Source organism: Phocoena phocoena, chromosome 10 (assembly GCF_963924675.1).
Source record: "Phocoena phocoena chromosome 10, mPhoPho1.1, whole genome shotgun sequence".
NCBI lineage: Eukaryota > Metazoa > Chordata > Mammalia > Artiodactyla > Phocoenidae > Phocoena > Phocoena phocoena.
The window spans coordinates 5373703-5445539 of NC_089228.1; the positions used below are offsets into that span (position 1 = coordinate 5373703).

Sequence of the window (71837 nt, forward strand, 5' to 3'; positions counted from 1 at the left end):
GGTTCAGATCCTGACTTCGCCGCGCTCCTAACTGTGGGACTGGGGAAATCTGCTTCTCCTCTTAGGTGGTCTGTTTCCTCTTGTGAAAGATGATAGTCTAAGAGAACCTGCCTCAGGGGTCTTTGGAATGAAGAGAATAGATAAGTATAGAGAATGCTTGGAATAGAAAATAAACAATTGTCACCTATTATTATTGTCCTATCGATCGATCCTTCCTTGACAGAATCTCCCATCTGTCTTCTGCTTGATAATCTCCTACCCATCCTTTAAGGCCTGGCTCAAATGCCATCACTGCAAAATCTCCTCAGGTCTGTCCCTGCACATCCAGAACTGATTGACGCTCCCTCATCATAGGTCCTGCAGGGCACTGGGTACCCAGCTTCACCACCGCATGTTATATTCTGGGTTTGCTTGTTTGTTTCCTCCATAGACCCTGAGTGCCTGCAAAGCTTCATTCCTAGTCATCTTGACTTACCTCAGAGTTTGAATTCCAATAATCATTTTTCAAATTGAATTAATCCCATCCCTGCCTCTATCACCCCAGGCCAGGCAACTTAATTCACAATGAAACTATGGTAACAGCTTCCTAACTGGTCTCCCTGCCTCTCTTTCCCCACTCTGATCCAGGCTAACGTTTAAGCCCGACAAGTCCCTACTCAAAACCCTTCAAGGACCGAGTGGAGTCGTAGGACATGGAGCCAGATTCTTCATTCCAGTTTTGCCACAAGCTGATGTGATCCCAAGCACGTTGCTTTCTCTAACGCTTAGCTGCTTCATCTGTAAAATGAAGGCAATCACATCGTCCCACAAGGCAGTAGAGGGAACTCAGTGAAAAATGCATGTGAGCGCATCACCGTTACCCAAATTTAGCTCTTACTACTTCTGTTATTGTTGAGAGGACATGAACATCAGGGAAGAAGGGAAGAGTATCTGAAAAGTCTCTGTCTGGGGACTCAGACTACATCCTGAATGGCCCTGTGACCTGGAGCAAGTTTCTCTAGTTATATACAAAGAGGTGAGCTCTTCACCTGGGGTCCCGTTTCCACCAGAAACTGCATTTAATGTGCCCTTTTGTGAGCCCAGTCCACAAAACGAACGGGCAAATACTCCTCCCCATGCTTAAAATTAAATACAAATATCAGAGAACCTTGGTGCAGGCTTTTTGTTGTTGTTGTTGTTTTTGCTTTTACCATTTATGGAACACTTTCATACCCATTATCGGATCTGAAAAGGGCTTTAATGGCAAGAAGGCACAGCAAACTCTTACAAGTAATAATCTCTGGATGGTGGGATTGGGGGTGATTTGAATCTTATTTGTGTTTTCCTAAACCTTCAAAATCTTCTGCAGTTGTCGAGCTGCATAGAGACATGGTTACACACGTTGCGAATGCAGTAAATGCCACTGAATTGTAAAGCGTACAATTTTAGGTTATATGAATTTCACCTCATCAGAAAGATGATGGGAAGCTGCAATACCACATGCATGATTTCCTAGTCATTTATTAAAATGTGGTTTGAGGCGAGACCAAAAGAGAACTTTTAAGGTTCAAAAGCAGTTCAATCAGCTGTTACTTTCCCCGACTCATGTCCAGGTCACTGTCCCAGGCTGCCAGCCTGCAGTGCGGTCCTCCGACCACCAGGGATCTCTGCGAAGGCCTCGCGTCCCCGCTCGCGAGCGAGCGCCTGCTCTTACTCTTGCGCCTTCGGAGCACGTGTGCGTGCAGGAGGCGTGGCCCAGGGTGGGCGCTAGACCGGCCAGGCCGACGCCTGCCCGGTTTCCTGTTGGGTTCGTACCAGCCTCGTGTCTGACTGGTCTGCAGCCCCGAGTCCTTGCCGGGTCTTCCACTCCCCGCCCCCGGCTCCAGCCTTCTCCCGTCTGGGCCGGTCCCCGGCTTCAGTCTCCCACCCTCAGCGGGTACCCGTTCCCCGCCTGCTGCCCTCCACGGGTCCCTGTCAGAGCCCCGGCCCCATGGCTCTGCAGGCTTTGCAGAGCTCGGGGGTGGCCTTTCGCAAGATCCTGTGTCACTTCCCCGAGGAGTTGAGCCTGGCTTTCGCCTACGGCTCGGGGGTGTACCGCCAGGCGGGGCCCAGCTCAGACCAGAAGGTGAGCCCGGGTCGGCCCCACGCCGGGAATGTTCTCACGAGTTCCCTTTGCCTTCGGTCCCTCCAGAGCCGTAGAGCTACCTGTTTGCTCTGCGCACTCCACGTATCAACTGGCAAAGTACAAGCCGTACAACAGTGCTCCTAGTAGAACGACAGCGTCAGCTGAGTTTTGAAGGATACGTAGGCGTCAGCTTAGGTCTAGAGCGGGAGGTGCAGTCATGCGGAGGGAAGAGCTGATGCGGGGACAAGGTGGAAGAAAGGAAGAGAAATATTGCCAGGAGCTAGTTCAGTGTCCCCAGCCTTGGCTGAACATTGGAGTTTTCTGGGAAGCTTAAAAAAATACTGATATCTGGGTTCCAACTGCGGAGATTGAGATTTAATTGGTCTGAGATGAGCCCGGGCTTCAGGAATTCTAAAAACTTCCCAGGTGATTCTACTACGCAGCCAAGCTTGAGAATCACGTCTCTGGTTGTAGGAGAAAATACGAAATGATTCTCCTGACTTCGGGAAGCTGACGGAGTGATGTAGGGTCAGGGCATGTGCAGTGACGTTAACTGACCGCAGAAGTCAGTGATGAGCGGTATATTTGCCCCTGCTCAGGACATGTAACAGGAGTCTGTTTAAGGCTACGCATTGTTCTCTTCAGAGTTGGCTGAGCACAACAGTAGTGAGGGTACAGTTTTCCTTGTGATTGCAGCTTTTTTTTTTTTCTTTCCTTCTGCAAATGGAAAGAAAACTTTGCTTCCAAGGTGGCGACAAGATTCAAGACATAGCAGACAAGTGGCAGGCAGGTATTTTCCATTTAAATGAGGCTTTTAATTGACTTTCCATTTAAATGAGGCTTTTAATTGAGCTTTTGAGCTCTTGCTGAATTAATGTAAAAGGAGCGGGAGTCTAGATGGAGATGTTTTCTGTCTGTGCAACTCGTGTTCTGGACTGGGTTTCTTTAATAAATGAAGGAAATGGTAGTGTGTAGTTTGCAATAGGGCCTCGTGGATTTGGACACCTGGCTGTAATCTTTCAGTTAACCTTCGTCTCTTCGCTTCCTGGTGAGGCCGTCTGTACTATTGCTTGGATTTCCTGTTTCCCACCTATACTAGTATTTAAGTAATAGTTTTCTTTAAATTGAGAGCCTATGAGAAATTACAGATTTGGGGCATATAGGTTGGGCAACCTAATTGTAGTTTGCAATAGGCTAGTTATTTTCTTGTAACATACATTAACATAAATTTTTAAAAAACGTGTCCACCCCAAATCTTAAGTATCACCACTGGTTTGTGGATCACACTGTGGGAAACTCAGAACAGGCCTTGGCCTCCTGATTCTATAGCCGCCTCTTCATTTTCCTGTGTAGATTTTCCTTTGAGCAGACCTGGAATTCCCTCCAAGAAAAGGTCCTTCATTTTCCCTCACCCTCATTCCCTAGAAGTTAACAAGTAAACTCCAGCACCTAAGTCTCTCCCAGATGAGCCCCTGTCCTCAGTGCCTTAGTGGCAGTTAGCCTCGTGTGGTGTTCCATCCATCCTTCAGTCTCTCCTCCTCCCTTTCTACTGCAGGAACGTTAGCATGGTAACCAGCCTCCCTCTCTGGTCACTCCCCTGCCTGCGTCGCATTCCAGTCCTACCGGCTCTCATCTCCACAAGAGTGTTTTCCTCTAACAGTACTCCCTCCCTTCCTCAGGCTTCCTAGTACTTCACCAAGCCTGCTGAACTCTAGCACATTCTTTTAAGACTCAGACTTATCGGAGTCTGGAAGAATATAAACCTGTAGGAAAATTCCTCCTTCTTCTCTGACCCCACTCTGAGTGAAGTTGGTGCATTTTGTGTTCTCCTACAAGTTTTTGCTAGCAACCTGTCTATTCTTCCCAGTAGACTTTGAGGTCTTTACCTCTATCCCAGGACCTATCAGAGCTCATCGTAGGTGCTCAGTGAGGGGTTGGCAAATGGGTGAGAGTTAAAATAACTTATTTCCCTTTACATAACGCTTTATAGAGCTTGTCCATATGGTGTTATTTGATCTGGGAGAAAAGTAGAGCACATTTAACTAGATTTAGATGAAAGACAGTGTGGCCAAGTGGTCCAGCACAGAATTTGGAACCAGATTATGTCTGTCACTCAGTAGCCATGTGTCCTTGGGCAAGGAACTTACTCTGTTCCTTGGTTTTCCTTTCCTATAAAAATGGGATAATGACAGTACCTACCTTGTAGGATTGTTTTGAGGCTAAAAAGAGTTGCTATATGTATAATATATAAAGTGTTTAAAAGAGGTCTGGAACATCACTTCAATAAGTGTTATTGTTATTATGTGAGTTGACAAAAACAAAGCTCAGATTGGTTCCAGAGACTTGCTTAAGTTTCTGATGACAGCCCTGGGTCTGCTGTTAATCACAGCAGCATAGAGTCTTAGAGCTTTCCACTCTGCCTAGGTGCCTTTCTAGGAATTAAAACTAAAATTATTCTCTTTTCTTCACCTCCCAGAATGCCATGCTGGACTTCGTGTTCACAGTCGATGACCCTGTTGCATGGCATTCAAAAAACCTGAAGAAAAATTGGAACCATTACTCGTTGCTAAAAGTTTTGGGGCCCAGGTTTATCACCACTGTCCAGAATAACTACGGCGCCGGGGTTTACTACAACCCATTGATCATGTGTGATGGGAGGGTAAGTGACTGCGGGCCTTTGTCTTAACTTGGGTGGTTATTAACCTTTGTTAATAGAATACCAGCTAAATAGATGTGTTCTTACAGTTAGGAAATGTTCACACTTTTGCTGGATGAAGGTGGTGAATGTGACTGTTTTTATTTTTTGCCTTTGGCCAAATTTTTTTGGTTCTCAAATTTTAGTGTGCATCAAAATCACCTGGAGTGCCTGTAGGACACGCAGATTGCTGGTTCCCATCCCCAGAGGTCCTGATTCAGTAGGTCTGGGGTAAGGGTTTGAGGATTTGCATTTTTTAAAAACTGAGCGGTAATTGTCATATAACATTGTAGTAGTTTTAGGTGTGCAATGTAATGATTTGATATATATATATATAGTGAGATGATTACCCGCAGTAAGTCTAGGTAACATCCATCACCACATGTATTTACAATTGTTTTTTTCTTTCTGGTGATGAGAACTTTTAAGATTTACTCTCGGGACTTCCCTGGTGGCACAGTGGATGAGGCTCCGCGCTCCCAGTGCAGGGGGCCTGGGTTTGATCCCTGGTCAGGGAACTAGATCCCACATGCATGTCACAACTGAGAGTTCGCATGCCACAACTAAGGAGCCAGCGAACTGGACCGAAGGAGCCAGCTTACCGCAACTAAGACCTGGAGCAACCAAATAAATAAATAAACATTTAAAAAAAAAAAAAAAAAAAAAAGATTTACTCTCTTAGCAACAAAGATTTGCATTTCTAATAAGCTTTCAAATGTGGCTCACGCTACTGGTCTGAAACAAGCTTTGAGAGCCACTGGTTTGGGCAGTGGGAGGAATAGGCGGACCCACTGTGGATCAGGGTGGAAATTAATCTTATCTACATACAGAGGGGCAGACACTCCCAGAAAGAAGTTGGAAGTGGAGAGGGTATCATAGGAGAGGGTTTCATAGGTAGACGGGAGCATATGGTGCCTCTTGTTGCCATCGGGGGGGTGGAATTTGATGAGGGGTATTGGAGAGCAGGTGAGAGCCCTGATCCCAGCAGAGGGTTGTGTGACAGCAGGAACCCTGCCCGGCCGTCTTTCATATGGAGGGCCCAGGCTCTAAAAGGGCTTCCCGGAACTAGGCAGGACCCCAGTCTGAGAGGACCAATGGGGAACTGAGTCAGATGCCTCCTAGAGGCCAGCTGGGCTGAGGGTGGCTGCTGTGCCAGCTTTGCTCCACGCTGCTGATGGCTTAGAGCAGTCCTTTGATGTGCAGAAGAGTCACCTGAGGCTCCTTTTGAAATGCACATTCTGATTCATTTGGTCTGGAATGGAGCCTGGTATTCTGCATCTGGTGATGCTGGTGCTACTGGTCAAGGGACCACACTCTGAAGGGCAGGAGGTTGGAGTACTGACTTGGGAAGGGTTTTGAAGACCTATCTGAGCGTGGCAGGAATGAGTGCTGTGGTTGATTGGTGACGTCTTTGGGCCATACATTTACTTTTCTGGTTAAGGTCCCACCCGACACCACCTGTGGTTCGCAGATGAGGAAACCAGGGTTCAGAGAGAGGAAATGACCTCCCTAAGGCCTTGCAGCTAGTTAGTGACAGGCCCCTGTGATGTTCCCATTACCTCTCAGCGGTTACGCGCCTGCAGCAAGAAGGGCTGTCTGCAATACTGTGGCCAGAGTGGCGGGAAGAAGTTTATTCAGCGCAACATTGCACATCCACTCTAGTCCTGCCAGACGCGTAGCTGTGTTCTTTCTCCATATTAATATTATGCTGAGCTGATCTGTAATTAGTAGTTTCAAATCATATTACAAGCTCCAGTAACCCAATGTTTTGGCATAATTATGTGCCAAAGGGACTGTACTTTTTAATTGAAATTCTTTAGCTACTTTTTAGATATTTGCAGCCTGAGAAGGCTGTTTGGGTACTGAAGTTCAGTGAAGTGAGTCTGAAGATATTTGTTGAAGCAAATGGGATTTCATAACCTGGAACAACTGCATTCAGGGTTTGTGTGAATTACTATTGAAATGAGCTTGACCATAATTCCATGTGTTCAGCGCTGATAAAGAGGTTTTATTTTTGAATGTTGCTTTGTGATTATAAAAGTGTTTGAAATAGCCTATAGTGAAAGAGAAATTCACCATGTAAAGGATGTCAGTGAAAACGTTAAAGAAAATTTCTTGTGCTTTGTCGTGAAGCAAACATTGGAAGCCCAGACTGAAATTCAGGGACTAGTTTAACTCTGCTATATGTGGTGCCATCTTGGGCACATCATTTATTCTCTCCGAGCTTCAGGTTTCTTATTTCTCAAATGAGAAACGTGAACTATGTTATCACTTCTTGAAGTGTCTGTGGTGAAGGCCTGAGTTAAAACGGTGGTCACTTCACCTCGAATACCTGAGGAAACACACAGTCTTGGAAACTAATCCTTTGCAAAAGGTTTTGTGGAGATGTGTATTTTTACAAGGTAGGCGGTTTGAGTGGCTTTGGAAATCGAGCTTCTGCTCTGGTCAGAAATTCATTTTATTTCTTTGTGTTTTGTACTTGCATAAGCACCAGTGTGGTATTTTGCTATTTTTCATGCCCATTTCTTTTCTTTTCCAGCTTATCAAATATGGCATTATTAGCACTAGTGTTTTGATTGAAGATCTCCTCAACTGGAATAACTTATACATTGCTGGACGACTCCAAAAACCGGTGAGTGAGTGTTTTATTAGGGATGTCTCTCCTCTCTGAACCTCACCTTACTTTGACCTTTGTGATTGCAATGACGTAGAAATGAGTTTCACACTCCTTTCCCTCCCTACAGAATTTGTTGCCAGACAGTATCCAGATATTACCCACACTGCTCCCTCCCTCTCAAGATTCTCCAGTTGTCTGAATGGATCAGGTTCAGAGTCAGTCCGTTTGGCTGGGGAGGATGGCAGAAGAGGTGTCCAGTGCCTTGGTGGAGCCTCGGTCGGCCTCCCCAGATCGCCACCTCTTCTGGAATGCAAGTGCCATGGGGCACTGTTTGTCCAGTGATTTGTCCCAACAGTGCCTGGGACGATGCCTGGCATGTAGTATGCATTCAGCAAATATTTGTTGAATAAATGAATGAGACACGTCATCATTCTGAGGCTAGTGGACTCTGTTCCCCTCTATTCTCCTCCTCAGGCCCTACCCTCATTTGGGACGTTGCTGGAGGAGGCTGTAGGGGCAGGCTTCTCCGGCTTTACTAGAAATGGAAACAAACAGAAAACAGGAAAAAAGTCGAGAGGACTTGAACTTTTGACTCGCATTCACAAATATCAGGTTTCCTCTTTTTTGCAGTTGTATAGTCTGTTTTCTGAGAAGGGGTATTTTCGTAGTTTAAGAACTATTTGAGGACTTCCCTCGTGGTCCAGTGGTAAAGAATTCGCCTTCCAATGAAGGGGACTCAGGTTCGATCCCTGATCGGGGAACTAAGATCCCACACGCCGCAGGGCAACTAGGCCCACGTGCCACAACTTTTGAGCTTGCGTGCCTCAACAAGAGAGCCTGCGTGCTGCAAACTACAGAGTCCACACGCTCTGGAGCCTGCATGCCACAACTAGAGAGAAGCCTGCACACTGCAATGAAAGATCCTGCATGCCACAGTGAGGATCCCACGTGCCACAACTAAGACCCAGTGCAGCCAAAAAAATTTTTTAAATAAAATTAAAAAAAAAAAAAGAACTAGTCGCAGTTGTCTGCGACTGCCTCCAGTTTCCCTTTCCCGCAGAAATCATGGCTAACTGGAGAATTCTTAGGATAACTAGACAGTTGCTAATCTCCCAGCAAGGAAGAATTTTCTCTGTGCTGTCAGAGGGTCTTAGGTCCCAAAGAGGGTTCCGGAATTATTCCCAAATGCCTCTCATGGGTGACTATGCTGCTCCTTTTTTGTCAGCTATGGCAAGAAATTAGAGAAATTTATACAGTCCTAGCTTGCTTGGTTGTGTCATAAAATCTCTGTTGATATATGTGGGAGGTTCAGATTCTCTTGCCTTGTATCTGGGCTTAAAATTTAACAGTGTAGGTCATTAAGACATACAGAAGCATTTGATCAGGGTGATCGTTACATGGGTACATCCATGTGGAAAAATTTGTCAAGCTGTGCTCATTAGATTTCTTTGCTTTACAGTATATAATTTTTACTTCACTAAAAACACATTTTAAGTCTGGAAACAATAGGTTACTGATTTAATTTCATATTTATGTAGATGAATTTCTCATTTCTAGGCTGGATAACTAGTAAGCCTCATAATTAAGCAAATAAACGTAATTGGAAATTTGTAAATATTCCTTTTCTTTCCAAGTTTCTTTTTAAATATACAAAATATGTAGTTTGATGGGAAGATTAATAAACGTGGAATTAGAAGCCTTGGGCCTTATTCATTCCTGCTACTTATTAGCTGTTTATGTGATCTTAGGCAAGTTGTTTTACCTTTCTGAACCTCAGGTAGTTTCTCTGTAGAATGGGAGTAGCAATCCTTGCCCTGCCTACTTCACAAAGGTGTTGAAAATTGGAAGCAGAATGGTAATGCTGGAAAGGACACAGGTGTTTTAGAATCAGACAGATCTGGGGTTTGGGTCCCAGCTCTGATACTCCCCAGCTGTGTGACCCTGCACCAGTGACTTAATCTCCCTGGGCCTTGTGACACCCTCACCTGGGGACAAGGCCAGTGACACCGACCTCAAAAGGTGTTTGAGAAATGCCTAGATCTAAAATGTCTGGCATCTACTAGACACTCAGGAAACAATCTTTCTCTTCGCTCTGTCCTTGCGTGTCTCAGAGTTATTTTGAGATAAAATGAGATATTGAATGTGATATTATTCTCTGTACTATGTTTTGTGCTTGGAATAGTTCAAGTGTTTTTAGAAATAGGCTGTAGAAAACTATAATGCCATGAAATCTCAGAATGTAAGCACTGGAAATGACCTCACATTTCATCTAAATGTCATGTATCCTAAAAAAATAAAAACATCAATTCAAGGCAAGTAGTGACAGCTACACTCAGATCATACAAAACTGCATTTCTCAGCTAACTTGGAGAAGAAAATGTTCTTTATAACAGTGACTACCCCTCCGACTTATTAAGAAGCTTCTAGCACAAGAAAATTAACCAATCTTAAAAACCATTTGAGGTGTTAACATGACACGATTTTAAAAAATCAAAAATCATAAATGGGTGAATTAACTCTTCCACCCACACCTGCCTCCGGTTTCCCTTTCCCGCAGAAATCACGGTTAACTGGAGAATTCTTAGGATAACTATCTTTAAACTAACTGTTTTTACCTCTAGGTGGCAGCAAATATTAATCAAACACGATGAAACAAATCCGATGAAAAGAAAGGGTTGGTAGCATTTTGGACAAAAATAATGGGTGACTATCTTAAGAAAGAATTGTGAGAATGAGTGTGAATTTTTTGTTTTTATGTGTTTTAAAACGAGTTACATTAAATTATATTGTCTAAAGCTCTAAAATTATCTTCCATATTGCGAATAGAGTAGAATTTCCCAGTCACTAGCAATTTAAGTCTTAGGAATATGCAGAGGATATGTGGGAACTCTCTGTACTTTCCATTTGGTTTTGCTGTGGACGTTAACCTGCTCTAAAACATAGAGTTTACTATCAAAAAAATATATAAAGGAGTACTTGGCTTAAAAAGATGGACATTTCTGGAAAAAGTTGAGTGCAAATTAATTTTCTATCAGACTTTACCATTACCTTACCTCATAATTGAGGAGATAACCCATTTTTACTTCTAGTGCAGCTTTAAGTTTGAGTTATTTACCAATCAGTTTTCCAAGTTAAGAAACACGAAAAGTATTTAATAGAACCTTGTTGTGGCCAATCTTTTTTTAAGTCAGAGGAAGTCTAAAGTAGTTATTTTTACTTCTCTAATTTATTTAATGTAAGTTGGATTTTTGTATTTCATGTTGTTTTGTATTTCATGTACAGATAACATGGCTTGAATTTTTAAAGCATTCACATTGGCAGACAATGGTATTTTGCCACCTTGTTAAGAGGATTTTAATTTATTTTAATGTATTCATTCCAATATATTTTTACTTGCTAGTCATATAGCTTTTTTTTTTTTTTTTTTTTTTTTTGGTACACGGGCCTCTCCCTTTTGTGGCCTCTCCCATTGCAGAGCACAGGCTCCGGACGCGCAGGCTCAGCGGCCATGACTCACGGGCCCAGCCGCTCCGCGGCATGTGGGATCCTCCCGGACCGGGGCACGAACCCGTGTCCCCTGCATCGGCAGGCGGACTCCCAACCACTGCGCCACCAGGGAAGCCCCATATAGCTTTTTATAACAGGTTTACTGAGATATAATCACATACCATATAATTCAGCCCTTTAAAGTGTACAATTCAGTGGTTGTTAGTATATTCACAGTTTGCGAGCATCACCATATTGTAACTTTGTTGATTTACTTTTTTGTAGATAGTAAAATCCCAGTGGTATAAAAGGTCCCTGAATGGGACTTGGAAAGCCCAGCTTACTAGTCTTGGCTCTGCCCAGCTGAGAGCAAATCTTTGGACTTCTAGCCTTGGAAATGAAAAGATTAAGCCATTCATTTACTTATTCAAAAGACAACTAAGTTTTTTTCTCTGTGCATGCCAAAAGAATTTTTTAAAAAAAATCACCACATTGCTAGCCTCAAGAGCCCATAATCCAACAGGTAGATGATAAGGTTTTTTTTAATTCAGCTCAAATGTTCACTGTTTCTTTTTGGTCCTCCAGCAAAAATTAGCCTTTCTGTTCATTTGGAATGGAAAACTACTGCGGGAAGTGTCATTTGGTTAATGGTCGAGTATTTGAACACGAGGTAGGACTGTGTTCTTTGTGACTATAACTTCACTCTTTGCAATTCAAGCTCTGTCTCCATGTGACTATTATAGAGGAGACCACATGTGACTTTCTCTTTTTTTCTATCTTGAAAGGTACTCACAAATCTCTCAAGTTGAGCTTTTGAAAGTCCCTTCAAGTGTTGCCCCTTCCTCTCTCCAGTAAAGATTTTCCCCTTGGCAGTAGTGCTAATGCTATATCTGTGGTTCAGTTCGGGGCATTCCCAGTACGATACAAACAGCTATTCACAAATCTGAGGACTTTCTTTTTTTCCCAGGCCTCTCTGGCAGTGTCCCAAGAGTTCAGTGGCTTTTCACTCTGAACAACAAATAACAGTGCTTCTGAGACAAGTTGCTAGTTCACCTTACACTGGAGAACCAGATCAGCACAGTAGCAGAGGCTTCTGAACTGACATTTTTCCTTTGAGGAAGGATGCTTTTATTTTCACTGTCTTAACCTTGAGTAGCAAACAGACTGCTTTTTTTTTTTTTAACAACCTCACATAGACACTTTCTTGGAGAACAAGGGTATTTTATTGAAAAGGAAAATTTCCCCAAACTTTTTCCTTTGCATCTTTGTTAGTATCTCAAAATAACTTCTATTTTCATTGAGTTTCTGTAAAAAGTTCCCCCCCCCCCCCCGACACACACACAAAAGAAGGTGAGGAATTATTGAGCAGGGCCTGGTGAATGAGGATGAAAATAGGAATTTGGAAGTAAACAGGCTCACTTCACGAATCCTGGGTCCTGGTACGGTGTGCCACTGTTCCTCGTGGGGAGATCTTTTAACCCTCTGGGCCTCAGTTTCCCCGTTAGTGAGATGAGGAGGTTGCCCTCCTAGATCCTTGATTCTGTATGGAGTATAAGGCGGGAACGTTATTCAAGGAATAGACATAGGAATTATAATAGGACCTTAAATTTTGTTTTAATCATCTTTCAAGATTAAAAGTTAACAAGAACAGGGCTTCCCTGGTGGCGCAGTGGTTGAGAGTCCGCCTGCCGATGCAGGGGACACGGGTTCGTGCCCCGGTCCGGGAAGATCCCACATGCCACGGAGTGGCTGGGCCTGTGAGCCATGGCCACTGAGCCTGCGCGTTCAGAGCCTGTGCTCCGCAACGGGAGAGGCCACAACAGTGAGAGGGCCGCGTACCGCAAAAAAAAAAAAAAAAAAAAAAAGTTAACAAGAACAGAATGCATGAGGATAACTCAAAATATTTAGATCTGGATTTGCCAAGTACAAGGTTGTTACCCTGATTTTTGCCATCAACTCATTATGCAACCTTGGGCAGATCATGCTCCTGGACTGCTTCTCGCTTTGACTATCTGCAGGTGTTTGCAGTAATACTGAACTCACCCAAGCGCTGCCAGGCTTAATTCAGGGCCAATAAGTCCTTGTAATTATGAGGGAGGAGGTGGTAGTATGGAATTAAGTGGCTTACCTATCACATGAGAGGTTTGTACGTTATAAATATTCCCTTTAAAAAAAGTAGGGACAAAAGGTAAAAGACAGATTTTAGGTTCTTAAGCCAGATTTATAAAATAGTTATGTTTTCTAATATTGCTTTTCACAATTAATAAAAAAAATTAGAGAAGAAACTATACTTGGGGATATACATCATTCCTGTCTTTCCTTGCTATCTAATAAAATTTTAGTTTGGAGTTTCTCATACTGTTATGTGTCTTTTATGTGCCATCTGAATTTTGTCAGAAATTATCTATATTTGATAAATAAAAGGCGATTTAAGCCCTACTTTCTAGAACACGAGAAAAATGTGGTGACAGCACTAAATGATTTAGAGATGGTGGTTACATTTCAGATACATGGGTGTCCTTATTAGGGATTTCTAGATCCTTCACTTGTTGAGAAAATCAGTCAGAAGCAACATGATAGTTTAAGATTATGTCAGGAGTGCAAATTGGCACAATCGCTGCAAAGAGCGATTTGGCAATTCTAGTTCAAAGTAATTATACACCTCAGAGCAGTGGTTCTCAAAATGTGGACCCTGGGCCAGCAGCATCAACGTTACCTGGGAACCTGTTAGAAATGTACATTGTCAGGCCCCATCCAGGCCTACTGAGTCAGAAACACGGGAGGATGGGCCTAATAATATGTGGGGTTTTGGGGGTTTTTTTTGGCTGCGTTGGGTCTTTGTTGCTGCGCATGGGCTTTCTCTAGTTGTGGTGCACAGGCCTCTCATTGCGGTGGCTTCTTGTTGTGGAGCACAGGCTCTAGGCGCGCGGGCTTCAATAGTTGTGGCATGCGGGCTCTGGAGCGCAGGCTCAGTATTTGTGGCACACAGGCTTAGTTGCTCCGTGACATGTGGGATCTTCCCGGACCAGGGATCAAACCCATGTCCCTTGCATTGGTAGGCAGATTCTTAACTACTGCGCCCCCAGGAAAGTCCCATAATATGTATTTTAACAAGCCCTGCAGGAGATTCTGACGCTTACTAAAGGTGAGAACCCCTGGCTCAGAGAAACGCTTGCGTGTGCAACAAGAAACACACAAGGAATCTCACTTCAGCTGTGGCTTCAGATGAAACATCTCATTTAATCTTCCCAGCAACCTTATAAGCTTGGTTCGGTTATTAACCCTGTTTTACTGATAAGGAATGATGCCCATAGTCAAAGAGCTAGTAAGAGATGGAGCTAGGACTTGAACACATTCTCTGAACTGCAGTGCAGTCTTTAAAACCAATCTGAACACACTGGAGCAATTTGTATCTTGATGGATTGGGAGAAGTCAAAGACAGCAGATTCTACTGTAGCTAATTTTCTTTCCCTTTTCCTTAGTCACTTTTAAAATCAGTTCAAAATAGAGCATGACCTGCTTAGGTTATGTATGGTTAAGAACAGAGGTGAGTTCTAAATAAAGAAGTAAAATGCCTTTTCCACCATAAAATTAAGTGAAGAACAGTGAGATTAAAAAATAAAAAAATACTAAATTTCCCAAAGGTCATTTATTCCATTTTGTGCTGACTTCTTTTTCAAAACTCATGTTGAATTTCCTCATTTAAGAACAATATTTGTTTTTCTTTCCTATGTCACGAGTTCTCTGATTTGGGCTTAAAACAGGAGACTCCGGAATTGTTTATTAGAATAATAAATATTTCATGTCAACTGCCCTAATACTCAAAGATCTTCAGGGCCAAGTGTTTAGGACAGTTCCAGCGTATGTATAAACACATAGGTTGGGCAGTACTCCACTTCTGGGATTTTTCTTCTGAATGTTCTGCTTTTTCCAGGTGAAAATCGTAGCAATGAATGAGAATGTCGCTCTCAGGTCGGCCCTGGATAAAAATCTGAAGAGTGCCGTGACTGCTGCTTTCCTCATGCTCCCCGAAAGCTTTTCTGAGGAAGACCTGTTTATAGAGATTGCCAGACTCTCATATTCAGGTCAGTAGGTTTCGTGCCTGTACTTTCTACAGGAAGGAGATTCACTGTTGGAAGACTGTGCAGGCCAGACACCCCGCCCCTCGCCCTGCACTGGAGCTGCAGCAGCCGAGGCTCGAATCCCACCACCTCTTTGAAGGTCGAGGCAGCAGTTCTTTGATTTGCCTCCTTGCCCCCAGGGTCTCTTCCTTTCCACTTCTCTACACAGGGTCACCTTTTTGTTGTTGTTATTGTTCAGTTTTATTTTGAAACAATTTCAAAGGTACAGAGAAGTTTCAGTAATGATCCAGAAAACTGCCATGTGCCCTTTCTCCAGAAATGCTTCGCCACACTTGTTTTATCATGTTGTGTCCGTGGTTTTCCAAAGCTAGTGAGCAGCTGAATCCTCTGGAGGGCTTGTTAGAACAGACAAGACAGCTGACTTGGGAGGTCCGGGCTGGGGCCCGAGAATCTGTATATCGAGCAAGTTCCAGGTGATGCCTGATGCTCCTCCAGGGATCCCACTTTGAGAACCACTGCTCCCTCTGTATGTGTAAATGCGCCATATTATATATATTTTTTCTGAACTACTAGAGAGTAGGTCACAGATATCGCGTCCCCTCTAGGCCAGATTCTTCAGTACGTGTTTCCTAAGAACAAGGACATTCTCTTACATAACCACAGTACAGTCACCAAATTCAGGAAATTTAACATCAATATAGGACTTCTGTCAAATTGCTGATCTGTATTCCAGATGTTGTCAGTTGTCCCAATAATGTCCTTTATACTGTTTTTTTCCTTCAAGTACATGATCCAGTCAAGGATCATATATTGTACTTCGATGCCATGTCTCTTTTTTTTTTTTTTTTTTTTTTGGTGGTACGTGGGCCTCTCACTGTTGTCGCCTCTCCCGTTGCGGAGCACAGCCTCCGGATGCGCAGGCTCAGCGGCCATGGCTCCCGGGCCCAGCCGCTCCGCACCATTTGGGATCTTCCCGGACCAGGGTACGAACCCGTGTCCCCTGCATCGGCAGGCGGACTCTCAACCACTGTGCCACCAGGGAAGCCCACCATGTCTCTTTTATCTTTTAATTTGTAATGTTTCCTCAGTCTTCCTTTGTCTTGCATGACATTCACGTATTTGAAGTCTACAGACCAGTGATGTTGGTGCCCTGACAAGCAGTGTTTTCTCCTTTCTAAGCGAACTCTGGGGAGACATTTGAAGGTGAGGCAAATACACTGCTTCTTACTAAACTTGCCTTCCTAGTGTGAGTTTCCACTGATGGTCCTTGCTTGAGCCAGTCTTTACTATGATGGGCACAAAGTGGAGACTTGCCCACTCCGTCTTTCCTCACGTTAAAGAAAGCTTACCCTCCTTCCGCAGTCATCTCTTTATTTATCTAAATATTAACTTCCTTTCCCCTTAAACCAGTTGTGCTCCTCAGAGATGTCAGGGCACAGGGAAGGCTGAGAGGGCGGATCCCGACCCCTCACCGCACCCCACTGATCTTTTTAATGTGTTAAGGGTCCATGTAAAACTCCGTTTACAGAAAAGTAGCCTGCTACCTAAAAAATAGTTTGAAAACCACTATCTTAAATAAATATCGTCTTTCCCAACTTTTAAGTATGAGTCAAAGAACTCTGTACTCAAAAAATTGCAAAGCGGGCTTCCCTGGTGGCGCAGTGGTTGAGAGTCCGCCTGCCGATGCAGGGGACACGGGTTTGTGCCCTGGTCCGGGAAGATCCCACATGCTGCGGAGCGGCTGGGCCCGTGAGCCATGGCTGCTGAGCCTGAGCGTCCAGAGCCTGTGCTCCGCAATGGGAGAGGCCACACAGTGAGAGGCCCACGTACTGCAAAAAAAAAAAAAAAAATTGCAAAGGCAGTTGACTCATATTCTGAATCCCTGTACAGATAAGATTTCATGGAAACACAGTGCTGAAAGAGACCTGAAAGGTCTTGTTCTTCAGTCTTTTTTCCAAAATGTGTGTGCTGTGACCACAGCTGTCATTGCAACACGGCCGAGAAAGGAGATGGCATAACCTTGGTCTTGGTTGCTTCCAGCTTCTCATGGCAAAGGCAGGGGAGCAAGCGTGGCGTGGCTGCCTCCAGGGTGAACATGTGGGGAGGGCCTCTGGGTACCTCCCTCCCCACGCTCCCCTGTGAGACAGCAGGGACCAGAAGCCTTTTGTCGACTTTGTGGGAGAAGATGCAGAGCCGTTCTCTGCTCTGCCCACGTTGTCAGGATCAGCATAGTGTTAGGTGGATTCCAGTTCTCTGTAAATTCAGAACACTGACTAAAGACATTTATCGAATCTTATCACTGCTCCCACCTATTTGCAGACTTTAAGTCGGCACTCAGGCTGCTCTCAGTCTTGAGCTGAGTTTTGCTCTGCCTCCCAGAAGGGCTGTGTCTTATGCTCCTGGTTTCTTCTGTTGTTCAGTAAACACTTGCTGATTCATAGCAGTATCATCCTCTGTTTCGCTTCGTCTGTAATATTTATTAAGGGCTGCTGTATAGAGACGCTGTTCCAGACACAGATAAGGAGGTCAGTGAGTAGGTAGATAGATGTGTAGGTAGGTGGATGGATCATTTATTCCTTTATTCCATGACTGAATCCTCGTACTACAGCCCTGTTTGTTCAACAAATGTGTGTTGTGTTGTGTGTCTTCCCTGTGGCACACACTGTGCTAGGCCTGGGTGCACACTAGCAAGCGTGACGCGATTGAAACTCCTCGTGGAGTTTCTGGTCTTTTAGGGAGAGGCAGGCAGTAAAGAAGCAATAAGGCAGTTTGAGATCGCGCTAAGTGCCATGAAGAGAAGAAAATATATCAGGCTGAGGGTAAGGCTGTCTCACAGTGGGTAGCCCGGGAAGGCAGTCTGAGGTGGTGATACAGAGCGTAGGTGGAAATAGTGACAAGGAGCCGGCTCTGGGCTGTTGGGGGACGAGCTGGCAGAGGAAGTGGGCTGCTCCCCACAGCCGGGTCTCGCACCTCGCTGTGTCTGACTGCAGCCCCTCAGCCTCTGGTCACTTCCATTCCTCATCTTGCCGCTTCCTGTTATTTGTGATTGCTTAACCCAGATTTGGATCTGAGAGTTTGGCCAAGTAGCCTACATTACTCATTTCAAAGAGGTTGGCTTCTTTTTCCCGCAAAACTTAGGACACAATACTTGCCAATCCTCTCCCGGGGGACTACTTCCAACACTGTGTAGTCCCTACCTTATGAATGAGACATTTTCCAAAAAGTCTTCTGTAAGCCAGTTGTTTAGACTGGGGATATATTTTCCCATTGAAACAACACTGTATATGATGGTTGTTCCTCAGCCAGGGCACAGTATAATTAATGGTTACCTAGCCCATAATATGATGGAACTATACTGGGAGAGTGCACGTGGGGAAGGATCTAGGCCCTGCAGGCATGTGTCCTTCATAGGTATGAGACTTGCCCCAGGCGATGTGTTGAAAGGCAAGCTTTTCTACCTGCCTTTCTTAGGCTTCTGAGAACCCAGTATCCTTGAATTGATCAGATTCTATCCCTTGGGCAAACTACCTAAACCTCCCAAGCCCTCAGAATATCCCAGACTTCAAGTTACACACCAATGTATTTTTATTTCCAACTTAGACATTTATTTTCCACCTGGTTCCAGTTGAGAGAGAGAATATGTTGTCCCTAACCTGTGAAATTCAACATTTCTCCCAGGCAGGGTCGGGAGGGACACAGAGAAAACAGTGTCTCCGTGTTATTGGACACGTTCCTGCCAGTAATTACTGGCAGAGGCAAGATCTGTCAGTATTGCTAGTAGTAATAATAACCCCTATATTTTATGCAGTATTTAAGGATCACTTTAACTGCCCTGGGGTCAGTATTTATGGCATTATTGTTATAAATGATGGTGAGAAAGGAGTAGGTGGATGATGAGAGCCTGCAAAATTGGGGAGGAGAAAGCTTTCTAATCCTTCAGTTATTCTTAGAAGTCAGCATTTAAGTAAACAAAAAGAAAACCAAATGAACTTTAAAGGGCCACCTTGAACATTCCTATGGAAGTACAAACTATTAAAATGACTAATTTTAGGTAATGATCCTGGTTTAATATTTATCAAGTGAATCAGCGTACCATAACATATGAAGAACTAAAGCTACAGTTTCTGCTGTAAAGAACTGCACGTTAATAAACGTATACAGTCATGGTGAGTCAGTGGTAGATTTAAAAAACAGCCCAGGGCTTCCCTGGTGGCGCAGTGGTTGAGAGTCCGCCTGCCGATGCAGGGGACACAGGTTCGTGCCCCGGTCCGGGAAGATCCCACATGCTGCGGAGCGGCTGGACCCGTGAGCCATGGCCGCTGAGCCTGCACGTCCGGAGCCTGTGCTCCGCAACGGGAGAGGCCACAACAGTGAGAGGCCCGCGTACTGCAAAAAAAAAAAAAAAACAGCCCATGTGGAAAAGGCAGGGGAGTGTGAAAAGCATGGCTTGTTTAGGGAAGAAGGAGCAGATTGACGTGACTCAGGTCCATGGCTTATGGCAGGAGAAAGTCGCATTTTTTATTGTGTACCAGGAATGACTCTGAATACTTTTGATCTAATAACTAGCTTAATCCTCACCACAACCCTTTGATTGGGTGCTCTATTATTGTTGCCATTTAACAGGTGAGAAAACCAAGGCCCAAATCTGTCTCAGGTCAGTTGTTTGGTAGATTAGTAGGTGGTGGAGCTGGAATCTTAGCCCACACTCTTAACCGTTTAAATTCACTGCCTCTCTGGTATTTTGGAGAAGAGGTTAGGCCGGTGTTGGGCAGGGCACTGAATACAAAGTGAAGAGGTGGGAATTTCACAAGCAATACACAACTAAGAGCCACAGAAGTTTTCGGGCATTGCAAGTTGGTCCAGGATTTGTTGTTTTGGAAAGATCATTTTGCCAGCATTGTGCAGGAGGGAAAGAGAGGAAAAACAGGAAAGTTTTTTCATTCAGCATATAATTAGGGGAGTCTTCTCTGCCCGGCGCCCTTGTAAGCTCTGGGGATGAAGGAAATAAACAAGGCAGGCACAGCCCCTGCCCTCATGGGGCTTTCTTTGTAGGTAAAAAATCAGACAGCAGACACGCAGCAGCACAGAATAGGGGAGGAAGGAGAACGTTACTTTAGTGTAACCAGGGAAGGCCTCTCCCAAGGTGACGTTGGAACTGAGCACCAGCCTCTGAGGACCCGTGAGCAGAGCCTGGGTGAGAGCTGGCCAGGCAGAGAGGAGTCTGTGGGGAGGACAGTTAGGACCGAGTCTGTGTCGGTTGCCCTGTATCCTTGACCTCCGGAACTCTGCCGTGGCTCATGGCAGGCATCTGTGCATGTGTGTTGGGTGGATGGACAGAGCCCAGCAAGTCTGGATGGTGACGAGGGCTCGAACTAGGGCAGTGCTTCAGAGATGTGAACAGTTTCACGTGAAAATAATCAAGGTCAAACCCTTAACTGCTTCAATTAAGTATTCTATTGATATTTACTACTTTGCTTTTTTCTTTTTCTAAGTCATTATATTACTTCATGGAAGGGAGCATTTGTAAAGTGTTAAAAACCCAGTCAGACTCCTGGGTTCACGTCTTAGCTATAACCTTAATTAACTTTCTGCCTCCTTGTAACTCAGTTTCTTTCTCTCTAAAAAAGGTCTTTATAGGGATTAAATTAAATCATACATGGAAAGTGCTTAGCCCAGTGCCTGGCACATAGTAAATGCTCAGGAAATGTTAGCCCTTATTATTGTGGATACATGTTTGCTTGTATTAACACAGACACTTAGAAAGGGCAAGACTACAGTCAGACCTGAGTTTGAACACCAGCCTTGTGGAGGTGCTGGAACCTTTCTGAGCCTGTTTTCTTCTTTGTAAAACAGAAATAACAATCTCATAAAAAGGTTTTCAATGAGATAATATTTATGAAAGCCCCCAGCTTCATACTTCATTGATGGTTGGGGCTCAGAAAATGACTGCTATTATTATTTATTACTGTTATTGTGTGCTAATGCTGGCTTATAGAGGTTTTCCTCAGGCTGAGACACCTTTATTCGCTCGATCATTCAGTGATTGGTGGGTGCTCAGGCTGCCTCCGTCCATCATTGTTTTATTAATGACACTGCTGCGAATCACTTTGGCCAAATTACTTTGGTACAGAAGGGGGCAGAGTTGGAAGTTGTCTAACTTCCTTGGACACATTCTCCAAATTGGAATTATGTTGTCAGTTATAATAATCATAAAACTTGTTACATGTTGACAAATAATGCCTGTTGAAGTTAGCAGAGTACTTAAAGCAGGTGGATTCACTTGGCCCTTTACAGTCCTTAAGAAACAAAAAACACCTTCAAGCACTGTCAGTAAGAGAGAGAATGGGTTTGTTTCGATGCCAGATTGTCTGAACGCAGTCTCAGCTACTTCTAGGAATAAGACAAAGCAGTGAGGAAGTGCCAGTTGAGTGATTCTTGGAGAAAAAAATTAGAAATGGGTGCCCGAACTCTAAAAGTGTGAGTAAACATCCCCATTTCTGGATCCTGGTCAAAGCCAGTAAAGAAACATTTTCTCTGGGGTGAGAGTGTTAAGATTTCTTCCATGACAGTCACACCATCTGTGACCTTGCAAGCAGTGTCATTGAATGACTTGCATGTTGGGGATTGACTCTTTCAGTAATTTGGAAGCATATTTCTCCAGGCTTGGCGAGCTTGAGCTTTTGCTGAAACCTCACTTGGAACTCTTTTTACTCGGTCGCTTGCTAATTTCTGAGCATGCAACACTCCTGAAGGGATGTTAATCACCAGTCATATCTAACGTTTCTGGATCACTTACTGTGTATCAGGTATTGTTCTAAGTGCTTTACATGTATTAACTCATTTGATCCTGGAAACTTGTAAACTAACAACTACTGCTGCTTCCACTTTACATTTGAGGATACCGAAACCCAGAGAAGTAAGTAGCTTGTCCTGGGTCATGTAGCTTCGAGTCCTGAGCTTGGATTAGAACACAGGCACTGTGGTTCTAGAACCCTTGCTCTTAGCCCGTCACTGTTCTACAAAGTGTCTGTGAGGCATGTGTCATTCCTGGTTTACACCTGGGACACTCTTCCCCCAGGGCCCCTTGTGTCTCGCTCCCCATTTCCGGTCAGCTTTTGCAGCTTGTGTTTTCTTCGGTGCACTTTCCATCATCTGAAGTACTGTTTATTTGTTGGGATTCTTGTCTCTGGTCTTTGTTCTACCACTTAGGATGCTGAGAGCAGACGTTTTTGCCTTGCTTTGCTCACTGTCCTCCAGTGCTTACAGTGGTACCTGACATGTACTGGGCGCTCAGTAAATACTTGATGAATGAATGGGTGGATGGTTGTGACATTGGTTCCTTCCTGAACCAGTATCGTAAATCTGATTCCTCCCTGTCCCTCCCTACACCTCTCCATTATGTGTTCTCTACAGGAAGAGAAAATTTTATTTATTTATTTATTTTTGGCTGCGTTGGGTCTTCGGCATTGGGTTTTCGTTGCTGCACGCAGGCTTTCTCTAGTTGCGGCGAGCAGGGGCTACTCTTCATTGCGGTGTGCGGGCTCCTCACTGTGGTGGCTTCTCGTTGCGGAGCACAGGCTCTAGGTGCACGGGCTTCGCTAGCTGTGGCACGCAGGCTTCAGCAGGTGTGGCTCGCAGGCTATAGAAGGCAGGCTCAATAGTTGTGACGCATGGGCTTAGTTGCTCCGTGGCACATGGGATCTTCCCGGACCAGGGCTCGAGCCCGTGTCCCCTGCATTGGCAGGTGGATTCTTAACCATTGTGCCACCAGGGAAGTTCCCAAAAATTTATATATGATTCAAATTTATATCACCAAGTACATCAGCTGTTTATTCTTATCTCATTCTCTTCCACATGCCATGGAGGTATTTTGGGGATGTATTTCAAATGATGTGTTAGGCTGCCTCCTAGAAATACTGCCTTAGTCATCTTTTTTCAAATAAGAATTATTTTGTCCACATGCAAAAGAATGAAGTTGGACCCCCTAACATATACCCTACACAAAATTAACTCAAAATGAGTCGTGGATGTAAGAGCTAAAACTGTAAGACTTTTAGAGAGTCACTTTGGGTTATGCAGTGGTTTCTTAGGTGTACACCAAAAGCACAAGCAACAAAAGAAATAGATAAATGGGACTATATAAAAATTAAACTTCTGTGCTGCAAACAAAACTGTCAAGAAAGTGAAAAGGCAGCCAACAAAATGGGAGAAAATACTTACAAATCATGTATCTGACAAGGGACTTGTATCCAGAATGTATGAAGAATTCTTAGAATGCAGTAAAAAGACAAATAACCTAATATAGAAACGGGCAAAGGACATTTTTTCAAAGAAAGTATCCAAATAGCAAATAAGCACATGAAAAGATGCTCAGCATCATTCGTAATTAGGGAAATGTCAAACAAAACCACAGAGACCCTGTTTCATACCGACTACAATGGCTATAACCAAAGTGACAGGTGAGAACAGGTGTTGACGAGGATGTGGAGAAACTGAAACCCTTGTACATTGCTGGTAGCACGTAAAATGGTACAGCCGCTTTGGAAAAATAGTCTGGCAGTCCCTCAAAATATTAAACTATATGACCCAACAGTTATACTCCTGGGTATCTACCCAAGAGAAATGAAAACATATATCCAGACGAAAAGTCATACACAAATGTTCATAGCAGCATTATTCATAAAAAATGGCCCAAAAGTAAAAACAACCCAAATACCCATCAACTGAGAGATGGATAAATAAAATGTGGTACATCCATCCAGTGGAATATTATTTGGTCGTAAACAGGAATAAGTACTGATAAGTGCTACAACATGATAAACTTTGAAAACATTATGCTAATCATAAGAGACCATATGTTGTGCAATTCCACTTATATAAAATGTCCAGGATAGGCAAATCTATAGAGACAGAAAGCAGATTAGTCTTTGCCTGGGGCTGGGGGTGGATGGGTGGAGGGAGAGTGACTGTTAATGGTACAGGGTTTCTTTTAGGGAGGCTGAAATGGTCTAAAATTAGATGGTTGCATAGCCCTGTAAATAAGCATGGAATTATGTAGTTGACATAGATGAATTGTATGGTGTGTGAGTTACATCTCATAAAAACCCACAGCTGTTTAAAATGAGTATTAAGCTGCTGTGTCGACTTCCAGTTTGGGCTCCTATTCCTGAACACTCTCACATGGGAGTCCCACGTTGTAACCTGCACTGAAATGCTCTGTTCTCATGTCACTTACCTCCTGGGCAGAGCCTGTATCTTTGTATCCCCAGAGTCCAGCACGGCTCCTGGCACTTAGAAACCACCCAGATATTTATTGAACTGAGATGACAGTGGTAGTGCAGTTAGTCTAAGAGGGGAAAGTTACCCAGTCAGTATCTTAAAAACTCCGGGCTTCCTGCACCCTCTGTCCTTGCCCTTCCCATATACACATCGTCACAACAATATCTGCTTCACTATTTACAAAGCATTTTCTAATACCTTAATCGTTTGAACCTAAAAGCAATTTTGTGAGGTTAGTATGACTATTACAGACATTTTGCAGAGAAGGAAACTGATTCAGAAAGGTTAAGTAACTCAACTGCAGCCACCCTGGGACATTGCCAGACTTGAGAGCCGGGGCCTTTCCACTCACACCCCTACCTTTGTAATAACATCCCTGACTGCTGCAGACATGCTGGAATCATAGAGCAGGCCAGCTACAGATGGGTTACAAGCCTCTGAGTTTGTCTTGATTCCAAGTCAAAGAGAGGTTACCCTTTTGGTTACCCATTGAATTAGACTGGCAGTTCTCTGGCTTGAGCAGTTATAAACCCACCAGTAGAGGCATAAAATAAAAGTCAGCAGTCAGTTTTTCTCAATTCCTGTATTTTGTTGTAAACATATATTTGCAGGTAAGAAAAATTGATTCCTATGATCAGATGCTGGTTCATGCTGTGCTCGCGATTTTACTCATTTTGTTCTGAAGCAGCAGGTAATAAGCCCATTTGCTTGCGGTTCCCCATGGCTGAGCCGGTTCTGCTGTGCAGCGATTGGAGAAATTCAATTCAGCAGACATTTATTGATGTGCCTTCCTGTGCCAGGCAGTGCGTGAGGAGCTGGCGGTTCAGGGACGAATAAGCTTCAGTCCGCGTTCTCAGAAAGTCCATGGTATTTTCCAGCTCCTTTCATCGTGGCATGCAGTTGTTCTTTGGGGAGGATTTGGATTTGTATACCCTTACATTTTGGTAATGTACAGTCCTTCTCTCAGAAAGTTACTATCTAAAATATAAGAACTTTTTGTTTGTGGAATGTACAGGGGAGAAGAAATGGCACAAATATTTAGAACTCAACAGTGATGCAATTTGATCTTTCACTTCTGAGCAAGCCTGTTAGATTCAGAGTTTGATGACATTTCACCCCTTCAGAGATTAATAGAAGACATTTATAGGCTCTGAATAAAAGCGTAAGGATTTACACAATTGAAAGCTAACCCAGCTGCCTCTCCATTCACATTTGCTGAGATAGCATGTCTGTGCATCTGCGAGTTTATTTTAAAATGCTAGAAGTAGTGTGCCAGCATTACAGAAGTGAGGGAAATGGAGGAAAGTTACAAAGTGAAGTAAAGCTATTACCTAAGACATCGCTGCCCTGATACTAAGAGGTGGCTGGGCCTTGGGCAAGCTGTCTTTGCAACCCCATCTCCTCATCATTGAAATTGAGAATAATCAGTACCTTCTTTTTTTTTTTTAATTTATTTATTTTCTGCTGTGTTGGGTCTTAGTTGCTGCGCACAGGCCTTCTCTGGTTGCGGCGAGCGGGGGCTACTCTTCATTGCGGTGCACAGGCTTCTCATCTCTGTGGCTTCTCTCATTGCAGAGCATGGGCTCTAGGCTCGTGGGCTTCAGTAGTTGTGGCACGTGGGCTCAGTAGTTGTGGCTCACGGCCTCTAGAGCGCAGGCTCAGTAGTTGTGGTGCACGGGCTTAGCTGCTCCGAGGCATGTGGGTCCTTCCCGGACCAGGGCTCGAATACGTATCCCCGGCTCTTATAGGCAGATTCTTAACCACTGCGCCACCTGGGAAGTCCCAATCAGTACCTTCTTTACGAGGCTTTGCCAGCCCTGAACTAGACAGCCAGTGTGAAGCACAGGCCATTAAAAAGCCCACAATAAATGTGTATCTTATTAGAGCAAACATAACCATTTAAAAATAGTCCTTTTGTCTTGTTTTTCCTGTTTTTTTACAGTGGTTTCCTTCTTGTACTTTTGTATCCTGGTTTCTTAGCTGCATATTATTACGTGGTCATTTTACATCTCACAGTGTGTCGTGCCTGTAATTTTTAGTGGTTGCACCCTGCTCCGTGGTGGGTGTGGGTGCACCGTTCGCCTGTCGTGGGACATTTGGTTGCTGCCAGGATTTCAGTGTTATAAATAGTGCTTCCGTGAACAGTTGTGTGTGTGGAATGTATTCAGTTGCTTCTTGTGAAACCTCAGGCGGGTTCCATCATCCCTGTGTCTCTTTTGCCTTCGTGCTAGATCGGGATAGGGCAGCATCCACCGGAGAGGACAGGTGCGTGGACAAATGAGGTAACATGACAAAGCAAATGCTCAGCGAAGTTTGCCTCCTAACCTCTGTTTGGGTTTGTTGCTTGGGGCTTCCTCTCCAGAGATGAGGTTTCATCATTCACCGCTTCCAGAAGTATGTTAGCAGTTTATAAACTCAAAAGCATTATGTGAAAGAACCAATTTCTCTACACCCTCACTAGCAGTCATCCCAGGGTTTAACTATGTAACTCTCTTCCCTTTAAAATAATAGTGAAAAAAACAGTCTTGTCTCAAGTCTTGTCTCAAGTGAGCTCACTGCTCTAACCAGTCCCGACCTCATCTCACAAAGGTCGGGTTCCAGAGGCTGTTTGTAACTCTTTTTCCAAAGCTTATAGTCCCCACATGCTTTCTACCAAATTGTAGTGTAAGTTGGTCCTTTGAAGCTTAAAAATCCAGTGTATTTTATTCCTTACTGAAGTACATACTGACTATTGGATATCTTTTTATTTTTCCAAACAGACCAACAGTTTGCTCTAGAAGATCTGCTGTGGCTGGTCATAATTTTGATGATTCCCTTCCCTGCTCCCAAGAAAAGAAATCGGTGAGGGTAACCACATGTCCTGGTTTGCCCAGTTAATACTTGTCCTGATGACTTTGCATTGCCCACTTCACCCTCAAAAGTGACCTAGTTTGGATGATAAGTTACATTGTCACCCTCCCCCCAGGGGATTCCTCAGCAGCTGAGGTATCTGCCTGCTCTTTCCACCTCACTCCTCCCCCAGACTTCTTTCTATCTGCCCAGCAAAGGCTTCAGCCACATGGCTTTCTCCAAGCTTCCCCAGGGGTTCCTCACGTGTGCCCAGCCTCTTCTGAGTTAACGTTAGCCCAATAGGCGTTCACACAAGTTTTCCCATTTCGTCACTCTTTTGCCCCCATATCTTGCTGATGGTCGCCAGTGGCATGGGCAGGGTAGGGCACTTTAAGTTTGTTTCAAAAGTTGCTCTTTGTCCTTTGGAATTAGTATTTTGCAGCTCAGTTCATCCCACAGGCCAATGTAAGGTTCCTCATTTCTCACCACTTGCAATTTTTTTTAACTTTAAACTGAGCGTAGTCTTTTTTTTTTCTTAAACTAAATTTCATACTTTTTTTCCAGATGCTTTGGCATCATATAGAGGCAGCCTTTTGGTGCTTTTTTTTTTAATTGAAGTATAATTGACTGACAATATTATATTAGTTGCAGTGTACAACACAGTGATTTTATATTTTTATACATTACAAAATGATCACCATGATAAGTCTAGCTATCATCTGTCACCATACATAGTTATTACAGTGTAACTGACTATATTCCCTATGCTGTATATTACATCCCTGTGACATTTCTTTTATAAATGGAAGTTTATACTTCTTACTCTCTCTCACCTATTTCACTCATCTCTCTCCCCCATCCCCTTTGGCAACCATACGTTTGTTCTCTGTATCTGTGAGTCTGTTTCAGTTTTGTTGTTTGTTTTGTTTTTCAGTTTCCACATATAAGTGAAATCATACAGTATTTGTCTTTCTCTGACTTATTTTGCTTAGCATAATACCCTATAGGTCAATCCATGTTGTCGCAAATGGCAAGATTTTATTCTTTTTTTATGGCTAATATTCCATTGTGTGTGTGTGTATGTGTTTATATATATATCCCATCTTCTTTATCCATTCATCCATCAGTGGGCACTTAGGTTGCTTCCATATCTTGGCAGTTGTAAATAATTCTGCAGTGAACATAGGAGTGCACATATCTTTTCAAATTAGTGTTTTGTTTTCTTTGCGAAAATACCCAGAAGTGGGATTCCTGGATCATACAGTAGTTCTATTTTTAATTTTTTGAGGAACCTTCATACTGTTTTCTGTAGTGGCTGTACTAATTTACATTCCTGATTGAGGGTTCCCTTTTTTCCACATCCTTGCCAACACTTGTTACTTGTAGTCTTTTCGATGATAGCCATTCTGACAGGTGTAAGATGGTATCTCAGTGTGGCTTTATTTTGCATTTGCCTAATGATTAGTGATTTGAGCATCTTTTCATATGTTTATTGGCCATCTTTATAAAACTTCTTTGGAAAAATGTCTATTCAGATCTGCTGCCCATTTTTGAATCAGGTTGTTTGGGGTTTTTTTTGTTGTTGAGTTGTATGAGTTGCATATATCATTTGCAAGTATCTTTTCCCATTAAGTAGACTGCTATTTTGTTGATAGGTTCCTTTGCTGTGCAACAGCTTTTTAGTTTGATGTAGTCCCATTTGTTTATTTTTGCTTTTATGTCCCTTGCCTGAGGAGACAGAGCCCCCCAAAATATTGCTAAGACTGATATTAAAGCTCATATGGACAGAGTTTTATGGTTTCAGGTCTTATTTTTAAGTCTTTAATCCATTTTGAGTTTATTTTTGTATGTGGTGTGAGAAAGAAGTCCAGTTTCATTCTTTTGCATGTAGCTATCCAGTTTTCCAGTACCATTTATTGAAGAGACTGTCTTTTCCCCATGGTATATTCTTGCCTTCTTTGTCATAGACTAATTGAACGTGTAAGTGTGGGTCTATTTCTGCACTCTCTGTTCTGTTCCTTTGATCTATGTGTCTGTTTTTGTGCCAGTGCCATACTGTTTTAATTTCTGTAGCTTTGTAGTGTAATTGGAAATCACGGCGTGTGATACCTCCAGCTTTGTTCTTCTTTCTCAAGATTGCTTTGGCTTTTTGGGGTCTTTTGTGTTTCCATATAAATTTTAGAATTATTCATTCTAGTTCTGTGAAAAATGCCACTGGTACTTTGATAGGGATTGCACTGAATCTGTAGGTTGCCTTGGGTAGTATGGTCATTTTAACAATATTAACTCTTCCAATCCATGAGCATGGTATATCTTTCCGTTTGTTTGTGTAGTCTTCAGTTTATTTCATCAATGTCTTATAGTTTTCTGAGTACAAGTCCTTTACCTCCTTGGTTAGATTTATTCCTAGGTATTCTTTTTGATGGAAGTGTAAATGGGATTGTTTTCTTAATTTAGCTTTCTGATATTTCATTGTTAGTATATAGAAATGCAACAGATTTCTGTATATTAATTTTGTATCCTTCAACTTAATTCATTTGTTCTAATAGCTTTTTGGTGGCAACTTTAAGATTTTCTATGTGTATTATCATGTCATCTGCAAACACTGACAGTTTTCCTTCTTCCTTTCCAATTTGGATTCCCTTTACCTCTTTTTCTTGTCTGATTGCTGTGGCTAGGACTTCCAGTGCCAGGTTGAATCAAAGTGGTGACTGTGGGCATCCTTGTCTTATTCCTGATCTTAGAGGAAATGCTTTTAGCTTTTCACCATTGAATATGATGTTGGCTGTATGTTTATCATATATGTCCTTTATTATGTTCAGTGTGTTTCCTCTATACCTACTTGGTTGAGAGTTTTGATCATAAATGGATGTTGAATTTTGTCAAAAACTTTTTCTGCATCAGTTGAGATGATCATATGATTTTTATTTTTCAATTTGTTAATCCGGTATATCACATTGATTAATTTGCAGATATTGAACCATTGTTGCATCCCTAGGATAAATCCCACTTGATCATGATGTGTGATCCTTTTAATACATTGTTAAATTTGATTTGGTGATGTTTTGTTGACGATTTTTACATCTAAGTTTATCATTAATGTTGGCCTGTATTTTTCTTTTCTCTTCTTTTCTTTCTTTTTGTGGCATGTTTGTCTGGTTTTGGTATCAGGGTGATGCTGCCTGCTTGTTTGGTTTGGCATCAGGGTGATGCTGGATGTTTCCCAATCTTGGAGGAGTGGCCTTATGTAGGAGACGTCCTGTGGGGTCCCAGCAGCACTCTTCCTTCTGGTCACCAGGACTATATAGGGGTGCCCCCTGTATGGGCCACATGGGCCCTTCTGTTGTGGTGGGGCTGACTTCTCTGGGCATGCTCATAGGCAGGGCTGGTCCCTGGCCCAGTTAGCTGTCAGGCCCTGCCTGTGTGGTGGCCACTGGCTTGCTGGTGGTTGGGGCTTGTCCAAGGGTGATTGGCTGTAGGGCCTGGGGCTGGTTCTGACCCAGTAATGAGCAGGCCTTGTGCTAATAGGCTAGAGGGAGGACTCCAAGATGGCACTTGCCAGCACCAGTGTCCTCATGGTAGAATGAGCTCCTCAGAATGGCCACCATCAGCGTCTGTGTCCCCAGGAGTCCCAGTTGCCTCTTGGCTTCTCTAGAAGATCAGCAAGTTCACCACTTGCAATTTTTAAAATTATATCTGCTTTAAAGTTTATCTTAAATGTAAACCTTGCCCTTATCAAATATAATAAGGTTATTTATATTCATAAAGCACCTCAAAAGCCCTCACGCAAACAGCAAGCAGGGCCAAGCTGAGTAAGCAGTACCAAGGACACAGCTATGGTGAGGCACACAACCCCCATCTCTGTGATTGGCCACAGACAGAGTTTTGTTCACAAGATGAAAGTTTATAAATACAGAAGCTTCTGCATTGGAAAAACAAACGCATATTAACCTCTCAATGGTGACTACCTTTTGTACTTAGGTAACTATATTTTAACTGCTAAGGGGCTTTGTGATTTGAGAGGCTCTCTTTCCCCCCGAACATGTGCCTGCATTTCTGGGGTACTGTGTTCCCAGTTTTAAGGTGAAAAAGCAAGTGTTCTGAATGAGAGATCCTGCCAGGTTGAACTAGTGCAGTGTCAGCTGGGGGACTGTAGTTCACAGGTCAGAATGTGAATTCGCAGTGGAAAATTCGTTTTTCTGTTTGTTTTAACCAGGTGACTTTCGGATGGTGGTTGGAGAGGATAAGGCAAAAGTGTTGAATATTGTGAAGCCCAACATAGCCCATTTTCGTGAGCTCTACGGCAGCATTCTACAGGAGAATCCCCAAGTGGTGTATAAAATCCAGCAAGGCAGCCTGGAGGTAAACTATCTGTGGGAGATCCTGTGGACTTATGTTCTTCCGTATATTTGAAATAAGGCTAAAAGGTACACAAATGACTAGTAAGTGACTAGTAATAAGAGGCTGCCTTTGGAGAAGGGGACCAAGGGCTGACATGAGGCGGGGGGAGGTGGGGACTGGTCCTCACTGTGTGTGTCTTTTTTGCCATTTGAAGTTCTTACTATGTATGTTAATTATTAATCAAAAATGAGTGAAAATAAACTCTGAAATTACCTTCTTTCCATCCCCAAGCCCACCTGCCTCCCCAGAGGCAGCCTTATTAACAGTTTGGCATGTTTTCTTCCAGATCTTGTTGCATGTACTTTTGTATGTATTTGTACATATACACATGTATGAAGCAGTTTGGTCTTTTTTGTTTGGTTTTATTTTACATAAATGTATTCATACAAGTTATTCTGAAGCTTGTTTTTTCCCCACTTGTTATATGTATCATGTCTTGGAACTTTTCTTTGATACATCGAGCAAAACTTTCTTTCAAGGCATTCTTCAAAATATTAAATTTTTTGAAAAGAAAAATCAAAGAGCCTTTCCTTTGAGAAAAGTAATTTGCATTTAAGATTTTTTAAACTATAGAATTCATGGTTTTTTATCTTTAAGATAAAGAATACTATTTTACTTTTTTAATGCTCTTCCTCTTCCACATAATAGGGGCAACTAATATTACATTGAATGACAAGTTAATGGCATTTCTAGAACTGAAAGGAAACTTTAAAAAAGTAGGAATTATTTTAAATGTAATGTTGGAGAATAACATGAATGCCCAGAATACCCACCACTCAGTTTAACAGATTTTGCCATGTTTGCTTTAGATTGAGGTATTTTGTTTTTAATTTTTACTTTTCTCAAAGTAATGCATACATATTGTTTAAAAACCAGGTGGCAGCCCAAGGTTTGTAACAAAAAGCAGCAGTTCCCTGCTGTACACCTTCCTACTTGTCTATGCTACTTCCCAGAGCAACTGCTTTCGTCTCCTTCATTGATTCTTCTTACGTTTACCTCCATATTTCTAAGTAATATGGTTTGATTGTTATTCTTGATTTTTTTCAACTTGTACTTTTATTTTTGTCATCTTTCTATGGAAAATGAGGATTTTTTACTCTCTTATGCACCGCAATCAACACACATACATTCTCTCTCTTTCTCTCTCTTCCTTGCCCCACCCCCCACCCCCACACCTCCACCGCTTATGCTCCATGTATAGTTATTACATAATTTTGGGTTAGGGTAATAGTCGATATTTACTTTATTGTGACACATAACTTTCTTCATTGCTAAGATATACTACTATGAAATTTCCTTTCCTGTACAACTTTGTTTTTCTTGGCGTTAATCACTGTCTCATTTTTTTCACTTAGTTTCTACGTACCTGTAACTAATTCACCCTCAAATTCTGCTACAGACCTGTAGAACATCTTCCACTGTAGACAAACACATCACGTGTGTTCTCTGTTTCTTACTTTTCTTGGGGACGTTCTTCCTGGAGCCCTGTGTCCCCTGTTCCTTTCGGGTATGGTTCCATTCTAGGCTTGATGCACAGCTCTTCTCCCGAAACTTTCTTTCATTAGTACCCGAGAATTTCTTCCCCTCTCCTTTGCAAGTTTTTGGTTTACTGGATCTTTTCCTCTTTCACGGTTTACACTTTAATTTTGGTGAAGTACCTTTTAGTACTTCCTAACATAGGTTGTGAAGGACGTAAATTTTTTGAGACCATGTACATCTGAAAATTCTACCCTCACACTGATTGATAGTTTGAGCTAGATATCAAATTCTAGGCTGGAAGTAATTTTCCCTCAGAAGTTTTAAGTCATAGCTTCATTTATTCTAGCTTCTAGAGTTGCATTCAGAAGTCCCACACTAGAGACTGTCATACAGAGTGAAGTAAGTCAGAAAGAGAAAAACAAATATCATATATTAACACATGTAGGTGGAACCTAGAAAAATGGTACAGATGAACCAGTTTGCAGGGCAGAAGTTGAGACACAGATGTAGAGAACAAATGTATGGACACCAAGGGGGGAAAACCGCGGTGGGGTGGGGATGGTGGTGTGCTGAATTGGGCGATTGGGATTGACATGTATACACTGATGTGTATAAAATTGATGACTAATAAGAACCTGCAGTATAAAAAAACAACAAACAAACAACTAATACTAAACTTTCTTTGGGTTATTTGTATGGAAATATGTTAATATAAATGTTTCAGACATGACATGAAATTTCTAAAAATCTTATATGTTTTGGTATAATGTTATAAGTCATAATTCTAGTTATTACTTTAAAATGTATATCTCAGAAATAACTAAATTTCCTTGTCAATTGCATTATTATGAACTTTCATCAAATCTTTAACCGTGGTCATTTTTAAGTCTTTTGTCATTTACAGACAGTTCTGGGTGTACTCTGATGCTTTTGCAAAAATGTTCCTATAAAAGGGTTTCATCTTCAAGGAATTCATAGAAAAGGCTCTGATCAGTACAGGTTTCTGGTAACTGACTGTACTGCTGACCTGAATGAATAAGCATTTTCAGAACTCTAATGTAAAACTGATGAATTCATAAAAGGGCTAACAAAAGATCAAGATGAAAAAGAAATTAATTACATGGGACTGAGTGAACTGATGAGGATGATTATAGTTTTTGTGACTTTCTGTTTGAATAAAAAAAATAAAATGTCCAACACTATTTAGATTCCTTATCCTTTGGATGTGACCTTTTTTTATCTCTCTGACAGTATTTAGGATCTTTTCCTTTTTTCCAATTTTTTTTTTTTTTTTTTTTTTGCGGTATGCGGGCCTCTCACTGCTGTGGCCTCTCCCGTTGCAGAGCACAGGCTCCGGACGCGCAGGCCCAGCGGCCATGGCTCACGGGCCCAGCCGCTCCGCAGCATGTGGGATCCTCCCAGACCGGGGCACGAACCCATGTCCCCTGCATCGGCAGGCGGACTCCCAACCACTGCGCCACCAGGGAAGCCCTCCAATCTTCTTAAATTTCATGATGATTTGCCTTTGTCTTTGTGTGTATGTTTTTCATTTATTTTTAAAATTATTATTAGTTTTATGGCTGCACCATGCAGCTTATGGGATCTTAGTTCCCCAACCAGGGATCAAACCCTTGCCCCCTGCAGTGGAAGCGTGGAGTCCTAACTGGTGGAATGCCAGGGAATTCCCATGTTTTTCATTTATTAGTCTGGCATTTCATGAGCCTCTTTTGGAAATTCACGAGCTTCAGTTCTAGGAAATTTTCTTTTATCATTTCTGTAATGAAATTTTCTTTTATCATTTCTTCATATCCATTTTCTTAGCTTGTTCTTTCTAGAATTCCTGTTAGTTGGTTGTTGGACCTCCTTGTTCGATTGTTTCTTTCCCTCATTCCTGTTTCTTTGGGTTTTTGTTCTGTTTTCCAGAAGAATTGTTTGAATTAATCTTCTAACACTTCTTTTGAGTTTTTAATTTCCTCTGAATGTTCTTTTTTATAGCATCCTGTTCTTGTATGAATGCATTATCTTTCCTCATCTCTTTAATGGTCTTTATTAAAATTTTTGAAGTTTTTTCTTGCTCTCTATATTGTCTCTGTTTCTCTTAGTTCCTTTTTTTCTATGGATTCACTCTCATCTGTTGTGTTAGAAGCTTTTCTCAAATGTTTGCACATCCTTTGTGGCCTGTATTTTAAAGAGCAAGGCAGTTTAAAAAATGCAGACTGGGAGTTCTTTGTGATGGATAGAGCTTGTCAGCTAGTGAGCTTCACTGTAGGATTTGGGACAAGGACCTGGCTGTTTCATTGGAGGACCCCAAGTTTCAGTATTTGTAGAATTTCTCCAAAGAGACATCATCTACTCTCTGGTTAGAGGATAGGGAAAGATAATGTGCCTAGCTGCCAACTTTTAGAAACTGAGCAAGGGAAAACAGCTGGGAATTTCCTTTAACTGTGAAAATAAACTTCCAAATCCCTCAGTTTGGCCTCTGAAAGCCTGGATGATCTATGTTCTAACTGGCTTCTTATTGTGGGGAAATGCACAAGAATAAGATGAGTGGGCTGAGCTTCAGTTCCCAGAGATGCATCTAATCTTAAAGCTGCCACTGATACCCATCTTCTCCCGCCTCTGCTGCCCATTCCAAATTCCCTTCACCCTTTCTAGCATTTAGGCTGGTCTAGGTGAGGTGGCCCAGACCCTCATCCCTGAGGAGTCTGAGACTCTGGTCACCATGCCCATCTCAGACTGTAGCTACTACACTTTCCATTTACCATCAAAGTTGGGCAAGAGGTAATAAGAGATGTGTACCAGCAGCCCTACCTCCTGATGGTCAGGTTTAATTATTTCTGCCAGTATGGTGATTCATTTCTTTGTCTTCTGGACTTCTTGTCTGCCTGGGATTCTGAAGTGATTGGACGGCAGTTATAGCTTTAAGTTTGTTTGTTTGTTTTTAATTAGTTATCCATTTTGTACATATTAGTGTATATATGTCAATCCCAATGTCCCAATTCATCACACCACCATCACCCCCCTGTGACTTTCCCCTCCTTGGTATCCATACTTTTTGTTCTCTACATCTGTGTCTCTATTTCTGCCCTGCAAACCGGTTCATCTGTGCCATTTTTCTAGGTTCCATATATATGCATTAATATACGATATTTCTTTTTCTATTTCTGACTGACTTCACTCTGTATGACAGTCTCTAGGTCCATCCACGTCTCTACAAATGACCCAATTTCATTCCTTTTTATGGCTGAGTAATATTCCATTGTATATATGTACCACATCTTCTTTATCAATTCGTCTGTTGATCGGCATTTAGGTTGCTTCCATAACCTGGCTATTGTAAATAGTGTTGTAGTGAACACTGAGGTGCATGTGTCTTTTTGAATTACAGTTTTCTTGGGTATATGCCCAGTAGTGGGATTGCTGGTTCATATGGTAATTCTGTTTTTAGTTTTTTAAGGAACCTCCATACTGTTTTCCATAGTGCCTGTATCAATTGACATTCCCACCAGCAGTGCAAGAGGGTTCCCTTTTCTCCACACCCTCTCCAGCATTGATTGATTGTAGATTTTCTGATGATGCCCATTCTAACTGTGTGAGGTGATACCTCATTGTAGTTTTGATTTGCATTTCTCTGATAATTAGTGATGTTGAGCAGCTTTTCATGTGCTTCTTGGCCATCTGTATGTCTTCTTTGGAGAAATGTCTATTTAGGTCTTCTACCCATTTTTTATAGGGTTGTTTGTTTTTTTAATAATGAGCTGCATGAGCTGTTTATATATTTTGGGGACTAATCCTTTGTCCGTTGATTCATTTGCAAATATTTTCTCCCATTCTGAGGGTTGTCTTTTCGTCTTGTTTATGTTTTCTTTGCTGTGCAAAAGCTTTGAAGTTTCATTAGGTCCCATTTGTTTATTTTTGGTTTTATTTCCATTTCTCTAGGAGGTGGGTCAAAAAAGATCTTGCGCTGATTTATGTCAAACAGTGTTCTTCCTATGTTTTCCTCTAAGAGTTTTATAGTGTCTGGTCTTACATTTAGGTCTCTAATCCATTTTGAGTTTCTTTTTGTGTATGGAGTTAGGGAGTGTTCTGATTTCATTCTTTTACATGTAGCTGTCCAGTTTTCACAGCACCACTTATTGAAGAGACTCTTTTCTCCATTGTATATCCTTGCCTCCTTTGTCATAGATTAGTTGACCATAGGTGTGTGGCTTTCTATCTTGTTCCATTGATCTATATTTCTGTTTTTGTGCCAGTGCCAGTACCATATTGTCTTGATTACTGTAGCTTTGTAGTATAATCTGAAGTCAAGGAGTCTGATTCCTCCAGCTCCGTTTTTTCCCCTCAAGACTGCTTTTGCTATTCGGGATCTTCTGTGTCTCCATACGAATTTTAAGGTTTTTTTGTTCTAGTTCTGTAAAAAATACCATTGGTAATTTGATAGGGATTACATTGAATCTGTAGATTGCTTTGGGTAGTATAGTCATTTTCCATGTTCCTGGATAGGAAGAATATTGATTCTTCCAATCCAAGAACATGCTATATCTATCCAACTGTTTGTATCATCTTTAATTACTTTCATCAGTGTTTTATATAGTTTTCTGCGTACAGGTCTTTTGTCTCCCTAGGTAGGTTTATTCCTAGGTATTTTATTATTTTTGTTGCAGTGGTAAATGGGAGTGTTTCCTTAATTTCTCTCAGATTTTTCATCATTAGTGTATAGGAATGCAAGAGATTTCTGTGCATTAATTTTGTATCCTGCAACTTTACCAAATTCACTGATTAGCTCTATTAGTTTTCTGGTGGCATCTTTAGGATTCTCTATGTGTAGTATCATGTCATCTGCAAACAGTGACAGTTTTACTTCTTCTTTTCCAATTTGTATTCCTTTTATTTCTTTTTTCTTCTCTGATTGCCGTGGCTAGGACTTCCAAAGCTATATTGAATAGGAGTGGCGAGAGTGGATATCCTTGTCTTGTTCCTGATCTTAGAGCAAATGCTTTCAGTTTTTCACCATTGAGAATGATGTTTGCTGTGGGTTTGTCGTATATGGCCTTTATTATGTTGAGGTAGGTTCCCTCTATGCCCACTTTCTGGAGGGTTTTTATCATAAATGGGTGTTGAATTTTCTCAAAAGCTTTTTCTGCATCTATTGAGATGATCATATGGTTTTTATTCTTCAAATTGTTAATATGGTGTATCACATTGATTGATTTGCGTATATTGAAGAATCCTTGCATCCCTGGGATAAATCCCACTTGATCATGGTGTATGATCCTTTTAATGTGTTGTTGGATTCTGTTTGCTAGTATTTTGTTGAGGATTTTTGCATCTATATTCATCAGTGATATTGGTCTGTAATTTTCTTGTTTTGTAGTATCATTGTCTGGTTTTGGTATCAGGGTGATGGTGGCCTCATATAATGAGTTTGGGAGTGTTCCTTCCTCAGCAATTTTTTGGAAGAGTTTGAGAAGGATGGCTGTTAGCTCTTCTCTAAATGTTTGATAGAATTCAGCTGTGAAGCCATCTGGTCCTGGACTTTTGTTTCTTGGAAGATTTTTAATCACAGTTTCAATTTCATTACTTGTGATTGGTCTGTTCAGAATTTCTTCCTGGTTCAGTGCTGGAAGGTTATACCTTTCAAAGAATTTGTCCATTTCTTCCAGGTTGCCCATTTTATTGGCATAGAGTTGTTTGTAGTAGTCCCTTAGGATGCTTTGTATTTCTGCTGCGTCTGTTGAAACTTCTCCTTTATCATTTCTTTTTTTTTTTTTTTTTTTTTTTTTTGCGGTACGCGGGCCTCTCACTGTTGTGGCCTCTCCCGTTGCGGAGCACAGGCTCCGGACGCGCAGGCTCAGCGGCCATGGCTCACGGGTCTAGCCACTCTGTGCCATGTGGGACCTTCCCGGACCGGGCACAAACCCGCGTTCCCCCCCATCGCAAGCAGACTCTCAACCACTGCGCCACCAGGGAAGCCCCCCTTTATCATTTCTAATTTTATTGATTTGAGTCCTCTCCTCTTTTTCTTGCTGAGTCTAGCCAGTGGTTTATCAATTTTGTTTATCTTCTCAAAGAACCAGCTTTTTGTTTTATTGATCTTTGCTATTGTTTTCTTTGTTTCTATTTCATTTATTTCTGCTCTGATCTTTATGATTTCTTCCTTCTACTAACTTTGGATTTTGTTTGTTCTTCTTTCTCTAGTTCCTTTAGGTGTAAGGTTAGATTGTTTATTTGAGATTTTTCCTGTTTCTTGAGGTAGGCTTGTATTGCTCTAAACGTCCCTCTTAGAACTGCTTTTGCTGCATCCCGTAGATTTTGGATCATCGTGTTTTTGTTGTCATTTGTCTCTAGGTTTTTTTTTATTTCCTTTTTTATTTCTTCAGTGATCTCTTGGTTATTTAGTAATGTATTGTTTAGCCTCCATGTGTTTGTGTTTTTTACGGTTTTTTCCCTGTAATTGATTTCTAATCTCATAGCATTGTGGTCAGAAAACATGCTTGATATGATTTCAAAATTCTTAAATTCACTGAGGCTTGATTTGTGAACCAAGATGTGATCTATCCTGGAGAATGTTCCATGTGCACTTTAGAAGAAAGTGTAATCTGCTGGTTTTGGATGGAATGTCCTATAAATATCAATTAAATCTATCTAGTCTATTGTGTCATTTAAAGCTTGTGTTTCCTTTTAATTTTCTGTTTGGTTGATCTGTCCATTGGTGTAAGTGAGGTGTTAAAGTCCCCCATTATTATTGTGTTACTGTCGATTTCCTCTTTTATAGCTGTTAGAAGTTGCCTTATGGTAAGGTGCTCTTATGTTGGGTGCATATATGTTTATAGTTGTTATATTCTCCTGTTGGATTGATCCCTTGATCATTATGTAGTGTCCTTCCTTGTGTCTTGTAACATTCTTTAACATCTATTTTATCTGATATGAGTATTGCTACTCCAGCTTTCTTTTGATTTCCATTTGCATGGAATATCTTTTTCCATCCCCTCACTTTCAGTCTGTATGTGTCCCTAGCGGGTCTCTTGTAGACGGCATATACATGGATCTTGTTTTTGTATCCCTTCAGCGAGCCTGTGTCTTTTGGTTGGACCATTTAATCCATTCACGTTTAAGGTAATTATCGATATGTATGTTCCTATTACCATTTTCTTAATTTTGGGGGGTTTGTTTTTGTAGGTCCTTTTCTTCTCTTCTGTTTCCACTTAGAGAAGTTCCTTTAGTTGTAGAGCTGGTTTGGTGGTGCTGAATTCTCTTAGATTTTGCTTGTCTATAAACCTTTTGATTTCTCTGTCAAATCTGAATGAGATACTTGTTGGGTAGAATAATCTTGGTTGTAGGTTCTTCCGTTTGATCACTTTAAATATATCATGCCGCTCCCTCTGGCTTGTAGAGCTTCTGCTGAGAAATCAGCTGTTAACCTTAGAGTTCCATTGTATGTTATTTGTCATTTTTCCCTTATTGCTTTCAATAATTTTTCTTTGTCTTTAATTTTTGTCAGTTTGATTACTATGTGTCTTGGTGTGTTTCTCCTTGGGTTTGTCCTGCCTGGGACTCTCTGTGCTTCCTGGACTTGGGTGGCTATTTCCTTTCCCATGTTAGGGAAGTTTTCGACTATAATCTCTTAAAATATTTTCTCAGGTGTTTTCTCTCTCTCTTCTCCTTCTGGTACCACTATAATGCAAATGTTGTTGCGTTTAATGTTGTCCCAGAGGTCTCTTAGGCTGTCTTCGTTTCTTTTCATTCTTTTCTCTTTATTATGTTCTACGGCAGTGAATTCCACCATTCTGTGTTCCAGGTCACTTGTCCATTCTTTTGCCTCAGTTATTCTACTATTGATTCCTTCTAGTGTATTTTTCATTTCAGTTATTGTATTGTTCATTTCTGTTTGTTTGTTCCTTAAATCTCCTAGGTCTTTGTTAAACATTTCTTGAGTCTTTTCAATCTTTGCCTTCATTCTTTTTCTGAGGTCCTGGATCATCTTTACTATCATTATTCTGACTTCTTTTTCTGGAAGGTTTCCTGTCTCCACTTCATTTAGTTGTTTTTCTGGGGTTTTATCTTGTTGCTTCATCTGGTACATAGCCCTCTGTGTTTTCATCTTGTCTGTCTTTCTGTGAATGTGGTTTTTGTTCTGCAGGCTGCAGGATTGTAGTTCTTGTTGCTTCTGCTGTCTGCCCTCTCATAGCTTTAAGTTTAATAGGATGCTTACTGTGTCCTCTGGGAGAAGCATTTCTTCTTTTGAAACTAGGATCTCTAGACCCACAGTCCTAAAGTTGTGGAGGTGGGAAGCACAGATTGCCCAGGTGGTCCCTGGGAATGACAGTAAGCAAGGCTGTTTCTCCTTTTACCCTGTGGTTCCCAGACTCATGTAGTCTAGCAGTTGGGAACATAGTACTCTATAACGGCCATGAATTTAGGGTATATACTGTGCCCCACTCTCACAGGGTATCATCTCTAAGCTGTTGCTCAGCTCTTCTTCAAAGCTCTTTCATTGGGTTTTTCAGTAGTGACACTATTGACATTTTAGGCTGAATAATTCTTTGTTGTAGGGACCAAAAATGTCCCCTTTTTGAGAACTACTGCTCTCCCAGGCTGGCAGCTCTGGTGCACTGTGTGGTAGGAACAGTGGAGCCGTGATCCTGTGCCCGTCCTGCACCTGTGCCCTGTGAGCCCTGTACAGTGGTATTGGCTGAGTCCTGTGGGCAGGAAAGGCAAGCCCATGCTTAGAATATGAGTCACTTCCAGGCAAGAGGAGTTGCTGCCCGTTCCCAGGTGGAAGGGATCCAGTGTAGTCAACTTATCACCAAGTGGCTGGTTAGTCTCAGGAGACGGTCGTGTTATGAGGATCTCAGTGTTGGCCTCTGTTGCTGTCAGGATAGACTTTCAGCCGCAGCAGTGGCTCAGTCAGCCTTGGTGAGTAGAAGCCCCTGATATCGGATCTGGGCAGAGCCTCTGTCTCTCCCGCCCACTACCCCTGCCACAAGCCGTTATGCCATCACTGGGATGAAAGAGCCTGTTGAATCAACTGGCTAAATTGTTCTTTTGGTTGTTGTTGCTGCTTCTGTGTTGGATGCTCTCAGACGGAAGCATTAACGTACAAAACAAAAATCTTCTTACTTTGTGTCCCCTCCCATAGGTCCATCCACATGCCTCTTCCCCCCAAATCCTGTCTTCCACCTTCTAATCTTCCTCCTTTTAGGTCCCTAACCAACCAGTGAACCATCGTCCACTCTTTGAGTCTTTGTATATTCTCATCTTGGGCCCCTTTTCCATGTAAAGTGGGTAACCAGCTGTGCCACCTGCAGCGTACTCACTGGGACGATGGCTCCTCATCAGTGTCTTCCAGGGCCATCCCTGGGTGCGGCTGCAATGCATCATTTTCACCCCGTACATACTACAAGCCAAATCATCCATGAAGCAAGCCCATCCTTTATCCTCCAAAAGCCTCCTTGTAGCCGTGTGCGTGAGCCAGTGGAGAAGTAGAACATTATGTGCTGGTGCAACAGTGGAAATGATGGGGGTCTGGGTTTCCTGTTTGTGCAGCTGGCTTGTGCCCTCTGGCCTTGCGCATGTCCAATGCGGGTGTATCCTTACGTCCTACAGTGGATTGCTCTTGAGCTTCGTGACCTTACGACTTGGTGAATCTGGCAGATCCCAGTTCCTAATGGGCAGTTCTTGATACATGGTCATTTGATGTCCCATGGTTAGAAGCTCTGTCTCTGCCAGAGTGTAGCATCTAGGAGCTGATGTCAGATGGTGTGTGGTTCTTCACTACAGATGGCGTGGCCTTGCTCCAGAACCCTAGCAGTCTCCATTGTGATCTCCTGCTGGGAGCCCACTGTAACTTCCCCGGCTTCTCTGCACACTGAGGATGCCTTTAGTACCGTAGTTTACAGGGAGGTGTGGCCCACGTGGTGGAGGGCTGCTTGCCCTGCTGCCTGTACCTATCGCAGAGCTCGTTTTCGCTCTTGCCCCTCACAGACCTTGCATCCTTTTATATCGCTGGGTAAATGGCTCTGAGCATTATTCCCAGGTGTGGAATATGCTGCATCTAGGACCTGAAGCGGCCTATCAGGCAGTGTGCTTCCTTCTTAGTGGTGAGAGGTACGAGATGCCATAAGTTGATCTTTACTTTGGAGAGGCTGTCCCAGAGCTCCAGGTCTCTTGACCCCTAAGCTCCTCCCTGATGTGGTGTGCTCCTCACAATTCATGAGGTTTATCTTTTACCCGCTGGGGTGCATATATCTACCAAGGCCTCCAGTGTACTTGCCCTTTAGCGCTCACCAGGTGACAGCAGCAACATGTCATTTATGTAGTGGACCAATGAGATTATACAGAATATCCAAACAGTCTGGTTTTCTTTGAATATCTTATGACAGGGTAGGGGAGTTAACACGGCCCTGAGGCAGGTGGTAAGGCGCACTCTGGTCTGTCCTGTGCGGCCGCGAGCTGCTTCTCATCCTCCTTGCTCTGTGGATGGCAGAGAATGCGCTCGCCAGGCCTGTGGCCCCGTCCAGACACCTGAGGCTCTGCTGATACGCTTCAGCAGACTTCCCACATCTGCCACAGCCGGTACAGCGGGGCTTCTACTTGGTTGAGTTTGTGGTGGTCTGCTACCATCTGCCAGAATCCATTTGGATTTTGTGAAGGCCAGACTCAGTAGAGATATGATGGGACCGTCAGCTCTAGTATTAGTCAGGGTTCTCCAGAGAAACAGGACCAATAGGATATATAGAGAAAGATTTATTTTAGGGAATTAACTCACAGAGTTGTGAGGGTTGGCAAGTTTGAAATTTGCAGGGCAAGCCAGCAGGCCAGAGACCCAGGGAAGAGTGTGTTGTACTCTTGAGCCCGAGGGCAATCTGGAGGCAGACTTCCTTCTTCCTCAGGAAACTTTAGTCTTTTTTCATAAGGCCTTCAACTGACTGGATGAGGCCCATCCATATTAACGGAGGTCATCTGCTACTCAAAGTCTACTGACTTAAAAAGATACCTTTACAGTAACATCTGGACTAAAGTTTAACCAAGCAACTGGGCCCTATAGCCTAGCCAAGTTGACATACAAAGTTAAATATCACACCCCTGCATCCTTCAGGTCTATAGGGTGCATTATCCTCTGCCATTCCTCCTGTGATGTGGTTTTGTTTTTTCATTATTCTTTTGGCCAGGGGGTGAGAACGGCAGCTTCAGAGGCTTCCACTTGGCCTTCTACACTATGATAGCTCCAAAATGCTGTCTGAGAATGTGCTTTCTAGGACCACTCTTGGTACCAATTGTGTAGGATCAGGATTGGGGAGATTAGAAACAAAGACCATCTGATCCTGTGATGGCACTGTGGAGCTCGATGGCCCTTCCTAGCTGTCCCCACTTGGGGCAAAGAGACCAGGCCTTTGTACTCCTGCATTTTCCAGTCTTTGGATACAGGCAGCTCCCTTTGCCTGAGGACAGTTGTGGGAGGGACTCTGAGGGAGGGCGTCAGCCAACTTGCCCAGCAGCTGGCAGAATGAGTACCTTGCCCCAAAGCCAGGATGTGGTCGGTGCAACACAGCATCCACTATCATATGCCCATATCTGCTTTTTTAAAACATCAGCCTGATTGAGATATAATTTACATACTGTAAAATTCGGTGGGTTTTAGTCTGTTTACACAGTTGTGCAACCATCTCCACAATCTAGTTTTACAACATTTTCATCACCCCAAAAAGAAACCCCATGCCCAGTAGCAGTACCTAGCTTCCCCTCCCGGCAGGCAGCCACTAATCTACTTTCTGACTCCGTGGATTTGCCTCTTCTAGAGACTTCCTGTAAATAGAATCATAGAACATGTGGTCTTTTCCATGTCTGCTTTTAAAATGCAATTTGACTCATAATTTAACTGAATGCTTTCACTTTTGTGTTTTAATGAGAATTGAAGAGTAAGGATAATTAAAATTTTGTAATTTATTTGAACATGTCACCTAATATTTTTTCTTGGAGCACATACTTTCAAACAAAAACTCCAGTGCATTCCTTTCCTCAAGAGAAAGCAGTGGCAAATAACTGTTTTCTAATTCCTCATATTACTCAGCCATTTTGGCATCTCTAAAATTCCTGGAAGTTTCATAGGTAAAGCCTTGAAATATAAGATCCTAGTGACTAATCTCAATACTTGGCCCCAAAATATGAGTCTATAAATGTCATTTCTAGCATCTTTTACAGAAATATTCACATTTTTTGTCATTTATCTAGCCAAAGCTAAGTGGAGGTTGAATCCTGTGAATTTAGGACCATCTCCATGATAAATATGAAATATTTAGGTTAAAAAAACCTTCACCTTATTGAAGCCACTATATAATAGCATTTTCTTCTTTTTTGCATAGATTTATAGATAAAACTAGAAAATCTAGACATTGGCATATACTCAGTAAATATTTGTTGAATGAAAAAGTGGTAGAATGAATGAATTCTAATTATTAAGAAAGTCGGTCATATCTGGAAAATCCAAATCTAAAATTTAATACATTCATGTATCTATTCTTTTTTCTTACTGTTCTCTTAAAGTTAAAACCTAAACGCTTGTTGAAAGAATACAAGACAGATTCTTACTGGGAGAATAATGTGATGAGCTGCTGAGGGCAGTGGTACTGGTTTTCGCCTTGGCAGGGAGTCATATGTTTACATGATTTTGGAAGAATTTAGTTCCATGATGTAAAATATATTAGACTAGGAGTTAGGGAAGCTGGGTGTGGGCTTAGCTCTATGGATAACTTTTGATTCACAGGTTTCCAAGTAAAGTCTAATGCATAGTTTTATATATGCTTTATTTCTGTATTTTTCTTTAAATTTGATGTATTGTAGAATACACTGGGAACAGAAACCATTGGTATAACTTACTGCTGTTTAAGAAATAATGACAACTAAGCTTTATTGGTGCAGTTATTCATCCTCTTATTCAACCGATGTTTTTTGAGTACTTACTATGTGCCAGGGGATTAAAAGTGAATAAAGATTAGTCTCTGTCATCAGTTTATTTCTACAGTTTATGAAATACAGCATGGTACATAAAAGGCCCTACAGACAGGAGACACGAATTTAGATCCCAGTCTCTGATTGGCTGCATGTTACTGGCTATGTTACTTTCTGCCCCTGTGTTTAAAATGAGTACATGGGGAACTTCCCTGGTGGCACAGAGGTTAAGAATCCGCCTGCCAATGCAGGGGACACGGGTTCAAGCCCGGGTCTGGGAAGATCCCGCATGCCGTGGAGCAACTAAGCCTGGGCGCCACAACTACTGAGCCTGCGCTCTAGAGCCCATGAGCCACAACTGCAGAGCCCACATGTCACAACTACTGAAGCCCGCGCGCCTAGAGCCCGTGCTCCAACAACAAGAGAAGCCACCGCAATGAGAAGCCCACGCACCGCAACAAAGAGTAGCCCCCGTTCGCCGCAACTAGAGAAAGCCCGCGCGCAGCAACGAAGACCCAACACAGCCAAAAATAAATAAATAAATAAATAAAAGAAAATGAGTACTTGGGTGAGCCGGTGTGTCGATGAATTTTAGCTGAAATTTTACTTTCTTTAACTACCGGATTTAGAACAAATAGAAATTTTAAAACTGAGAGTCAAAAATTGATTCTTGAAAGAAATTTCTATTCTTAAGTACAAGTAGAATATCATAGGAAAAGAATTAACTTGTTCAAAGGAGCTTAGAATCCTTAACACCTAGGCATTCACTTTCAGAAAGGAGAAAGTCTCCTTAGCACCTGCCTAGTCTACTAGGTGTGAGTTCATATATGTTCATGTGGTTTTAAGGAGAAGCCATGTGCTTTGAATATTTATAGAATTCAAAGCACTTTCCATAGACATCATCTTTTTTTTTTTCCTTAGGTCGATAAAAGCCCAGAAGGACAGTTCACTCAACTAATGACATTGCCCAAAACCTTACAGCAACAAATAAATCATATTATGGACCCTCCTGGAAAAAACAGAGATGTGGAAGAAACTTTATTACAAGTGGCTCATGACCCCGACTGTGGAGACGTGGTGCGTCTAGGTACGTGCATGAATCTGACGGGGAGGAAGTGTTGGCTGGAGGGGGTCGGGGGGAGCAAACTTTGTGGCTGAGACGGGTTCTCTATTCTTTCTTGCCTAGTGAGATGGAGAGAGAGATTTCCTCTCAGAATAAGAAAGCACTAACAGTCTGGGGTTTTCCCAACCTAAATTCTTGTTTGTTTGAAGTAGGGTGCTGAAAGTACTTCTGTTTTTAGATCCCTGGGTCCTAAAACACTGACAGAGAGGGAAACAATGATTCTTTTGGTCCCAAGAGCATAATGTTTAGAAGTTATTTCAAAGACATGTGTTTGTTCCTCACGGTGGTCTGAGGAGGATGGAGACTGGTGATTTTTTTTTTTTTTTTTTTTTTTTTTATTGTGGTACGCGGGCCTCTCACTGTTGTGGCCTCTCCCGTTGCGGAGCACAGACTCCGGATGCGCAGGCTCAGCGGCCATGGCTCATGGGCCTATCCGCTCCGCGGCATGTGGGATATTCCCGGACCGGGGCACGAACCCGTGTCCCCTGCATCGGCAGGCGGACCCTCAATCACTGCGCCACCAGGGAAGCCCGGGACTGGTGACATTTTTAATGCTTTTATAACATCAAGAACACCACTCTCCTCGGCCGACGCCCCCTCGGTGTGGCTCCTGTGTGCACAGTAGGTCTGCTCCAACATGGCCCCTGTTCCTCACGTCATCCCCAATGTGGACCAAAAATCTGAGCTTGATCTTCAGAGACTTGCTGCCTTTTGAGGTGTTACAGGTAATTTACAAGGTCGGTCAGTAAGGAAGGAAATCATGAAATTGAAAATGATGCCCTCCCTCAGATGAGCACGCCGTTTACTGTTGAGTAGGTATTTGCTGAGCTTCCCCAGGGAGCAGCCTGGCCACCTGGCAGGATGCAAGTCACAGTGACGGTGTCGCATGGAGAGACCTGCCCGTCGGGCAGAGCGGAGCACGTGCCTAGGGCGCCGGCGCCTCTTCTGAAGATACATGTGGAGGCGTGTCTTTTCTGGTCATGGTGTGGGTCCTTCTGCCTTTCTGCGGGCCTGAAGGACTGTCCCGCTGTCCTCACCGAGGAGTCCTCTGAGTGATTTCAGAATAAGTTTTCCTCCTAGGCAGAAACGTTTGGTGTTTTTTTTCCCCAATCTTTCCACATCTTGGAATTGAGAGCCAGCAGACTTAAGCAGATTTAAAGTGAAAAAAATGACCTTCAAGGGTCACCTAACCCACTGGTTGTAAGATGAGACGTCCCAGACCTAGAGTGGGGCGGTCATTTGCTTGTGTTCACACAGCTGGTCAGCGACACAGCTGGTCGTTGACACAGCTGGCAGCTCCAGTCTCCTGGACCTCGATCCTGATACTCTTTTCACTGTCACTCTGACACCAGAGATAGATTTGCTGGTTTTATTGGATAGCTGGAAAGAATATTTAGTTTCAGGTTTTTAAAGTGTTAGGATGACTCACATCTGGCTTTTTTGGCATTGTTACTGTTTTTTTCTCACAGGGCTCTCAGCAATCGTGAGACCTTCCAGTATGAGACAGAGCACCAAAGGCATTTTCACTGCTGGTAAGAATTGTTAAAAATCCACACTTAACGTACCTGCTGGATTGAGCAGCCTCAGTGCTCCTGGTTAAAACGTAAAGCTTTATCTGTATCCTGCAAGTACTTGCGAAATGCTGAATTTTGATGGTCATAACCTAGGACCCGGCAGTAACATATAGACAGGCAGATGGCGCTGTAATCCGGAGTCTGAGGTGCTGCTGGGAGGATTTGCTGCCCCTCTGCGTTTTCCCAGTTACTCCTTATGTGCAGGTTTCCCCTTGCGTTTTTATATCTGTGGGAGTTACACATGATATTGTTGCAAAAACAGCAGTACCTTGCCCTCCCCGCCGGCCAGTGTTCCTCTCCAGAGACAACCACTGCTGACTCTCCTGGTGGGTTATTTTTGTTTTCACTGCTGTTTCTCTGGATAATGAGCTTATATTGCTGCTTCTCTCCTTTTAATTTTAGGCATCATCTGTGGACTTCTCACTCTAGCAGATTAGAATTCAACTGCCCTCACCAACGTGCGCACACACACCCCCGCACCCATCCCTCTGTGTTCCAAATATGGTTGTGCTGTAGCTTTAGTGAAGCCAATCTTGAGTTTCCATCGTCTGACTGTGTTACTGTGATTCATAGCTGAGCCATGTGATACACTTTTCCTTGCCTTCACAGCTTTCTTTTCCCACAGAGGCTGTCATCACCTGTCTCGTGTGAGGAACCCTGTTTCCTGTATCTGGTGTCTTTGATTTTTGTGGCGCACAGCCTCATTTTGGTGAAGTGCACCATCCGGGAACTTCGTGGGAAAGGGGGCAGAGGAGGCAGATTTGGAGCCCATGTGTGGCCAAATGTATCTTTAGTCCACCCTCACGCCTGACTGAGGCTTAGGCTGGAGATGATTAGAAATAGTTGTCCTTTAGAATTTTGATACTGTTGCTTCGATTATCTTCTCACTTCTAAGAAGTTCTGATTCTTAATCCTTTGTGTATGTTCTTTGTGGAAGGCTTTTAGGTCTTCTTTTAACCCCAGGGCTCTGAAGTTTCTCAGTGGTGTGTTTCGATGTGAGTCTGTTTTTATCTGTTACACTGAATACTCATTACCCTTCAGTTTGGAAACTCAGAGTATAAGAATATAGGAAAAATTTATTGTATTCGTTCTTCCCATCTATTTTCTTTCTTTTCTTTCTGGAACGCCTTTTATTCAAACATTGGACCTCCTAGACTGGTCCTTTGGTTTTCTTTCTTTCGTGTCCTCTTTGTCCTTTTTTTTTTCTTTTTTTTGCGATACGCGGGCCTCTCACTGTGGTGGCCTCTCCCGTTGCGGAGCACAGGCTCCGGACGCACAGGCTCAGCGGCCATGGCCCACGGGCCCAGCCGCTCCGCGGCATGTGGGATCTTCCCAGACCGGGGCACGAACCCATGTCCCCTGCATCGGCAGGTGGACTCTCAACCACTGCACCACCAGGGAAGCCCGATCTCTTTGTCCTTTTGTTTTGCTTTCTCCACTTGAGTTTCCATTGAGTTGTTTTATTTTTGTTATTTTAATTTCTAGGAGCTCTTCTCTTTTTTTGTTCTCTGAATATTCCTTTTTTTTTTTTTAATTTAAAACATCCTGTTCTTGTGTTATGGGCTTAAACATTTGAACATATCTTTGGATATTGCCAAGTTGCCAAAGTGGTTTATCATTTTATCATCCCACTAGGGGTAAACGAAAGTTCTCGTTTCTCGCCATTCTTTCCAACACTTGGTATTGTCTGATGACAGACCTTTCCAGTTCAGTCTCTCTTTATGCAGCTGTCTACTGAGCATCCCTTATGTGCTCGCCACGCAGGATACAGGGTGGACCCTGTACCATCCTGCCTTCAGAGGCTTCATCATCTAGCAGGGGAGGCAGACACATAAATAGAAGTTTGCGTTACTAGGGATAAATGGCGTAGAGGGAACCTGAAGAAGGGAGTGGTCTTTCAGTGTGATTCTGACCCCTGGCTTGAGATTGCCAGGGAGCCGCACGATCACACCTCTTAATGCCTCGCTTCGCTTGCCTGGGGACACGGCCAAATGTCGCCCTCCTGTATCTTTGGAAAGATTCAGCCCGTCCACAAAGGTTTAGTAGCACGCGTGCCAGACCTGCTCAGCTGAAGATTGTCCTACCACTCGGGGTGCATAGCTTTGCATTTCCAATTAAGATATTTATTTAATCTGTTTTCTTGCTGAGTTATCCTGGCAAGGCTGAAGATGAGGTGCTTTTGTTTGCTTGGGTGGCTCAGGCTATTAATCTGTGTTTTGCATGATTGCAACTCCCTTACCATAATCCTTGGGTGAGGCTGGATGCTTTGGGTTTTTTTATTTTTGGCTTCCTGTGCTATAAGCAACTACTAGATTTATTGATTTTTTCTTTTTTTTTAGTTGTGATAATGGTGGTGTTATGGGTTAAAAAATCATTTTCTTGTAGAAATACATACTAACATATTTACAGATGAAATGACAGAATGTCTGAGAATTGCTTCAAAAGAAAACATGTTGGAGGGAAGTGGGTAAGGGTGGGGATGACTCGAGATTGGCTATGAGTTGATACATTGTTGAAGCTGGTGAACATACATGGGAACATAATATGCCGTTCTTTTATAAGCTTGAATTCATCTCTAATAAAAGGTTTTTAAAAATCCACCCTCATCATCTCTATTTTTTTTTTTTTTTGGCTGCATTGGGTCTTTGTTGCTGTGCATGGGCTTTCTCAAATTGTGGCGAGCAGGGGCTACTCTTCGTTGCAGTGCGCGGGCTTCTCAATGCGGTGGCTTCTCCTGCTGCTGCGGAGCACGGGCTCTAGGCATGCGGGCTTCAGTAGTTGTGGCGTGCGGGTTCAGTAGTTGTGGCACACGGGCTTCCTTGCTCCACGGCACGTGGAATCTTCCTGGACCAGGGCTCAAACCCATGTCCCCTGCATTGGCAGGCGGATTCTTAACCACTGTGCCACCAGGGAAGTTCCATCCACCCTCATCATCTCTTGACACGTCAGCCTGAAATGGATCTTTGGTCCTCTTTCCTCTTGTTCTTCCTGGTTGCCAGCAGAGGGCAGTGGGTATCATCTCATGGAACCCGCAGCCCAGATTTCCTTGTGGCGGTGGTGTGCCCAGTGCTGCCTCCTCTGAGTGCTCACTAATTTTCTCCCTTCCCCTCTAAAGACGTCTCACTGGATTGTGGAACCAGAGGGACGGAATGTCTGCAGCCTGCTCTGAGGTTGCAGGAATTGTGGGAGGTGATGTGCGTTCCTTCAGGTTTCACTGGGTTTGCTTACCCTGTGCTCTGGCTTCTCTGGTTTATGGTGGTTGAGGGCTGTGATGAAGGTGGCCCAGGCCAAGGGCAGGGGTTTGTGAGCCTCAGAGATTAGGGTTCGAACTCCAGCTTAACTACTGTGACTTGGGTAAGTTACCTAATTTTTCTTAGTTTTAATTTCATAGGGGTAATTATGCCTGCCTCACTGGGTTGTGAAAATTATATCTTAAGACATATAAGAGCACCAGCACTGTTCCTGGTCTTTCCTCTTTGGTATCATTACCTAAAAGCTTCCTGCCGTCTCTTTAGAACATGCCTCCTTGCATTTTCCTATTCAACTAGCAGTAGCCCCGTCACTAGGTCTCCAGCTGGAGTAAACTAGCAACCATAGGCCCTGAGTGGCTGGTTTACTCTTTCTCTGTCCTCTAACTTCACAGCAAGCGTCAGAACCTCTCCCCTCCTGTGCGCTGCTCTTTAGAAGTCCTCTGGATGTGGCCATAATCGCTGTTGTTCTGCCTGGCTTGTGCTGGGTGCATCTTCCTGAAATCTCCCAAGTTCTGCCTCTGGTCAGGTTTTCAGCCAGCTGATGTATCACCTGCAGAGTGAGAAAATCCCAGGTTATTTGGTTGCACTTTTCCTCCTTTGTAGCCCTTATCACTCCTCCCCTCTGCAACCAGCCACTCGTAGTGGGGGTAAAAAGGAAGGGTCTCCTTAGCTAGTGAATAACTTTTATATTCAAATATTGTTAAATTCAGAGAGAGCGAAGCTAAGGTGGTGATAAGAAGGCCGTGGCTCAGAGCTGTAGTTCGCGTCTTCGCTCTGTAACCTTGGTATGTTAACAGCCCTTCTTCCTTGAAATGGAGGGGATACTAATACCCAACTCGTGGCATGTTGTGAGAGTGTCCAGTGAGTCTAGATCTAAGTATCAGTCTCTTCCTGGAAGAGATGGAAGCCAGGCTCTATGTCAGCCCAAAGGGTTGCCCTTTCTAATGAACTGTGTTGGGTGACACGGCAGGTGTCCTCATGTGGTCTGACACTCTGTCTGTGTTAGTTCCCTGAAATTCCCCTACCATCAGATATACCCATGTTCCAAGGTGAGTACAGAACTACTTCCAAAACCAAACACTGTTTTTCCCTTTAGCCTGGGAGTCGGTTATTGGCAAGATAATACTGACTTCTTAGACTGTGCTGTTAATGGAGCAGCTGGTTTTTATCAGGGTCTCGGGGCAGCAGCTGCAGCCAGGCAGCTCGGGAGAGCAGGAGACTGTTTAGCCTCCTGGTCCTTGCCTGCGCCGCCCTGCAGGGCAGCAGCACACCGCATCCCAGCTCAGCCCGGCCAAGCAAACATCATGTTCTGATCAGCCACAGCCATTCATGTGTCTAACCTGACTGAGTAGAGAGGCGTGGAACTCTTCGCATCTTTGCGGGACGGCGGGGGGGAGCTTGGGGAGAAATGGCTCAGGGGCTTAGCAGTTAGACTGAGAAGCAAGCAGGAGCCAGACAGGGGAAGGCCTGTAAAAGCCTGAAGGGGAATCCAGAGTTTCACTGAGGGGAGAGGGAAGCCGCTGAAGGATTGTCGAAAGACTGCTGTAGCGAGAGGATAGAGAGCAGCTTGGAGGGAGGTGACGCTGTTGCTTGGGAAACTGATCAGCTGCGGCTGCAGCCCGCCAGGTGAGGAGGCCTGGCCGCCCTGACTCAGGGTTTTGCAGGAGAGGCAGAGGAGAGATGCAGGCAATACTTGGAAGACGCATCCCCAGGTCTTGGTGATGGGAGGGATTTGGGCAGTGAAGCAGAGAGGAGTCAGAGAAGCTCCCAGGTTTCTGGCTTGGGGAGCGGAGGCGGAGGTGCCTTTCCTGGGGTGAGGGAACGTGGGGGAGGATGACAAGTTTAATCTATGAAATATTGCTTTATTTTTCCCCACCCGACTTTCTGGTCAATCAGAATTCACTTTGGAGTCAAATACCTATTTACCTCTGTAGCTTCAAAAGATTCAACTTAAACAAGACAGGTTTAGTCTTGTTCCTAAAAAGATTCTGGCACGCCTCGGCCGGTCCTTACCAGCCCTTTCCTGAAAGTGATAGAATGTATCATTGATTATCTTCTCCTTCTCATCTCTTATAACTGAAACATTTTATCCCCATTTTTTGGTACCTACATGTTTCAATAAGAAGAACACATGATAATAAAGATTTTTCTGGTGATGTATTTATCACTTAAACCTGAAAGTTTTAAAAATAAAACTGCCTCAGAAAAGATTTTCTTTGTAGATATAGCTAACTGTGGTTGGAAATTAATTGGAAGAATGTTTGGGGCTCGCTGATTTTCTCTCCTAAATATCTGAAATATAGGATTATGGGAAGGTAGAGACCTCTCACAACCTGGTCTCATCTCTGCCTCACATTGTTTCCTGGAGCATTTTGTCTGTCACTGGACCTATCAGTTTAAGGTCACCGCAGGGAATTCATAGTATTACATATGTAGTGATTTTGCTGTAGGTAACATGAAACATACTGGAAATCAACAGAAGAAAAACGTTAGGAGCCATATATTAGAGTAGATTTCCGTTTGCTTCCAAAACAAAATCCTGACTCTGGTTACTAATCAGTGTTCATAACGACCAGCTTTAGGTAAATAAGGATCTGCCTAAACAGGCTGTCGCTAAGGAGATGTTTGCACCTTTATCCCCTGGGGAAGGAGCAAAGTCAGCAATGATGGTTCTTAGAGTAGAGTTTCTCTCTTAGCAGGCTGTCTTCCTTCAAGACGCATTCTAAATGCAGACTTCCTAAGTCACCATCGTCTTTAGAAAGGAAGCAGAAACCACACAAAAGCTCAGTGTCGGCCAAGTAGAACTCTGTGGATTATAAACTCTGTGAGGGCAGAGACCAGGGCTGTTGTTCATACCGGTGTCCCGAACAACTAGCTCTGTGTCCCGTATGTGTTGGTGCCCAGGAAATGCCTGTTCAGTGTATTTCAGTGACTGAATAAATGGAAGATTCTGAATTTTCTGGTAGTAGGGAAAGTCTCCATATATACAGAAAAGTACACAAATCGTAAATTTGGTGAATTTTCACAAAGTGAACAGACTCGTGAACCCAGTACCCAGATGAAGAACTAGAATAGGGCCAGTTCCCCCAGAACCCCACTGTGCCCCGTCCAGTCACTGCTCCTCCCAGAGTACCTACTGTCCTGACCTCTAATGCCATGCTTCTGTTTTGCCCATTTTTGAACTTCATATAAATACATACTCTCTCATGTCTTTCACGCCTTGTAACAGCAGTGAGATTCCTCGTGGTGTTGGGAGTAGTCCGTTTATTCTCATTGCAACTCATCCATCGTCTGACTAGAGCACAGTTCATCCCTTCTACTGTTGATGATTTCCCGGGTTGTTTCCAGTTTGGGGCTATTTCAAAGAGTCCTGCTATGCATGTTTTGGTACCTGTCTTCGAGCGAGCGTAGGTATGCATTTCTGTTAGGTTTTTAGTTACAGGTGGAATTACTGTATCATAAAGTGTGTGAATGTCCAGGTGTGGTAGATACTACCTAACAAGTGTCTAGGTTACACTCCAAGCAGCAGAGTTCCTGCTGCAGTACCTCCGTGACCAGTGCTTGATAGTAGGTCTTTTTCTTTTTAGGCCCTCTGGTAGGTGAGTAGACGTATCATATTGGAGTTTTAACTTGCACTTTCCTGATGACCGATAAAGTTGAGCGTTTGTTCACATGCTTACATGGTTGGAGATCCTCTTTTGTGAAGTACCTATTCTACTTTTGCTCATTTTTTTTTTGAATTGTCTGCCTTTTTTTTTTTTTTACACTGAAATCTCTGTATAGTGTGGATACAGGTCCTTCATTGGACAAGTGGAATGCAAAAGTCCCCCACTCTAGGGCTTGTCGTCTCGGTGTCTTAATGGTGTCTTTTGATGAAAAGTGCTTCATCTTACATAGTCCAGTTTATCAGTTTTGTCCTGTAAGGTTAGCAGCTTTTTGTGTCCTGTTTAGGAAATACTGCCTACTCCAAGTTCATGAAGTTTAGTCCTCCACCTTCGTTGCAACGAGAATATTAAGGCAGGATCCTTCCTTCTAATCTCTTGGTTCTTAACCTTTTGAAAATCCTGGCTCCCAGTGAGACTCTGACTAAAACTCTGGGCCCTCTGCACAGACATGCACACGTGCGCACACTCCGCAAACCTCCCTGCAGCTTCAGGGAGTTCTCAGACTGAGGCCTGTCTGTTGGCCCCTCGTCGGAGAACCCGTAACCTAGTCCAACCTGTCAGTTTGCAGATGAGGAAGTCGATGCCCAGAGATGGGGAGTCTCCCTGTCCCCAGCGGGGACTAACATTCCGCTCTCCTGACTCCCATTCCAGTGCCCTTGCCAGATCAGTCCCCTGCTGCCGCCGTCCTGAGAATATGTCTCTGGCAGAGCTGTCGAAGGGAGAGACTTCTTAATTAAGGGAGGTTTCTATCCACTAGCAGCAAAAAATGGCTCCACAATGCCGCTCGTGGACTGTGGTGTATTTACCTTAAATGTTAAGCTCCCCAGAGTCTGTGAGGAAGGTTTGTGAAGCTGAGCTGGGACTCATTATGGTCGATGCCTCTTCCTCTCGCTGTGACTCAGTGCCCTGGAGTTTCCGCGTTGACCCTTACTGTGTGCAGCTACCTTGGTGTCTTGATCGGTTCTGCCTGGAATTTTAGAAAGCACCTTACGTAATAAGATTCCAGTCCCAGTGCTCGAGTGGGTGAGGTTTACCAGAGTGGTTGCTCCAGGGAGAAAATTAAAACGGGTGGAGGCAGGAAAAGGAGCTCTGAGTTTCTTGACGAGTCTCGGTTTGCAGGAGTCAGTCAGTGGACAAGCGAGGCCACAGCTTCTAGAAGCATTCACTAATGACTTGATCGGTGCCCTGCCTTTTTACCTGCCGCTGCCTGCAGTGGCGTCGTAAAAGGTCCTAAGTGCATGAGGCGGCCTACAGGTAACACGATCAGGTATTTTTGAGAGCGCTTACACGCCAGTGCTCAGAGCCTCCGGAACTAGTCCTGTTATACCTTGTGAGCGGTGCCCACACTACATGTCACACCTGCAGTGCAGACCACGGTCTGGATCCCAGGGTGGAAAAGACTGTTCGGATATTTGGGCCACACCCTGAAACACAGACTGAATGATCTCATCCTCAGCACAAAGAAGGTCAAGCCCGTAACACCGTCTGCAAATGGGATCCTGTGAGTCCTGACAGACAGCAGCACCCCGCTTAGTCCATGCCGTTGGACTTCTTTCCCGTAAACTTCCCCGAGAGCCTCTCCTCTGGTTTCATCAGGCACTTGTGACTCAGTAGATGGGGTGCTGGAAGGGCAGGTGTCTGAACAAGGTGCATCTGTTCCATCACTGCAGGTGTTTACTGAGCACCTGCTGTGTGCCGGGTGCTGCACTAAGTGATGGGGAACCCGGGATGAATAGGACAAGGTCCCCGTCCTCAAGGAGCTCCCGGTGTAGGCAGAGGGACAGGAGAGCACTGTGCAGTGTGGTGAGTGCTGAGCTGGGCGTCAGCACAGGCACCGTGGGACCAGGAGGAACAGTGGCTGAATCGGCTGGGGAGCCCGGTGCTTCCAGGGGAAAAATCTGAACGGGATCGCGGCGTCTACCAGGCAGGGTGTGGTGGGAACGCCCTTCACCGCGGGCCAACTGGCGTCACACGCAGGGACATGGCAGCAGTGCGCTGGGGGTGGTTGGGAGGCATCGGGGGCTAGAAAGGGGGCCAAGGACGCTCACTTACACACGGCGTCTTGTCTTTGCCTTCCTTTCTCCTCCTTTTCAAAGAGCTGCTAAATTCAGAGGTTGCAGCATGCTCCTATCTGAAAGGACTCCCTTACCCCAGAAGCTTGGGTGCCTTTGGCATCCATATCACTGCTTCAGCAGATGCGGAAATCAGTCTTTTCCCTCCTGTTGATCACGATGGCCCCAGGGTCTCCTGGACCCTGCCAGGCCCCCAGGCTCTCCTGGAACCCTAGTCAGCCCATCGCTGTTCTACTCCAAAGATGAGTCTGATCCGAATACCACAGGACCTCCACTGAGCATCCACTCAGTAAGCCTCAGTGTTCTTACTCTCTCTTCTTTTCTCTTTTAGGCCTGAAGAAATCAGTGATTTATAGTTCTCTAAAACTGCATAAAATGTGGAAAGGATGGCTGAGAAAAACATCCTGATTTTGCTTGCTTTTATCTATGTTATGTGTAGCTGAATAAAATGATCCTTTTTGACAGAACAGCGTCTGTTACTCTGACCTATTTGGTTGAATTTGAAGAGGTCTTGGTTTGCATGATACTGTACTGGATTTTGGAAATGTATGCGTCAGACCTTTATCCAGGGGGAACCAATACCTTTGAGGACTCAGCATGAGAAGAGTCCTCGTTACACACAGCACCATCTGGGCCCTGCTTTCCTGAGAGCTTCAGCTGTGGTCTGTTTGGCAACGAGGGTCGGAGGTCTAAGTGGCGGTGCACGCGCTGTGGACCGGCAGCCCCATGCTAGGGCAGGAGCTTTGGCTCTGTCTGCCTCGGCTCCATCCGCTCACTCGGTTTTCTCCAGTGAGAGCTCCAGTCAGCATCTTCCTGGATCTGGGTGTTTAACATTTCTCCTTGTTCTCCATGAGGGTGTGTGGCAGTGACTCAAGTGAGGAACCCGCAACAGACCGGTGCAGAGCTTTCCCATGTAACAGGAGCGTTTGGGGAGCAGAAAACGACAAAGGACTCCTCAGCTCAAAGAACTGGAAAGTCAGAGGTTGGTGGGCTTCAGAGTTGGATTGATTTAGGGGGTTAACAGACCAATTTCTGTCCTTTCTCCATCCTTTGCCACATTGACATCACACTAAGGCCAGCTCTCCTCTTAACTCTGAGACCCCTGACAACAGCCTGAAGGGCTGTGTGCACCCCCATCTTCATCCGGGGAGACAGGGGGAGTTCCTTTCAGAAGCCCTCTTAGAAAAGCAACAGAACTGCAGCAGTTCCCAGCAAGCCTCTGTCTGGATTCCTAGGCCCTAATGGGTAACTTGCCCATCACTGCACCAGGAATGGCCAGGGGGAACCAGGCCAAGGAGCTTGGACCTGAGCCTGCCTCCCCTCCAGCTCATGGGCTGCAGGACGAGCTGACAGATGGATGGAAATGGGGGGATGGGGGGGAGGCAGCGTCTGTTCCCTCGCCTGGCACATCGTCTCTTCAGTCCAAGCTCAGGTTTTGTCTTTCTTTTCTCAGATTGTCTCTACCTCACCCTGTTTCCATTGCCCAGTGCTCTAGTGCAGACCCTTAGGTTCTTTTGAAAATTTGAACAATAGTTATCTACTAATTTTTTCTACCTTTGGGTTCAGCTCATTCCAACCCAAAAGAGCTCAGGCTTAAGATATGACCAAGCTGGGTTGAATCTTCGCTCCACTGCTGACTAGCTTTGTGACGTTGGGCAAGTTATTTAGTGTCTCTGAAGAGTTTTACCATCTCTGAAAAGGGAATAACAGTACAGACCTCCTTGGGCTGTAGTGAAGGTCCTGCAAGACAAGTGTCCTATGTACTAGGACACTGCCTGGTAGCATTCAGTAAATGTCACTTCTGTCATTACTTTCTATTATTGTTTTTGTTACTGTTTTCTTCTGCAAGTGTTTTTGTTTTATTGGGTCAGGTTCTTCCTCAAGAAGCTAAAATGATTCCCCACTGCTTATGGGATAAAATAAGTATTTCTCATCAGCCTTGGTCGTTTCGGGCTGCCATGACAGATACCACACATTGGTTGGCTTATAAACAGCAGAAATTGATTTTTCACAGTTCTGGGGCCTGGAAGTCTGAGACCAGGGTTGCTGATATGGTCGGTTTCTGGTGAGATCTTCTTCCTAGTTGCAGAGGCCTGTTTTCCCAGTGTCTTCTCTCACAGTGGAGCCAGCAGACCCAAAGCAAGGTCTCATGTTTCTTCTTATAAGGATACTAATCCCATTCATGAGGGTTCCACCCTCATGACCATGTTACCTGCCAAAGGCCCCACCTCTGAACATCATCACGTTGGGGGTGGGGGTGGTGAGAGAATTCTGAGGGAACACAAACGTTCAATCTATAACAAGATTATTCAAGACCTATAAGCTGCAAAGTTGGTTCAAGATGGTGGAGTAGAAGAACGTGTGCTCACTCCCTCTTGTGAGAGCACCGGAATCACAACTAACTGCTGAACAGTCATCTATAGGAAGACACTGGAACTCACCAAAAAAGATACCCCACACGCAAAGACAAAGGAGAACCGCAGTGAGATGGTAGGAGGGGCGCAATCACAATAAAATCAAATCCCATAACCGCTGGGTGGGTGACTCACAGACTGGAGAACACTTATACCACAGAAGTCCACCCACTGGAGTGAAGGTTCTGAGCCCCACGTCAGGCTCCCCAACCTGGGGATCTGGCAACAGGAGGAGGAATTCCCAGAGAATCAGACTGTGAAGGCTAGCGGGATTTGATTGCAGGATTTCAGCAGGACTGGGGAAAACAGAGACTCCACTCTTGGAGGGCACACACAAAGTAGTGTGTGCATCGGGACCCAGGGGAAGGAGCAGTGACACCATAGGAGTCTGAACCAACCTACCAGCTACTGTTGGAGGGTCTCCTGCAGAGGCCGGGGGTGGCTGTGGCTCACCATGGGGACAAGGACACTGGCAGCAGGAGCTCTGGGAAGTACTCATTGGCGTGAGCCCTGCCGGACTTGAGTCTGCCATTAACCCCATCAAAGAGCCTGTAGCCTCCAGTGCTGAGTCACCTCAGGCCAAACAACCAACAGGGAGGGAATGCAGCCCCACCCATCAGCAGACAAGTGGATTAAAGTTTTACTGAGCTCTGGCCACCACCAGTCCCTCCCATCAGGAAGCTTGCACAAGCCTCTTAGATAGCCTCATTCACCAGAGGGCAGATCACAAAAGCAAGAAGACCCAGAATCCTGCAGCCTGTGGAACAAAAACCACATTCACAGAAAGACAGACAAAATGAAAAGGCGGAGGATTATGTACCAGATGAAGGAACAAGATAAAACCCCAGAGAAACAACTAAATGAAGTGGAGCTAGGAAACCTTCCAGAAAAAGAATTCAGAATAATGATAGTGAAGATGATCCAGGCCCTTGGAAAAAGAATGGAGGCAAAGATTGAGAAGATGCAAGAAATGTTTAACAAAGACCTGGAAGAATTACAGAACAAACACCTAGAAGAATTAAAGAACAAACAAACGGAGATAAACAATATAATAACTGAAATGAAAAATACACTAGAAGGGATCAATAGCAGAGTAACTGAGGCAGAAGAACAGATAAGTGACTTGGAAGACAGAATGGTGGAATTCACTGCCACGGAACAGAATAAAGAAAAAAGAATGAAAAGAAATGAAGACAACCTAAGAGACCTCGGGGACAGCATTTAACGCACCAACATTCGCATTATTGGGGTCCCAGAAGGAGGAGAGAGAGAAAGGACCTGAGAAAATATTTGAAGAGATTATAATCAAAAACTTCCCTAACATGGGAAAGGAAATAGCCACCCAAGTTCAGGAAATGCAGAGTCCCAGGCAGGATGAACCCAAGGAGAAACACGCCAAGACACATAGTAATCAAATTGACAAAGAAAAATTATTAAAAGCAACAAGGGAAAAATGACAGATAACATACATGGGAACTCCCATAAGGTTAACAGCTGATTTCTCAGCAGAAACTCTACAAGCCAGAAGGGAGTGGCATGATATATATAAAGTGATGAAAGGGAAGAACCTAGAACCAAGATTACTGTACCTGGCAAGGATATCATTCAGATTTGACGGAGAAGTCAAAAGCTTTACAGATAAGCAAAAGCTAAGAGAATTCAGCACCACCAAACCAGCTGTACAACAAATGCTAAAGGAACCTCTCTAAGTGGGAAATAGAAGAGAAGAAAAGGACCTACACAAACAAACTCAAAACAATTAGAAAATGCTAATAAGAACATACATATCAGTAATTACCTTAAACGTGAATGGATTAAATGCTCCAACTAAAAGACACAGGCTCACTGAATGGATACAAAAACAATACCCATTTATATGCTGTCTACAAGAGACCCACTTCAGACCTAGGGATACATACAGACTGAAAGTGAGTGGATGGAAAAAGATATTCCATGCAAATGGAAATCAAAAGAAAGCTGGAGTAGCAATACTCTTGTCAGATAAAATGGATGTTAAAATAAAGAATGTTACAAGAGACAAGGAAGAACACTACATAATGATCAAGGGATCAATCCAAGAAGAAGATATAGCAATTATAAATATATATGCACGCAACATAGGAAAACCTCAGTACATAAGGCAAATGCCAACAGCTATAAAAGAAGAAATCGACAGTAACACAATAATAGTGGGGGACTTTAACACCTCACTTATACCAATGGACAGATGATCCAGACAGAAAATAAGGAAACACAAGCTTTAAATGACACAATAGACCAGATAGATTTAATTGATATTTATAGGACATTCCATCCAAAAACAGCAGATGACACTTCCTTCTCAAGTGCACACGGAACACTCTCCAGGATAGATCACATCTTGGGTCACAAATGAAGCCTCGGTAAATTTAAGAAAATTGAATTCATGTCAAGAATCTTTTCTGACCACAATGCTATGAGATAAGAAATAAATTACAGGGGAAAAAAATGTAATAACACAAATACATGGAGGCTAAACAATATACTACTGAATAACCAAGAGATCACTGAAGAAATCAAAATATACCTCAAGACACATGACAATGAAAACATGATGATCCAAAACCTGTGGGATGCAGCAAAAGCAGTTCTAAGAGGGAAGTTTATAGCATTACAGTGCTACCTCGAGAAAAAGAAAAATCTCAAATAAACAATCTAACCTTACACCTAAAGGAACTAGAGAAAGAAGAGCAAACAAAACCCAAAGTTAGTAGAAGGAAAGAAATCATAAAGATCAGAGCAGAAATAAATGAAATAGAAACAAAGAAAAAAATAGCAAAGATCAATACAACTAAAAGCTGGTTCTTTGAGAGGATATACAAAACTGATAAACCTTTAGCCAGACTCATCAAGTGAAAAGAGAGAGAGGAGTCAAATCAATAAAATTAGAAATGAAAAAGGAGAAGTTACAATGGACACCAGAGAAATAGAAAGCCTCCTAAGAGACTACTACAAGCAACTCTATGCAAATAAAATGGGCAACCTGAAAGAAATGGACAAATTATTAGAAAGGTATAACCTTCCAAGACTGAACCAGGAAGAAACAGAAAATCTGAACAGACCAGTCACAAGTAATGAAATTGAAACTGTGATTAAAAATCTTCCAAGAAACAAAAGTCCAGGACCAGATGGCTTCACAGGTGAATTCTATCAAACATTTACAGAAGAGCTAACACCCATCCTTCTCAAACTCTTCCAAAAAATTGCAGAGGAAGGAACACTCCCAAACTCATTCTACAAGGCCACCATCACCCTGATACCAAAATTGGACAAAGGTACTACAAAAAAAGAAAATTACAGACCGACATCACTGATGAATATATATGCAAAAATCCTCAACAAAATACTAGCAAACAGAATCCAACAACACATTAAAAGGATCATACACCATGATCACGTGGGATTTATCCCAGGGATGCAAGGATTCTTCAATATACGCAAATCAGTCAACGGATACGCCATACTAACAATTTGAAGAATAAAAACCGTACGATCATCTCAATAGATGCAGAAAAAGCTTTTGAGAAAATTTAATACCCATTTATGATAAAAACTCTCCAGAAAGTGGGCATAGAGGGAACCTACCTCAACATAATAAAGGCCATATATGACAAACCCACAGCAAACATCATTCTGAATGGTGAAAAACTGAAAGCATTTCCTCTAAGATCAGGAACAAGACAAGGATGTCCACTCTCACCACTCTTATTCTACATAGTTTTGGAAGTCCTAGCCAGTGGCAATCAGAGTTTAAAAAGAAATAAAAGGAATACAAATGGGAAAAGAAGAAGTAAAACTGTCACTGTTTGCAGATGACATGAGACTATACATAGAGAATCCTAAAGATGCCACCAGAAAACTACTAGGCTAATCAGTGAATTTGGTAAAGTTGCAGGATACAAAATTAATGCACAGAAATCTCTTGCATTCCTAGGGACTTCCCTGGAAGTGGCGCAGTGTTTAAGAATCCGCCTGCCAATGCAGGGGACATGGGTTCGATCCCTGATCCGGGAAGATCCCACATGCCTCGGAGCAACTAAGCCCGTGTGCCACAACTACTGAGCCTGCATTCTAGAGCCTGAGTGCCACAACTACTGAGCCTGCGTTCTAGAGCCTGCGTGCCACAACTACTGAAGCCTGCACACCTAGAGCCTGTGCTCCGCAACAAGAGAAGCCACCGCAATGAGAAGCACACGCACCACAACAAAGAGTAGCCCCACTCGCCGCAACTAGAGAAAGCCTGCACACAGCAACGAAGACCCAACGCAGCCAAAACTAAATAAATAAATTTATTTTAAAAAAAGAAATAAAATAAATCTCTTGCATTCCTATACACTAACAATGAAAGATCAGAAAGAGAAATTAAGGAAACAATCCCTTTCACCATTGCAACAAAAAGAATAAAATATCCAGGAATAAACCTACCTAAGGAGGTACTGTACTCAGAAAACTGTAAGACACTTATGAAAGAAATCAAAGATGGCACAAACAGATGGAGAGATATACCATGTTCTTGGATTGGAAGAATCAATGTTTTGAAAATGACTGTACTCCCCAAAGCAATCTGCAGATTCAATGCAATCCCTATCAAATTACCAATGGCGTTTTTTACAGAACTAGAACAAAAAATCTTAAAATTTGTATGGAGACAGAAAAGACCCCAAATAGCCATAGCAGTCTTGAGGGAAAAAAATGAAGCTGGAGGAATCAGACTCCCCAACTTCAGACTATACTACAAAGCTACAGTAATCAAGACAATGTGGTACTGGCACAAAAACAGAAATATAGATCAATGGAACAGGACAGAAAGGCCAGAGATGAACCCCCACACCTATGGTCAACTAATATATGACAAAGGAAGCAAGGATATACAATGGAGAAAAGACAGTGTGTTCAATAAGCGGTGCTGGGAAAACTGGACAACTACATGTAAAAGAATGAAATTAGAACACTCCCTAACAGCATACACAAAAATAAACTCAAAATGGATTGAAGACCTAAATGTAAGACCGGACAGTATAAAACTCTTAGAGGAAAACATAGGAAGAACAGTTTGACATAAATCACAGCAAGATCTTTTTTGACCCACCTCCTAGAGTAATGGAAATAAAGTCAAAAATAAACAAATGGGACCTAATGAAACTTAAAAGCTTCTGCACAGCAAAGGAAACTATAAACAAGACAAAAAGACAACCCTCAGAATGGGAGAAGATATTTACAAGCAAATCAACAGACAAAGGATTAATCTCCAAAATATATAAACAGCTCATGCAGCTCAATATTAAAAAAACAACCCAATCCAAAAATGGTCAGAAGACCTAAATAGACATTTCTCCAGAGAAGACATACAGATGGCCAAGAGGCACATGAAAACTGCTCAACATCACTAATTATTAGAGAAATGCAAATCAAAACTACGAGGTATCACTTCACACCAGTCAGAATGGCCATCATCAGAAAATGTACAAACAGCAAATGCTGGAGAGGGTGTGGAGGAAAGGGAACCCTCTTGCACTGTTGGTGGGAATGTAAATTGATACAGCCACTATGGAAAACAGTATGGAGCTTCCTTAAAAAACTAAAAATAAAATTACTATGTGACCCAGCAATCCCACTACTGGCCATATACCCAGAGCAAACCATAAGTCAAAAAGACACATGCACCCCAATGTTCATTGCAGCACTATTTACAATAGCCAGGTCATGGAAGCAACCTGAATACCCATCAACATATGAATGGATAAAGAAGATGTGGTACATATATACAGTGGAATATTACCAGCCATAAAAAGGAATGAAATTGTGTCATTTGTAGAGACATGGCTGGACCTAGAGACTGTCATACAGAGTGAAGTAAGAGAAAAACAAATATCGTATATTAATGCATACATGTGGAATCTAGAAAAATGGTACAGATGAACTGGTTTGCAAGGCAGTAATAGAGGTACAGATGTAGAGAACAAACGTATGGACATTAAGGGGGGAAAGCAGGGGTGCGGGCCTGGGGGGAGTGGGATGAATTTGGAGTTTGGGATTGACATATATACAATAATATGTATAAAATAGATAACTAATAAGAACCTGCTGTATTAAAAAATAATAAAAATTTTTTCAGAAGCCCTATAAGCTGGCTTTATTTTAACTTTAACTTGTCCCCCCTGTATCTAATATAGCCTTTTATGTCCCCAACTAGTTTAGACAGTAAATACTCAGAAGAGCACAGAATATCAGGGTAATTTTCCAGTGTGGGGATACCTGAGGCCGCAAGAGAGAAGATGACAGCTGAGGGTCAGAATGCACATGAGCATCGTGGCTGAGGCTTGACGCAGGCCTGCAAACTCCCTGGTCTGGTGTCTTTTCCTACACACCCTGTAGCTTTCATAATTGATGAATGCTTGAGTCTCTGTGTTCCACTTCTCCTAGATGTATTCTTATCTTCCTTTTCCTCAATGCATTTTGAAGTATAGATATCTAAGTTGGGAGTCATCAAACAGGTATATAAGGATGAGGGCTGAGACTTCCTCTGAGGAAAAAGGAATTCTATGGCAGGAAGTAGCTCTTCTCGAACTCCAGGAGACCCAAAAAATAAACGTACTTGAGAGTCAGACTTCCTTCCAGCCATGTTCTTGGGCAAGTTATTTAACCTTTCTGAGCTTCAGTTTCTGTGCTGTGAGGTAGGTACACTCATACCTCTCTGGCAGGGCTGGTATTAGAATTAAATGAGGAGACATATGTTCAGCACCTAGCATGGTTCTTGGTACACGATAATAGTTCATGTTTCTACAAGTCACTCTACTATTCAATTCAGACGGTGAGTTTGGATAGCTAGGGATAGCCTGCATATATCCGTCAGGAAAAGAGAAACAGTCCTGGGTATATCAAACAGAGGGGATTTTATCAAGGGAATTAGTTACAAAAGGGAGAAGGAGGAAGGGATGACTCCCAAGGATCAGGAAGCAGCTAACATCCCGGGGATGCAATCTCCAAGCTGACCTGCTTGCTGTGATCCAGAGATGCTGCCTGTGGTGGTTTCAAAATATGTTTGCAAATTCTTTGACCGTCTTCCCATCAGTAGGTGGACTCTTAATTCTCCTTCCCTGAATATGGGCTGGCCTCAGTGACTTGTTTCTAACAGATAGAATGCAGCAAATGAGATAACCTGACTTACAAGATGAGATCCTAAAATGTGGCACCCCTTCCCCTTGGCTCTCAGGACACTCGCTCTTAGAGCCCAGCCGCCATGTTGTAAGGAAGCCCAGGCCGCACAGAGAGGACGTATAACTGCTCTGGCCGACAGCACCAGCTGCCAGGCAAGTGAGTGAGTGACTGTGGCCAAGCATGAGACCCCAAGCCAGGACCACCAGTCAAACTCCCAGAACTCTGAGGGGGAATCACAAAATGATTATTGTTAGAAGTTGCTAAGTTTGGGGGAGGCTTGTTTTGCAGCATTGGATAATCAGCCCAATGCCCCTGCCACTGCGGGAGCTGCTAAAGCGGTCTCACCCCTGCCCAGAGGCCACAGGGGACCACGAATATTGGAGGCAAACCGGGGAACTTCACTCTTCCCTCACCCTCCGACCTCCTGCCACCGTCTCCAACTGGCAAAACCTGATAGGAAGTCACCAGGTAAGAAAGCCTGAGAAAGGTAGTTTACATTCCAGAGTGGAGTGTAAAGAATAGGCATGTGTCTGGGTCCTACCAGATAAAAACTGCCACGTCCACTCCAGTGACAGGGCATCCGTGCACACCATTTAATCCATATGTGACCTTCCCACGGTAACAGCAGCACCCCCAGCTCCACCGACACCAGGCACTATCCTTGGTACAAAAGAAAATGCTCTTGCTTTCTGACAGAAAAGAACATTATATCCGTCTCTGGGTGATGCTAATTCCTCTTGCAATCACAGTCTCACCTGACTGTCGTGTAACCTAGAAACTAACCTGTGAAGTTCACCACCGCTTCTTACAGAAAATAATAGAGGAGAATAAAGGGGGTTAAAAATACATACGAGGGCTTCCCTGGTGGTGCAGTGGTTGAGAGTCCGCCTGCCGATGCAGGGGACACGGGGTCGTGCCCCGGTCTGGGAGGATCCCACATGCTGCGGAGCGGCTGGGTCCGTGAGCCATGGCCGCTGGACCTGCGCGTCTGGAGCCTGTGCTCCACAGCGGGAGAGGCCACAATAGTGAGAGGCCCATGTACTGTAAAAGAAAAACAACAAAAAACCTATGAGCCAGTCAGTGAGTGAGTGTGTGTACTACACGTTATCAAGCAAGGAAGAAAATACACCCATCTACTTTTTCTGAACTGGTCAGGGTGTCACAGCAGACACGTCCAGCATCTTTCTTTCATCACCTGTTCCGTGTTTCTACTGTCCTACTGGGGTGACCCAATCTTCCCTCCTGCAGGACCTGCATCCTTAGTGGTCCTGTCTTTATTGGGTCGTTCTAGTCTTCTATTAACTTTCACTGTTGAACATGTTCCAAGTTTTGCATGTTGAGTAGTGAGAATTTGATACTGCTTACTGTGCTAAAGACTGTTTCTTGCATTAACTCATTTACCCTCACTGTAATCCTATAAGGTCGGTACTATTACTGTCCTACAAATGAGGAAACTGAGGCTCAGAGAGGTTAAATAATTTACCCAACGTCACACAGCTAGTTAAGCGGTAGAGCCAGGATCCACACACACGTTTGAATAGTCTGAATCCAGTCTAGGCGCCCGTAACCACTGTGCTTATCCACAGCTGGGCACACAGAAGGTACACGGTCAACGGTAGCTGTTATCATTCACGTTGCTTCCATTTGACTAATACTTGACTTTTGGGGAAGCTTTTACTCTCTGCCCTATAAAAATGACTAGTTGACTAAATAAAGCCTAAATAAAGAAATCTCCCTGATATCTGGCTAGAATTCCTTAAAACACTCTGAGAATTCACAACTGTCTAATGCAAAGCCTGATTCCCAAAGCAGCGTCCCCTAGAGTTGAGTCATGGCTTCTGGTCATAACATGTCTTTCTCAGCCGGGCAACCTCGGAAAAAGTTTGGGACTTGGTGACCCAAGACTCGTGAGCAAATCCCAGGTGAGCTCTGCCCCAGAGCAGCCGGGAGACATTGGGCCTCCCTGAGGGAGGCGATGGCTGAGCTTGCCCATGTGGTTGCAGCAGGAGCAGAGTCTTTGGGGGATGGGAGAAAAACTGGCAAGGGTACAAGTACAAGGCAGGGCGGCACTGGAGGGCTGCCCCTGCACACTGCGTGTGCCCACACGATCCCCAGGCGAGCGTCGGGAGAGCCGCGTGTTGAGAGGCCTTCTATACTCTGTCACGTGAGCAGAACTCCTTACGAGTAAGAGGTAATCCGGTCGTTCCTAAGGTGTCTCCACGGCCAGTCCTGGGTTGCAGCTCCAGCTGAATCATGGATTCCTGCTCCACTGAGGTACTGTGTGGCCCCGTGTCTCCCCGCTGAGCCCTGCCCTCCAGGACCCCCCCTAACTACCAAAACACCCTCAGTGAACAGAAAGAAGCAGGAGTGTGAATTTGATCAGACTCACTGTATCTGACTAAGAGAAGATGCTCGTCGACCCAGGCACTCTGTGTGATCCTGACCAAAAAGTTCCCGAGCTCATCTAACCCACAGAAGTGCCCACTGCCAACCTGTGCTGAGGAGCAAGTGGGTCCAGTGGCACAGGTACCAGTGAGCGTGCAAGTCCTTTAAATTAATGGAGGATGGAACGGAACAGGGAAATGACCCAACAGTTGCCAAAGGCCTGTGAACACCAGGGGTCATACATAAACCGCTTCCTTTAATCCTTACCCTGCTTCAACAGCATCCATACGATTCCTGTTTTTTTTTTTACAACCAAGGAAACTCAGGGTTAAAGAGGTTCCATAGCGGGCCCACCACCCCACAGCTAGTACGTGGCAAGGCTGGGGTTTGCATTTGGGTCCGTCCGACTCAGAAGTTCACTTACTGTTCAGCATCACTCCCCACTTTGGCCCTTGCCTGCAAGAGGTGGGTAATTCTCTCCAAGTTCATCCAGATGGTCTCTCCTGTGATTATTTTCAGCCATCACTAGCCTTGGGACTACAGTCATCTGGTTTAGTTTCTCCTACACTACTTCTATTTCTTCTGAGATCAAGTGGAACGATAAAAACATTCCTTCCTAGAATGAGCTCCTTCTGGAGAGATGATGCATGAAATATCAGACTCGCTGGGGAGCCTAGAGACCGTTTACCCTCGCTCACTGTCCCGGTGGGATAAGGAGGTCCCAGGCAGGTTGCAACTTCCAAGGCCACATGTATTTGCTGACAGCCTGGACTAAAACATGCAGCTTTTACATCCCACTTAATCCCCCTTTTACTTCAGCCTGCTCTTCTACCCACCCAGCAGGTAGGTCAATTGTAACAGCACCTAGGGTTTCAGTAGCTTTTATGAGATCAAGAAGAACAAAATCTCCAGGCTCATATTCTTTTCAGAAATTACAGGACACCCCACCTAAATGTAGCTTCTAACTCTAACTTGAGTTTCATTATCCTCAACCCCTTCCTGTATGACTGACCAACTATAATGTTTGGGCTACAGATAAAAGAAAGTCTTTCCCTGGAATTCCAGGTTACCATGGGTTACATGGAAGTATTATACATCAGGGACTGAGCAGGTGGAAAAGCAGGAAAAGGCTAAAGGCTCTCAAGAGAATTGAATTCAACTGGTAGTAATTCAATGTTGCTTAGCGATGTGGGGCTGGGGGGAGATGGGATCCCGCCCTCCGTAAGATTAGCAAGTAGGGAGGACAGAGTTCATCCTCATATCGTAATACAAGATGAGAAGGGATCAATGCCATGAAGAGAAGTTCATGGATTAATTGACTTAGTACTTAATAAATGCTAATAACTACATGTCAGCTGGAGCACTGATAATGAATAAGACATTGTCCCAACTCTAAGGATCTTACAATGCAGAAAAGTAGTCAGGTCAGTGAATTGTGGATTATGTTTGTCTGATAAATGCTGAATTATAGGGGTCACTATAGGCTGCTATGAAGATACATAAAAGTAAAGGCAAGTATTGTTTGAGTCCTCCCAGTGTGTCAGGCGCTATTCTCAGCATTCTCTCTGTATTTATTCATTTAATCCTCCCCACAGCCTTATGTAATAGGGACTCTTATTATCCCCTATTTTATGCCCGAGGAAATGGAGGCCCAGGGAAGCTATACCCTGCACACTGTTTCACAGCTCGTAGATGACAGCCAGGATTCAAAGCTGGGGCGTCGGGTTCCAGAGCCCTTCCTTTTAGCCTCTTAGCTAAACCATCTTCCCATCACTTAGTGATCGCCTAGTCTGAAGGAAGGAGCAAGTGATGCCCAGCCTAGTACTTTAAGAACAAGTACGATTTACCCAGAAGAGGAGGAACAGTATCGCACATATGGGGATAAAAGCCCTGAGTGAAGTCATCACCGTGCATTTAGGGAAGTAAAGTTAGAGCAAGAGCAATAAAATGCCCGACTGATACCGTACAGAAGTGAGGCTGGAGAGATGACGATACCGTACAGAAGTGAGGCTGGAGAGATGACGATACCGTACAGAAGTGAGGCTGGAGAGATGACGATACCGTACAGAAGTGAGGCTGGAGAGATGACGATACCGTACAGAAGTGAGGCTGGAGAGATGACGATACCGTACAGAAGTGAGGCTGGAGAGATGACGATACCGTACAGAAGTGAGGCTGGAGAGATGACGATACCGTACAGAAGTGAGGCTGGAGAGATGACGATACCGTACAGAAG

At 43.6% G+C, this 71837-nt stretch overlaps 1 protein-coding gene across 2 annotated transcripts; it reads left to right on the plus strand.

Moving 5' to 3' along the window:
- Nucleotides 1-1739: 1739 nt before the first annotated feature.
- Nucleotides 1740-58072, plus strand: TAMM41 (TAM41 mitochondrial translocator assembly and maintenance homolog). 2 transcript variants are annotated; one of them, XM_065885526.1, is made up of 8 exons: nucleotides 1740-2104; nucleotides 4581-4763; nucleotides 7339-7431; nucleotides 14837-14987; nucleotides 31309-31454; nucleotides 46842-47007; nucleotides 48513-48575; nucleotides 57937-58072. In XM_065885526.1, the coding sequence occupies exons 1-8, from the start codon at nucleotides 1970-1972 to the stop codon at nucleotides 58011-58013; spliced, it is 1014 nt and encodes a 337-aa protein (XP_065741598.1). In that variant the 5' UTR covers nucleotides 1740-1969; the 3' UTR covers nucleotides 58014-58072. The 2 variants fall into 2 exon arrangements, with proteins under 2 accessions (XP_065741598.1, XP_065741599.1); XM_065885527.1 differs by lacking the exon at nucleotides 48513-48575 and having other exon boundaries at nucleotides 1970-2104.
- The last annotated feature ends 13765 nt before the right edge of the window (nucleotides 58073-71837 follow it).

Coding starts and splice junctions, on each gene's coding strand:
- TAMM41 (XM_065885526.1), top strand. CDS start 1,970: ATGGCTCTGCAGGCTTTGCAGAGCTCGGGGGTGGCCTTTCGCAAGATC. Junction 14,988..31,308: donor TGCCAGACTCTCATATTCAG/GTCAGTAGGTTT, acceptor TGTTTTAACCAG/GTGACTTTCGGATGGTGGTT. Junction 31,455..46,841: donor TCCAGCAAGGCAGCCTGGAG/GTAAACTATCTG, acceptor TTTTTTCCTTAG/GTCGATAAAAGCCCAGAAGG.